The 67,650-nt window shown below is 41.3% G+C and overlaps 10 non-coding genes across 10 annotated transcripts; all 10 read left to right on the plus strand.

Annotated features, from left to right (window-relative positions):
* Positions 1-29,118: 29,118 nt before the first annotated feature.
* trnap-ugg (transfer RNA proline (anticodon UGG)) lies at positions 29,119-29,190 on the plus strand. The gene has a single exon. It is a non-coding gene; the product is annotated as a tRNA-Pro (tRNA).
* A 6,534-nt stretch (positions 29,191-35,724) lies between these two features.
* trnap-agg (transfer RNA proline (anticodon AGG)) lies at positions 35,725-35,796 on the plus strand. Its single transcript has one exon. It is a non-coding gene; the product is annotated as a tRNA-Pro (tRNA).
* A 971-nt stretch (positions 35,797-36,767) lies between these two features.
* Positions 36,768-36,839, plus strand: trnap-cgg (transfer RNA proline (anticodon CGG)). Its single transcript has one exon. It is a non-coding gene; the product is annotated as a tRNA-Pro (tRNA).
* A 2,096-nt stretch (positions 36,840-38,935) lies between these two features.
* On the plus strand, positions 38,936-39,007 carry trnap-cgg (transfer RNA proline (anticodon CGG)). The gene has a single exon. It is a non-coding gene; the product is annotated as a tRNA-Pro (tRNA).
* Positions 39,008-45,702: 6,695 nt separating this feature from the next.
* Positions 45,703-45,774, plus strand: trnap-agg (transfer RNA proline (anticodon AGG)). The gene has a single exon. It is a non-coding gene; the product is annotated as a tRNA-Pro (tRNA).
* Positions 45,775-46,745: 971 nt separating this feature from the next.
* Positions 46,746-46,817, plus strand: trnap-ugg (transfer RNA proline (anticodon UGG)). Its single transcript has one exon. It is a non-coding gene; the product is annotated as a tRNA-Pro (tRNA).
* A 1,833-nt stretch (positions 46,818-48,650) lies between these two features.
* trnap-ugg (transfer RNA proline (anticodon UGG)) lies at positions 48,651-48,722 on the plus strand. Its single transcript has one exon. It is a non-coding gene; the product is annotated as a tRNA-Pro (tRNA).
* An 8,918-nt stretch (positions 48,723-57,640) lies between these two features.
* Positions 57,641-57,712, plus strand: trnap-agg (transfer RNA proline (anticodon AGG)). The gene has a single exon. It is a non-coding gene; the product is annotated as a tRNA-Pro (tRNA).
* Positions 57,713-58,691: 979 nt separating this feature from the next.
* Positions 58,692-58,763, plus strand: trnap-cgg (transfer RNA proline (anticodon CGG)). The gene has a single exon. It is a non-coding gene; the product is annotated as a tRNA-Pro (tRNA).
* Positions 58,764-59,814: 1,051 nt separating this feature from the next.
* trnap-agg (transfer RNA proline (anticodon AGG)) lies at positions 59,815-59,886 on the plus strand. Its single transcript has one exon. It is a non-coding gene; the product is annotated as a tRNA-Pro (tRNA).
* The last annotated feature ends 7,764 nt before the right edge of the window (positions 59,887-67,650 follow it).

Genomic DNA, 67,650 nt, shown 5'->3' on the forward strand with positions numbered 1-67,650 from the left:
GTTATTGTCTCCTGTCGTCGTCATGTCTGGTTTTGTCCGTGGCCTGTTTCGTGTCTTTTCTTTATTAAATCCCGTTTCTGTTAAGCTGTCCTGCATTTGGGTCCATTTTTACCCCCGTTCGCTGACACAGAGAGCGGTAAAACGGGACGTTTTTTTTAACAGTGCCGCACAGATTTATTCAGCAGCTTCACTAGAAGCCTAAGGTAATGTAAAAATTCATGTGTTGTAAAGATTAACTTACTCGGGCAGCGGAGTTGATTAAGGTTTGTGCATTTAGCAATCTATAACCTAAGTGCTAGGATTGTTCAAATGTGTTGTGTTTGGATTATACCATTAACTAGGCTAGTTTTATTTGAGACGTATCTCTAGAGCTATCAAGTAACGTAACTTAGTGAACTGTTAAAATATTTTAATCGTGTTATTTTTATAACTAATTAATCAGATTAACGCGTTGTGTCTATATTAACTGTTAATTACAAAGCAAAAATCATGCGTTGCAGTTAGACTCGCAAGACACCAAAATGTGAAATTTTCATGTGGAATCTAATCTAAATGAAAACCACAATCTTTGTAATTACCAAGGTGATGAGAAAGTTTGCAGTGGTCCAGTGGGGAGGATGCTGGGATGTATAGCAAGATGAAAACTGATGCCATACGCAAATATGATGACACCAAAATGGATGAGGATGGATACCCACAAACTGACTATTCAGTTGCTGTGGAATGACAGACAGGGAAAAAGCCAAAACATGGCTGGCCAGTGTATGCTGCCTCTATCAAGTTTGTGAGCAGTAAGTAAACCTCTAATGGATTTTGTTTTTACAGTGTCAGATCCACTAACAATAATGTTAAGCTGTTGTGATGTGTAACTATACCATTAACAAATAATATTTACAATAGCAACTAAGTGTCCTTAGGTTCAAATAGGTTTGGCTGTAAAGTGCCTTAATCTGATCTCTCATCCTACTTTTAACTATTTTTCAGACAACCGATTTCAAACTAATGCAAAGATTAAGGAATTCCTGCGGTTAGACTCTGATGAAATGGACAGGCCACTGCCTAAGAAAAGGGCCACAGTCCCAACATTAAGATATACAGATTCAGAAGAAACTGATGCTGAGAACACACTGGAAAAGATAAAATAAGATATACCCCGACCTGAACCCGAGTGGTGTTCTGTTATTGGACTTCTGTGCTAGTCACAGTTTGTCCATAACGAACACCATGTTCAAGCATAAGGGTGTCCTTCAGTACACATGGCACCAGGACACCCTAGGTCGGAGGTCGATGATCCACTTTGTGGTTGTTTCATCTGACCTCCGGCCGTATGTCTTGGACACTCGGGTAAAGAGAGGGGTGGAGCTGTCAACTGATCACCACCTGGTGGTGAGTTGGATCCGATGGCGGGGGAGGAATTTGGACAGACTTGGCAGACCCAAACATACTGTGAGGGTCTGCTGGGAACGTTTGACAGAGTCTCCGGTCAGAGAGATCTTCAACTCCCACCTCCGGCAGAGCTTCAACCAGATCCCGAGAGAGGTTGGAGACATTGAGTCCGAGTGGACCATGTTCTCCACCTCCATTGTCAACGCGGTCGCTTGGAGCTGTGGCCATAAGGTCTCCGGTGCCTGTCGTGGCGGCAATCCCCGAACTTGGTGGTGGACCCTGGAAGTAAGGGATGCCGTCAAGCTGAAGAAGGAGTCCTATCAAGCCTGGTTGGCTCGGGGGACTCTGGAGGCAGCTGATAGGTACCGGAGGGCCAAGCGAGCTTCAGCCCAGGTGGTTGTGGAGGCAAAAACTCGGGTCTGCGAAGAGTTCGGTGAGGCCATGGAGAAGGACTATCGGTTGGCCTCGAAGAAATTCTGGCAAACCGTCCGGCACCTCAGGAGGGGGAAGCAGTGCCCTGCGCACACTGTTTACAGTGGGAGTGGGAATCTGCTGACTTCGACTGGGGACATCCTCGGACGGTGGAAGGAGTACTTTGAGGTTCTCCTCAACCCCACTGACATGTCTTCCACTGAGGAAGCAGAGGCCAAGGGCTCAGTTGTGGACTCGTCGATCCCCCAAGCTGAGGTCACTGAGGTAGTTGAGAAGCTTCTCAGTGGCAAGGCACCGGGGGTGGATGAAATCCGCCCTGAGTACCTCAAGTCTCTGGATGTTGTGGGGCTGTCTTGGTTGACACGCCTCTGCAACGTCGCGTGGCGGCTGGGGACAGTGCCTCTGGACTGGCAGACTGGGGTGGTGGTCCCTCTGTTTAAGAAGGGGGACCGGAGGGTGTGATCACACTCCTCAGCCTCCCCGGAAAAGTCTCTGCCAGGGTACTGGAGAGGAGGATTCGGCCGATAGTCGAACCTCGGATTCAGGAGGAACAATGTGGGTTTCGTCCCATTCGTGGAACACTGGACCATCTGTATACCCTCGCCAGGTTGCTGGAGGGTTCATGGGAGTTTGTCCAACCAGTCCACATGTGCTTTGTGGATCTGAAGAAGGCATTCGACTGTGTCCCTCGTGGTGACCTGTGGGGGGTGCTCTAGGAGTATGGGGTCCGGGGTCCTCTGCTAAGTGCTGTCCGGTCCCTATATGACCGGAGCAGGAGTTTGGTTCGCATTGCCGGCAGTAAGTCAGACTTGTTCCCGGTGCATGTTGGATTCCGGCAGGGCTGCCCTTTGTCACCTGTCTTGTTTATTATCTATATGGACAGGATTTCTAGGCGCAGTCGGTGGCCGGAGGGAGTCCGGTTTGGGGACCACAGGATTTCGTCTCTGCTTTTTGCAGATGATGTTGCCCTGTTGGCGTCCTCAAATCAGGACCTTCAGCGTGCTCTGGGACGGTTTGCAGCCAAGTGTGAAGCGGCGGGGATGAGAATCAGCACCTCCAAGTCCGAGGCCATGGTTCTCAACCGGAAACCGGAGCTCCTGCCTCAAGTGGAGGAGTTTAAGTATCTTGGGGACTTGTTCACGAGTGAGGGAAGGATGGAGCGGGAGATCAACAGGCAGATTGGTGTATCTTCTGCAGTGATGCGGTCAATATACCGGTCCGTTGTGGTGAAGAAGGAGCTGAGCCGCAAGCAAAGCTCTCTATTTACCAGTCGATCTACGTTCCTACCCTCACCTATGGTCATGAGCTTTGGGTCATGACCGAAAGGACAAGATCCCGGATACAGGCGGCCAAAACGAGTTTCCTCCGCAGGGTGGCTGGGCACTCCCTTAGAGATAGGGTGAGGAGCTCGGTCACTCGGGAGGAGCTCAGAGTAGAGCCGCTGCTCCTCGAGAGGAGTCAGCTGAGGTGGCTCGGGCATCTGTTTCGGATGCCTCCAGGACGCCTCCCTGGGGAGGTGTTCGGGGCATGTCCAACTGGGAGGAGGTCCCGGGGAAGACCTAGGACACGCTGGAGGGACTATGTCTCTCGGCTGGCCTAGGAACGCCTCGGTATTCCCCCGGAAGAGCTGGAGGAAGTGTCTGGGGAGAGGGAAGTCTGGGCATCCCTGCTTAGACTGCTGCCCCCGTGACCCGGCCCCGGATAAGCGGTAGAAAATGGATGGATGGATGGATGGAATACTTTTGGGCCTTACTTCACAAACAGGGCTTAGATTAAGTCAGGACTAGGCCTTAGTTATATTTGAATATCTAAATTGTTTTTTTATAAATGTGCCTTACAAAAACTTTACTGGTTTGCATCTTGCAACAAAACAATGACACTGATAGATTTGAGATGTCAGTGCAAGATATTTTAGTTAACACTTAAAACATACATTTTCGTCTGGGACTAGACTTAAAGGGACAGTTCATCCAAAAATGAAATTTCTGTCATCATTTACTCACTCTCATGTTGTTACAAACCTGTATAAATGTCTTTGTTCTGCTGAACACAAAGAAAGATATTTTAATAAATGTTTGCAACCAAACCGTTCAGAGGCCCCATTGACTTTTACAGTAGGATGAAAGAATACTATGAAAGTGAATGGGGCTCATGAACGGTTTGTTTACAAATGTTCCTCAAAATATCTTTCTTCGTGTTCATCAGATTTAGGTGAACTACCCCTTTAATATTTCTTATGACTAAAGTGGTCAAACATGTTGTTAAGAAGTGGGCTTCTCAAAACTTTTGTCCCTATAATGTATATTAAACTATTGCAGCTCTTGGCAACACTGCATAATAAATTGTTTTCATACTCTTCCTTAAAATAGGTGGAAATTTCTCCTGGATCGAATGTATTTGTTGACAGACTGGCTTGGGCTGTGGCTCAGAATGCAAACTCTGTCTCCAGTTTTGTGAGAATACTCCTGACAGCTGTGTTTCCAATTGATGTGCTCCTTGTCAACAATCTTCGAGGAACATCTAGGGATTCTGGGCCACAACGCCAGGCTCTTGACAAAATAAAAGTGGATGCCAGCTACAGTAAGTATGAGTATTGTAGTTCAGTGGCGGCCGGTGACTTCCCTTCCGAGGGCCGCGAATATAAAATATGTGTTCGGTGCGTCATGTGAACCTACAGTATGTGCATCATGCGTCTTGTCAAATTACATGCCTGCTGCACACGCATCAAAAGGGTTTATGATAAAAGAGGCACGTTCACAAAAAAATACTCGCAAGACACTAAACTTTAAATACACATGAGATTACGCGAGTATCTGGCAAACCTGAGCGTCTGCAGCAGGCATGTATTTTGACATCACGTGTGATGCACATAAGTTTACATGATGCGCCAAACACATAATTGACATAAAGAGCCACACACGTGATGGGCTACATACATGTTGTGATGAGCTTCGCAGTGTGTGCCCTTGAAAAAGAAGTCACTGGCCGCCACTGTTGTAGTTATGTACAGTAGAGTGAGTATCTTTAGCCAAATTATACTGTATTGCTGCACTATGAGGTATTATTACATGTTTCTGTTGATTTTTCTACATGCTTTCTGACTTTTATTTGTCTCACAGGAGCAACGTTGCAAAACTGGCCTCATGTGGTGCCCTCCAGCATTGGTGCAACCATCAATGCCAAACTTACTGAAATTAGAGGGAAAAAGAAAACTAACAAAGATTCTGAAACCTTAATGCTCTTTGATGACTGATGTCCATGACTGTGTGTTTGAGGTATTCTGTTGTTAAATGTTTGTTCTGTTTTTCCTGAGCAAAAATAGTATCATAATAAGTATTTACTCATAAATAGTATGAGTAAATACTTCTCATCCAACCACAATCAAATTCACTCTATCCGGATGGAGCAATTTATCTTGATAGGTTTTTTGAATGATGACAAGCCAGAATGAAAACAAGCCGAAATGAAATAGGAGTAACGAGGCTATTTTTAAAATTTAAGGAGTAGAAAGTACAGATAATTGCATGAAAATGTAAGGAGTAGAAGTAAAAAGTATGCTAAAAAATAATTACTCTATTAAAGTATACTGTAGATACTCAAAATTTCTACTTAAGTAAAGTAACAAAGTATTTTACTTTTACTTCTGGAACTTCTTTAAGTTCAGATTTACTCATGATGGAAGTCTAAGGGCAGCTGTTGCTCTCGAATGAAACATTTTAATTTATTCCGGTTATAAATGGAGCTGAGAGACATTGGAGGTTTATCCACTTTTAGATACTGTATATGTTGGGGAATGTCTGAGAGACACCATCATTACCTTCATCTCTCTCTCTCTCGCTCTCTCTCTCTCTCTGTCTCAGTTTGTTTCCATTTCTTTTTGTCTCTCTCCCTCTCTCCTTTCAACTCTCTCTCTCACTTTCTTTCCTGGACACATGAAGCTGTGCATTGGGGTTTGTTTCTGTCACATCCTGTAAGGAAAACTTTGAAAGTTGCCGAATTGAAGATTAATCCACAAAAAGACCAACAACAGGAATCTGTACTTCACAGTAATGAGGTGCCTCAGACTTGAATATGAAGAAGAAGAAGAAGAAGAAGAAGATGGGAACTGGGAGCATTTATCTGTTGCCAGCAACATCCTTAGCTCAAAATGTTTATAACAGCTTATTATGCATAAAGGATCATTCATCAACAAAATACTCACAGCAAAGTAGCCAGGTAGTGCCATAAAAGGTCAAATTCATGACATCCAATCAAATTACCCCATCTGCAGTAAACAAAAATCTGTGTCCACTCAAGTGTCATGCGTAAGTGCACGTCTTTACGTATCGCACGTAATTCACACACAGTTTTATGTCGCATCGCTGATATGGCAGAAGACGTTTTAAAACAACTATTGCTCCGCATAAAATCCAGCGATTTTTACACTGTACAAATCGATGAATCGACTGATGTAGCTGGTTTGGCTCAGCTGCTGGCATGTCCGGTATATTTATGATGGTATTTTCCAGAGACGGACAATGCAAACAACTGGATTCGCCATCCATTCTCTGCCACCCCACAGCACACCTGCCCATTTCTGAGCAAGCAAGTCTCATTGAAATCTCTACGAGTGGCGCTTTGAAAATTGAGTTTACACAAAAATCACTACCAGATTTCTGGATAGCCTTGTGTGCATAGTATCCTGCCTTAGCAGATCGCACTTTGAAAACGTTACTGCCCTTCTCGACAACATACAGTACCTGTGCGAAAGTGGGTTTTCAGCACTTACAGTACCAGCATAAAGAACAAATATCGACACAGACTCTGCATAGAGAATGATTTGAGACTAAAGCTGTCGCCGATACAACCAAACATCCCAGAGTTATGCAAGTCATTTCAAGCACATCCATCTCATTAAACGGTGAGTCATTAAAAAATTAAAAAATAATTTGTATACTAAAGTTGTGTTTGATCAAATAAGTTATTTTATGAAGGTACATGTGTTTAAAATACACACAAGACCACAATGTGTGTGTGTGTGTGGGGGGGGGCGGCGTCTCTGAAAAAGGTTTGGGAACCACTGATATACAGTATACAACTGAAACACAGTGAAACAAAAACCCAGAATTAAACCCAGAACAAAAGAATTAATAGAAATATTAAAAATCAATAGATTAATAATTCCCTCTCTTTCCTAATGAATTGGAGATACAATTTTGTCAAATTGAAAATCATTATTAATATAATCATTAATGCATTTAACAAAATTCGTGTCCATTTAATTCAGCTGGTGAGGATTACAAACTTCTCTAAATAACGTGACTCTCATGGTTTAACTGGGTGCTAATATCATCAGCAGTTATGATACTGTATGATATTTGTATTTGTATGATTTGTATCTGTCTAATGTGTGTACTGTATGATTGCAGCATGGGTGATGGCCCAAGACAAATTTCCCTACTGGGGACAATAAAAGTTTACCTTACCTTACCTTACCTTATGATATGATATCTTTTGAAGGTATTACGATCATACTGTATAGGGATAAATGTTAGAGATAAATAGTAACTATAAAGAAGTAAAAAAAAAAAAATAAAAAAAAAAGATTCTGTTCCTGTAAAGCAGTTGTTAAAAGCTCTGTGCAAATCAATTGAATTAAATTAAAAAAAATATTGTTTAAAAAAAAAAAAAGCCAAAGTTTATATAAAATAATTAGTACTTTTATGAATGTTAATGGTGAAGTCATGGGTCTCAATTTGTGTAAAAAACTCCCCAAAAGCTACAAATTAGCTTAAAATAAAGTTAGAAGTTTATAGAATAGTTTTAAACACACACACACACACACACACACACGCCTGAAAGGAGCCAAGGCCAAGCTCGATGTAGAGTCTCGCTGTTCCTCCTGTGTTTTCTGCCAATAAGGCGAAGACAACTTTCCAAAACTTCATATTTGAATTAAACACTCATTCACTCACTCATCTTCTACCGCTTATCCGAACTACCTCGGGTCACGGGGAGCCTGTGCCTATCTCAGGCGTCATCGGGCATCAAGGCAGGATACACCCTGGACGGAGTGCCAACCCATCACAGGGCACACACACACACTCTCATTCACTCACGCAATCACACACTAGGGACAATTTTCCAGAGATGCCAATCAACCTACCATGCATGTCTTTGGACCAGGGGAGGAAACCAGAGTACCCAGAGGAAACCCCCGAGGCACGGGGAGAACATGCAAACTCCACACACACAAGGCGGAGGTGGGAATCGAACCCCCAACCCTGGAGGTGTGAGGCGAACGTGCTAACCACTAAGCCACCGTGCCCCCCTTGAATTAAACAAAACATATTAAATTATACTTTTTTAATATTTAATTATTGTAGTGCTGTTGGTTAGTAGCCTTATTTTTCTGAGATTTAATTACACAGAATTTATTATTTATTAAAATACTAAGAACTCCAGGGGAGACGTGCTTGATTCCTGCCCGGTTATATAGAGAGAGTGGTGCGGACAGATACATTCTGGGTGCTGCGGCATATTAAATATATTATAAATAGTAGGTTTTTCATGAGAAATACGATGTGTGGCGCTTTGCGATTGGGTGATTTCTGCAGGCCGCAAATTCTAACTGTTCAAATTTGATCATTACATTCAAGTAACATTACCTGGGAAGTGGTTTGAGCACAATGAGGGAGAATTCGCAGCCTGCAGAAATCAGGAGAATCAAATAAAACGGATGGTCATGACATCATATTGTTGAATTATCAAGCACACTTTCGTGTTTATGTGTTGAAAGAAAGATGAGGATATCATTAAAAGAGAATCGGCAGTGGGTCATCAAGTAGTTTTAGCTGACGTCTTGAACACAGTAAAAGTAGATAAGGCTCATGGGTACTGTAGTATTAGTTTACTGTCCGATTTGCGCCACCAAATAGACAGAAAAACGTCTTTTCTCAGAAAAGAAACCATAGCACAAAAACAAGGATAAAATCTCCTGGTTAAATGTTGAGTCATGTAGTGCTTAAAGTTTATAATTTAATAACAAATGAGTAAAAACAATGTTTCCGAGTGGCAGAAAGAAAAACGTGGTGCAGACATGAAAGATGCTTCCTACTGAAATACATTAGATCGAAAGGTGTGCTGAGTGACACGAAAAAAAAAAGGAAATTCGTGTCCACAAACACAAATCATTAGATAAATTTTGCTGTGAGACTGGGTTGCAACAAGACATTACTGACTAGCAGAAAAACAGTTTGTTCTTAGGATAACTTTAGCTAACATTGTTAACATGGGATGGCCATCTAGCTAGCATATTTCCACAGGTTTGTCTATTCATCAACATAGCTTTAAATTTCTCTCAGAAACTTCTAGATCATGTAGCTAGTTAACTAGCTCCAGCAGTGAAGCTTATGGTCATTCATCAATATAATTTAAAATTACTCTCAGAAAGTGTGTCAGCCTAGATCTTGTAGCAAGTTAACTAGCTTTGGCAGTGAAGATTATAACCATCCACACATACAGCCCGACACACACAAACAGACACAACCACACCACACACAAAGACACACGTGTACATTTGAGCATTAAAATTGTGTGTGTGTTTGTTCATCTGTAACACTTGTGAATTGGCTTTATTCTGAGAGATCCAAATTGGGTGTTGAAGTGTTACATTAGAAACCGGTTCCTGCATCACAGCATCCACCAGGGCAGCTTTCTGCGAGCTGCCAGCAGGTTGCCATATTCTCATTTTTACCTCCCTAAATTATACTCTTTTGCTGCTGTTGATATGGTTGTTGACTCTATAATGAGTGGAACAATACTTGGTGAAAGAAATTGTGATACTGAAAATTTAATTATTAAATTACTTTTAACCTAGTCTATATTATATATATATTTAAATGTAGCATAAGTGTATAACATACATACTAATAATTAGATATTTTTATACCAGTATGTTGGGTTGATGTCAGGATTTCATTTGATAGGGGTTCTTATTTGGGGGATGGATTTGATTGAACATAGGTTTATTTTGAGGTTTGGTTTTGATTAGACATTGGTCTTGTTAAATAACACTAATTTAAGCTAAACAACATGACAGTAAACAATAATGCTGCACAAGGCATTATTCAAACGGGATCTAGAATTCTATTGCATCACAGACCAAGCTTTTGATGCCAAGCAAATCGCGCCAATCATATCTAAGCCTAATAGTGAATTGAAACTACAAATCGACCTGAGGGTAAGGTGACTTGAGCCAGGCCACCACCCACCCTGTTGTATTTTATAGCTACTGATTGAAAAAATAAAAACACTGAAATATGACAAAGTACTATACAGTACTTTAAAAAAAAACTATGGCATACAAATGGAAGAGTGAAAAATTTTGTGTTCTGCTCTGGGGGCATTCTAGTTTAGCTAAATGCTAAGTTAAACACTAAACTAAATACTCCTTAGTGATTCAGAGTAATAAAAAGACACTAATTCAAGCTAAACAACATGACAAAGTAAACAAAGATGCTGCACAAGGCTTCATATGCCAATTATATATGTTCTTTTTTTTAGACAAACAAATAAACACAAGCTGCTGCTCCTTCACATTACTTTAACTGACTTCAGTAACAAAACATACACACGTGACTCTGAATATCATTGTATTAGATGACCACTAGATGTCCTCATAACCTCATATATGTATAACATATACAATATGTCACATCTCTTTCTTAATCCAGCACCTGGAATTTCCTACAAAGAAGCCATGCTGTTGTAATAGCTGCAGTATGTGGTTTTCATTGTTCTGCTGAAATACAGAAGGCCTTACCTGAAATAGACGTCATCTGGAGGGGCGCATATATTGTTCTAAAACCTTTATATACCTTTCAGCATTTGTACTGCCTTCCAAAATATGCGAGCTGCCAATACTGTATGCACTTATGCACCCCATTCCATCAGAGATGCTGGCTTTTGAACTGAACAGAGAACTCTCTGGAAGGTCTCCCTCCTCTTTACCCTGGAGGACATGGCGTCTGTGATTTCCAACAAGAATGTTAGATTCGGACACTTTTCCACTTTGAAACAGTCCATTTTAAATGAGCCTTGGCCAACAAGACACAACAGTGCTTCTGGACCATCTTCATATATGGCTTCCTTTTTACATGATAGAGCTTTAGATGGCATCTGCATGTGGCATGGCGGATTGTGTTCACTGACAGTGGTTTCTGAAAGTGTTCCTGGGTCCATGTAGTGATGTCATTGACAATCATGCCGATGAGTGATTCTGTGTCATCTAAGGGCCCAAAGACCACGGACATCCAATAAATTTCTTCGGCCTTGTCCCTTAAGCACAGAGATTTCTCCAGTTTCTCTGAAACGTTTGATGATGTTCTGCACTGTAGATGATGAGATTTGCAAAGCCTTTGTTTTAAAAGTATTCCACAATCTTTTTATGCACTCTTTCACAGATTGGAGAGTCTCTGCCCATCTTTAGTTCTGAGAGACTCTGCCTCTGTAAGACATCCCTTTTATAGCTAATAATGTTACAGACTTGATATCAATTAACTTAATTAATTCACACAGGTGAATCTTTAAAAAAATTGTTTTTAAAACTTTTCTGGAATTTGGGTTACACTTACATTTACAGCATTTGGCAGATGCCCTTATCCAGAGCAATGTACAAAAGTGCTTTTAAATCACTGTTCAAAGTTTTTATGTATTTATTATTATTATTATTTTAAATACACACAACAAACAGGGAAAAAAGTGCTAGTTGAATTGTTTCATAAATAAGTAGGTCTTCAACCAAAGTTTGAAAATAGCCAGTGACTCAGCTGTCCGGTCCCCTGGGGGAAGTTCATTCCACACAAAGGTTGTAGAAAGTTCATTATAATATGTGGATATTTTAGCTAATGTCAGTCTGATTTCTACATATCCTTCTAGATAGATTTTTTTTATTAGATCTAACCAAAGATCTCATTTCTTATGTGAATTATGTGTCCTACTTTTCACATTTTTGCATAAACAGTAACGTAGCTGTGTATTTGCACTCTTTATAAATGAGCATTTTCTACCATTATCAAGTACACTAATTAGAGTGTCATGCTGGTACATTGTTTGGGCCTCTTAGTTCAAGAAAAGCTGCATTGTTTTCATATTATGTTAACATATTACTGTCTTAATATATTGGCCATGTAATGCATGTAGTCAGAATTTATGAAAAGGTATTACTGATTATTAATGAAATGCTAACAGTCACTACTGAGCATAACATTTTAAATTCTGTTAGTTGTAGCTAAAAGTCCTCATTAAAATAAAAGAAATTGTTGGGCGTAAAAAAAGAGTGTATATTATTGACTAAATGACTGTGTATAATATTGTACAGTAAACTCAAGAGATAAAGATCAGAATCACCAACACACAGCTGTATCTCCATGAAGAGTTATCAGTCTATGGTTCATCCTCCTGTGTTTAAAGATGGAGACTCATCACTTTTACACAGGTAAAGTCTCCTCACTGTTAATGTCACTGCTAAAGTCACACTTAAAGGGTAATATACTGTAAGTAAAATAAAGAGTTTATATAAATGACGAAAGGACTGCGTATAATGTAAACTCCAGAGAAAGAGATCAGAATCACCAACACACAGCTGTATCTCCATGAAGAGTGATGGGTCTAATGATGTTAAACAGGATGCGAAAATAAATACTAAAACCTTCAGCCTGAAGCCAATGCAGAATGTTCGGTCATTGCAGGCTATACCACTGTTGTCAGAGACGCGGGGGTAAAAACGGACCCAAATGCAGGACAGCTTAACAGAAACAGGGATTTATTAACTTAAACACAAAACAGGAACACGGACTCGAGACAGGACCAAACAAGACAAGGACAACAGCGGATTCCGCGCTGCACAAGGCAACGCAGATCAAATAAATAGACAAGACAATTAGAAACATGAGGAACAGGTGTGCAGAAATGGGCAGGAAGAGACAAGGGCGGGGCAGACACGTGAACAAGAAACAAACAAAAGGCACATGGCCAAAGTCCGGGCAGAGTCCCGACAACTGTTTAGCATCATTTAGCCAGTGACTGGATACCAAGCCATACAAATTTTATAGAGTTACACCAGAATTTAATCAGGAAATCTACAGAGCCGCTGTGTGCTCACTGTAGGATGTGAACAGGAATATTTAGTGGACATTAAACATTCAGTGGACATATTCAGTGGACATTCAGTGGACATATTTTAGATTTTGTCCAGAGTTGTCCCTTTAAAGGCTGCACTACACAGAAATTAGCACAAGTTTAATAGTTATGTTAGGAAAATATCTGTAGACTGACAGAAATGTATTTTTATTATTTAATAAATCCTATTTTGATTAAATCCAAGTTGTTGCCTCACAGCTCCAGGGTCCCCAGTGTCTGTTTGTGTGGATTTTACATGTTCTCCCCTTGTCCGTGTAGGTTGGATTATGCCACTAGGTGGATTAGTGAACATAAATTGCCCCTACAGTATGTGTGATGGACTGGTGTGACATCCAGGCTGTAGTATTATACTGGCCATAGTTAGGGATTTTATACCTGTTATCCTTTCTTAAAAAAGATTTCTTAAAAATATATCTGTAGTTTATCTATTTGTATCGCTTTAGAACACATTATTTCTTTAGAATGATGTATTCAGTCACATAACTAACAGACAAATAGAAATAAACATAGAATAACTAGAGTCAAAATAGGACCAGTTTCACCTCCATTTTTTTCCAAGTTTATAATTTTTTTTTTATCTCTAAGGAAATTGGTATTAAGCACAGAGTAAAATTAAAAATTAAAATTAGTTCAGTGTTTTAGACATGGAAATGTCAACTACAATGTTTGTTCACAGTGACAGAGAGGCAGAGGACAGAACAGAAACGAAGATCATAGATACAGGGTAAGATCAAAACCCAGTGAGACAATGCCCATTGTTAAAAGTGCTGTACAAATGAAAATAAATTGAATTAAATTGAATGGACTGTTACAATGACGCTGTTCTGGTATTATAAACCTCTCTACTTTAATTCACTACAGAGATTTAGATTATAGAAAACACACAGTAGATGAATTCAAACACAGTGAGAACATCATAAAGAACTATCTATTCAATTCAAATTTATTTGTGTAGCGCTTTTTACAATTGACATTGTCTCAAAGCAGCTTTACAAAGCATAAACATAGAACAAAAGGTTATTATAAAAAATAATATAAAAATTAATATAATACAAAATTCAAGATTAATAGTTAAGATTAATAGATAAAATTAGATATCTGTGTTAACCAGTCAGAAAATAGTGATCTTAAAGTCTAATAACTGAAGTCCATGTCTCACCACTTCTTCCTGCTTCACCATATCACAGGCACGACCCAGAATCTGCTGCTGGAAATGAATTCCAGAAAAAGTTCAAATTAAATCTGATGAAGACGTTTCAGTGTTTGAATAGAGTGATGATAAACCTGGAACACAAACACTCCTGAATGAGATCTACACAGAGCTCTACATCACAGAGGGAGACAGTGGAGAAGTCAATAATGAACATGAGGTGAGACAGATCGAGGCAGCATCCAGGAGAACAACAACAGAGGAAACACCAATCAAATGCAATCACATCTTTAAGTCTTTAACTGAACAAGACAAACCCATCAGAATTATGCTGACAAAGGGAGTCGCTGGCATTGGAAAAACAGTCTCTGTGCAGAAGTTCATTCTGGACTGGGCTGAAGGGAAAGTAAATCAGGACGTCCACCTCATATTTCCACTTCCTTTCAGAGAGCTGAACTTGATGAAGGACCAGACACTGAGTCTGATGGAGCTCCTTCATGTCTTTTTTAAGAAAACAAAAGAAACAAAAATGTCCAGTTTGGAAAAGGTTCTGTTCATTTTTGACGGATTGGACGAGTGTCGTTTTCCTCTAGATTTCCAGAGCACAGTGAAAGTGTGTGATGTAACTGAATCAGCATCAGTGCCTGTGCTGCTGATAAACCTGATCAAAGGGAATCTGCTTCCCTCTGCTCTCATCTGGATCACCTCCCGACCTGCAGCAGCTGATCAAATCCCTTCTGAGTGTGTGGATCGAGTCTCAGAGGTACGAGGGTTCAATGACCCACAGAAGGAGGAGTACTTCAGGAAAAGAATCAGTGATCAGAGCCTGGCCAATAATATCATCACACACCTGAAGTCATTAAGAAGCCTCTACATCATGTGTCACATCCCAGTCTTCTGCTGGATTTCAGCCACTGTTCTAGAGAGAATGTTTGGTGAAGCAGAGAGTGGAGAGATCCCCAAGACTCTGACTCAAATGTACACACACTTCCTCATCTCATTTCAGCAGCTGAAGAAAGGGAACCTGATCTTCTATGATGAAGACCTGAGAGAGTGTGGTATTGATGTGAGAGAAGCAGCAGTGTACTCAGGTGTGTGTACTCAGATCTTCAGAGAGGTGTTTGGGCTTCACCAGAGTAAAGTGTACTGCTTTGTTCATCTGAGCATTCAGGAGCATCTCGCAGCTCTGTATGTGCACCTGACCTTCACGAAGGAGAAGAGAAATGTTCTTGGTTTGTATCTGTATTCATGGCAGATGAATGAAAATTACAATCAGAAACTGAGACAGGAAGTAGCTCACAGAGAATAATGGAAACAGTTCAGTACATTAAGGAGAAGATCAGTGAAGATCTTTCTACAGAGAAATCCATCAATCTGTTCCACTGACTGAATGAACTGGGTGATAATTCTCTAGTGGAGGAAATCCAACACTACCTGAAATCTGGAAAAAAAAGTGAACTTTCTTCTTCACAGTGGTCTGCTCTGGTGTTTGTGTAACTGACATCAGCACAGGAGCTGGATGAGTTTGACCTGAGTAAATATTTCAGTACAGATAAGATAACAGAAGATGTTGTTCTGAAGATGATGCCTGTGATTACAGCATCCAGTAAAGCAATGTAAGTAAATCTGAATATAACTGTTCTACTGTTACAGTACACTTTCTAAAAATGGAATAAAAACTAAAATCTTTAATTTGATATTTCACTTGGACATTATTTAACAGACAATGAGATTACAAACTGATGCCTGGAATGCTCTAAAAGTTGAGACAGAAAGCAAAATTAGACTGAAAAGTTCATATTGGTTATAAAAGAAGCATCCAGCAAAGGCTTAAGCTTTGCAAACACTGGATGGATTGTGGCTCACCACTTTCTTCCATACTTTGTGCGAGAATTGTCACTCGGTTCAAATACAATGTTTCTTAGCACAAAACTGCAAAGAATTTAAATCTTTCACTTTCGGCAAATTATAGTGTCTTAAAATGATTCTGAAATTTTGGTAAGTGAAGGCCAAGGGCTGAAACCACTGCACTGCAGCAAGCGCTATTATTTTCACCATTATGTTTTACTCGGAAATGTTTTACTCTGAATTTTTCGTATTCAGTATGAAACAATCCCATATTATATGGGACGGGTAGCAACTCAACTCTATTAGATATTAACTATATCTAACCCTGTTGTATTTTATAGCTACTGATTAAAAAAATAAAAACACTGAAATGTGACAAAGTACTTAAAAAAAAAAAAAATAATAATTCATTGAAAACTATGGCATACTAAGTGTAAGAGTGTAAGAGATGAAAGCTGTCAAATTGTGTGCTGTGCTTAGTGAAAAACAAGGGGGCATTTTAGTTTTAGCTAAATGCTAAGCTAAATTGCTTGTCTAAATGCTAAACTAAATACTCATTCATTCATTCATTCATCTTCTACCGCTTATCCGAACTACCTCGGGTCACGGGGAGCCTCAGGCGTCATCTCAGGCGTCATCGGGCATCAAGGCAGGATACACCCTGGATGGAGTGCCAACCCATCGCAGGGCACACACACACACTCAGTCAGTCACTCACGCAATCACACACTAGGGACAATTTTCCAGAGATGCCAATCAACCTACCATGCATGTCTTTGGACTGGGGGAGGAAACCGGAGTACCCGGAGGAAACCCCCGAGGCACGGGGAGAACATGCAAACTCCACACACACAAGGTGGAGGCGGGAATCGAACCCCGACCCTGGAGGTGTGAGGCGAACGTGCTAACCACAAAGCCACCGTGCCCCCTAAACTAAATACTCCTTAGTGATAAAAAACACTAATTTAAGCTAAACAACCTGACAGTAAACAATAACAATGATGCCGCAAAAGGCATTATTTAAACGGGAGCTAGAATTCTATCGCATCACAGCCCAAGCTTTTGAAGCCAAGCAAATGGCACCGAACATATCTAAGCCTAATAGTGAATTGAAAATACAAATCTACCAGAGGGTAAGGTGACTTGGGCCAGGCCACCACCCACCCTGTTCTACTTTATAGCTACTGATTGAAAAAATAAAAACACTGGAGTATGAAAAAGAAAAAAAAAATCATTGAAAACTATGGCATACTAAGTGGAAGAGTGTAAGAGATGAAAGCTGTCAAATTGTGTGCTGTGCTTAGTGAAAAACAAGGGGGCATTTTAGTTTTAGCTAAATGCTAAGCTAAATTGCTTGTCTAAATGCTAAACTAAATACTCCTTAGTGATAAAAAACACTAATTTAAGCTAAACAACCTGACAGTAAACAATAACAATGATGCTGCAAAAGGCATTATTTAAACGGGAGCTAGAATTCTATCGCATCACAGCCCAAGCTTTTGAAGCCAAGCAAATGGCACCGAACATATCTAAGCCTAATAGTGAATTGAAAATACAAATCTACCAGAGGGTAAGGTGACTCGGGCCAGGCCACCACCCACCCTGTTCTACTTTATAGCTACTGATTGAAAAAATAAAAACACTGGAGTATGAAAAAAAAAAATAAATTCATGTAGCATATTAAACGGGAGCTAGAATTCTATCGCATCACAGCCCAAGCTTTTGAAGCCAAGCAAATGGCACCGAACATATCTAAGCCTAATAGTGAATTGAAAATACAAATCTACCAGAGGGTAAGGTGACTTGGGCCAGGCCACCACCCACCCTGTTCTACTTTATAGCTACTGATTGAAAAAATAAAAACACTGGAGTATGAAAAAGAAAAAAAAAATCATTGAAAACTATGGCATACTAAGTGGAAGAGTGTAAGAGATGAAAGCTGTCAAATTGTGTGCTGTGCTTAGTGAAAAACAAGGGGGCATTTTAGTTTTAGCTAAATGCTAAGCTAAATTGCTTGTCTAAATGCTAAACTAAATACTCCTTAGTAATAAAAAAACACTAATTTAAGCTAAACAACCTGACAGTAAACAATAACAATGATGCTGCACAAGGCATTATTTAAACGGGCCTTCAAGCTTTGAAGCCAGACAAATGGCGCCGATCATATCTAAACCTAATAGTGAATTGAAACTACAAATCTACCTGAGGGTAAGGTGACTTGAGCCAGGCCACCACCCACCCTGTTGTATTTTATAGCTACTGATCAAAAAAAATAAAAACACCGAAATGTGACAAAGTACTATACGGTACTTAAAAAAAAAAAAAATTCATTGAAAACTATGGCATACTAAGTGTAAGAGTGTAAGAGATGAAAGCTGTCAAATTGTGTGCTGTGCTTAGTGAAAAACAAGGGGGCATTTTAGTTTTAGCTAAATGCTAAGCTAAATTGCTTGTCTAAATGCTAAAGTAAATACTCCTTAGTGATAAAAAAACACTAATTTAAGCTAAACAACCTGACAGTAAACAATAACAACGATGCTACACAATGCATTATTTAAACGGGAGCTAGAATTCTATCTCATCACAGCCCAAGCTTTTGAAGCCAAGCAAATGGCACCGAACATATCTAAGCCTAATAGTGAATTGAAAATACAAATCTACCAGAGGGTAAGGTGACTCGGGCCAGGCCACCACCCACCCTGTTCTACTTTATAGCTACTGATTGAAAAAATAAAAACACTGGAGTATGAAAAAAAAAAAAAATTCATTGAAAACTATGGCATACTAAGTGTAAGAGTGTAAGAGATGAAAGCTGTCAAATTGTGTGCTGTGCTTAGTGAAAAACAAGGGGGCATTTTAGTTTTAGCTAAATGCTAAGCTAAATTGCTTGTCTAAATGCTAAAGTAAATACTCCTTAGTGATAAAAAAACACTAATTTAAGCTAAACAACCTGACAGTAAACAATAACAACGATGCTGCAAAAGGCATTATTTAAACGGGAGCTAGAATTCTATCGCATCACAGCCCAAGCTTTTGAAGCCAAGCAAATGGCACCGAACATATCTAAGCCTAATAGTGAATTGAAAATACAAATCTACCAGAGGGTAAGGTGACTCGGGCCAGGCCACCACCCACCCTGTTCTACTTTATAGCTACTGATTGAAAAAATAAAAACACTGGAGTATGAAAAAAAAAAAAAAATTCATTGAAAACTATGGCATACTAAGTGTAAGAGTGTAAGAGATGAAAGCTGTCAAATTGTGTGCTGTGCTTAGTGAAAAACAAGGGGGCATTTTAGTTTTAGCTAAATGCTAAGCTAAATTGCTTGTCTAAATGCTAAACTAAATACTCCTTAGTGATAAAAAAACACTAATTTAAGCTAAACAACCTGACAGTAAACAATAACAATGATGCTGCAAAAGGCATTATTTAAACGGGAGCTAGAATTCTATCGCATCACAGCCCAAGCTTTTGAAGCCAAGCAAATGGCACCGAACATATCTAAGCCTAATAGTGAATTGAAAATACAAATCTACCAGAGGGTAAGGTGACTCGGGCCAGGCCACCACCCACCCTGTTCTACTTTATAGCTACTGATTGAAAAAATAAAAACACTGGAGTATGAAAAAAAAAAATAAATTCATTGAAAACTATGGCATACTAAGTGTAAGAGTGTAAGAGATGAAAGCTGTCAAATTGTGTGCTGTGCTTAGTGAAAAACAAGGGGGCATTTTTGTTTTAGCTAAATGCTAAACTAAATACTCCTTAGTGATAAAAAACACTAATTTATGCTAAACAACCTGACAGTAAACAATAACAATGATGCTGCAAAAGGCATTATTTAAACGGGAGCTAGAATTCTATCGCATCACAGCCCAAGCTTTTGAAGCCAAGCAAATGGCACCGAACATATCTAAGCCTAATAGTGAATTGAAAATACAAATCTACCAGAGGGTAAGGTGACTTGGGCCAGGCCACCACCCACCCTGTTCTACTTTATAGCTACTGATTGAAAAAATAAAAACACTGGAGTATGAAAAAAAAATAAAAAATTCATTGAAAACTATGGCATACTAAGTGTAAGAGTGTAAGAGATGAAAGCTGTCAAATTGTGTGCTGTGCTTAGTGAAAAACAAGGGGGCATTTTAGTTTTAGCTAAATGCTAAGCTAAATTGCTTGTCTAAATGCTAAAGTAAATACTCCTTAGTGATAAAAAAACACTAATTTAAGCTAAACAACCTGACAGTAAACAATAACAATGATGCTGCACAAGGCATTATTTAAACGGGCCTTCAAGCTTTGAAGCCAGACAAATGGCGCCGATCATATCTAAACCTAATAGTGAATTGAAACTACAAATCTACCTGAGGGTAAGGTGACTTGAGCCAGGCCACCACCCACCCTGTTGTATTTTATAGCTACTGATTAAAAAAATAAAAACACTGAAATGTGACAAAGTACTTAAAAAAAAAAAAAAAAAAATTCATTGAAAACTATGGCATACTAAGTGTAAGAGTGTAAGAGATGAAAGCTGTCAAATTGTGTGCTGTGCTTAGTGAAAAACAAGGGGGCATTTTAGTTTTAGCTAAATGCTAAGCTAAATTGCTTGTCTAAATGCTAAACTAATTACTCCTTAGTGATAAAAAACACTAATTTAAGCTAAACAACCTGACAGTAAACAATAACAATGATGCTGCACAAGGCATTATTTAAACGGGCCTTCAAGCTTTGAAGCCAGACAAATGGCGCCGATCATATCTAAACCTAATAGTGAATTGAAACTACAAATCTACCAGAGGGTAAGGTGACTTGGGCCAGGCCACCACCCACCCTGTTCTACTTTATAGCTACTGATTGAAAAAATAAAAACACTGGAGTATGAAAAAGAAAAAAAAATCTCTGAAAACTATGGCATACTAAGTGTAAGAGTGTAAGAGATGAAAGCTGTCAAATTGTGTGCTGTGCTTAGTGAAAAACAAGTGGGCATTTTAGTTTTAGCTAATCTACGAGAGGGTAAGGTGACTTGGGCCAGGCCACCACCCACCCTGTTCTACTTTATAGCTACTGATTGAAAAACGTACTCGGTTACGAACGTAACCTCGGTTCCCTGAGATACGGAACGAGTACTGCGTATGGGGAAAAGCTCCTTTTTTCCTCAATACTGAAGCCTTTTTTCAATAACGCAGTGCAACTGCACTGCCATTGGTTTAATCTGTAAACTTTTTAAAACCAATGACGGCGCTGCGTAGCTGCGCGAGCCTGTGGCGATGCAGCGCGCCAAAGCCCGCTAAAAAGGGGCGGGGTGTATAGCTATATAAGCAGGCAAATCACCAGAGGAAATCAGGTCATACGACTGAAGCGACGACACTGAAGCCGCAGCCTCGTGTCACGGCATATAATGCAGTACTCGTTCCGTATCTCAGGGAACCGAGGTTACGTTCGTAACCGAGTACGTTCCCTTTCGATACTCCACTCATACTGCGTATGGGGAACGAATTCAACCGCGCCGTGCCACGGTAGAGAACGATAAGACTTATCTTGAACACCCTGGGGCCCAGAGGATAAGTGAGAGAGCCGTCGAACCCTTGACGCAACACTGCTAAGAGGGAGCAAGCTCCCCGGAGGTGGTATGATGACGGAGTCTGAAGAGGCCGTCGCATCAAACCCGAAAGAACCCGAGCGTGCAAGGTCGGGATGTCCAGGTTATAGAATCTGACAAAAGTGGACGGTGAGGACCAACTGGCTGCCTCACAGATGTCCTTGATAGAGAAACCACTAGACCAGGCCCATGAAGAGGCCATCCCTCTAGTGGAGTGGGCTCTTACTCCCATGGGGCACTCAAGACCCATAGAAGAGTAACATAGAGCGATAGCATCGACTATCCAACGCGAGAGGCGTTGCTTTGAGACCGAAGACCTCTTGGTGCCACCAAAGCAGACAAAAAGCTGGTCAGATTGCCTGAACGGCTGTGACCGCTCAGTGTATATCCTCAAAGCCCTCACTGGGCAGAGTAAATTCAGCTCTTGCTCACCTGACAACAGAGGCAGAGCCGAGAGAGAAACTACCTGCGCTCTAAATGGCGTTGAGAGCACTTTAGGTACGTAGCCGTGCCTGGGTTTTAAAATGACCTTTGAGTCATTGGGCCCAAACTCAAGGCATGCAGGGCTCACCGAGAGGGCCTGCAAATCGCCAACACGCTTGACCGATGCTAGAACAAGTAGCAGAGCGGTTTTGAGCGTTAGGGGCCGAAGGCCAGCTGACCGCAGCGGTTCAAAGGGAGGTCCTTTGAGCGCTTCAAGGACCGTGTGAAGGTCCCAAGTGGGAGCGGTGAGAGGACGTGGGGGCTTCAACCGCCTAGCATCTCTCAGGAAACGCACAATGAGGCCGTTTTGACCCACTGATTGGCCAGCAATAGGAGCATGAAATGCTGCAATGGCTGCTACGTATACCTTGAGCGTGGAAGGGGTGAGACCTTTGTCCAGACGCTCTTGGAGAAATGACAGTATCGGAGATACGTCACACTCAACAGGGTCTTCGTTCCGTGCGGAGAACCAGTCAACAAAGACTGACCATTTCTGGGCGTAGAGGCGTCTCGTAGACGGGGCCCTCGCCTGAGCAATGGTATGTAGCACGTCCTCGGGGAGTCTCAGAGGCTCCCATCGAGGGACCATACGTGCAGAGCCCAGAGTTCTGGCTGCGGGTGCCAGATTGTCCTGTTCGCCTGAGAGAGGAGGTCCCGCCTCAGGGGGATCGGCCATGGGGATTTCATGGAAAGCCTGAATAGCTCAGAGGACCAAACTTGGCTCCTCCAGAGTGGGGCCACCAGGAGGACTCTGTGCCTGTCTTCCCTGACTCGTCTGATGACCTGAGGGACCAGAGCGATCGGGGGAAAAGCATAAAGAAGGAGGCTGGTCCAGGCGTGGGCCAGCGCATCTGTGTCCTTTGAAAAATAAGTTGGGCAATGAGAGTTGCTTTCTGAGGCAAAGAGGTCGACCTCTGCCTTCCCGAAAATCTCCCAGATTTTGAGAACCGTCTGGGGATGGAGCACCCACTCGTCCGATGGGACGTTGCTCCGGGAAAGCATGTCTGCTCCCAGATTCGACTTGCCAGGTATGTGTGTCGCCTTGAGCGATTGCAACCTGGGTAATGCCCATTCCAAGAGGCGCTTTGCCAGCATGTAGAGGCGGCTGGACGAAAGGCCACCTTGGTGATTTATGTAGGACACCACTGTCATGCTGTCCGACTGGACTAGGACATGGCGCCCTTCCAGGATCGCCTGAAAAGATTGAAGGGCTCGTTCTACCGCCAGCATCTCGAGGCAGTTGATATGGAGATAGCTGTCCTCGTGCGACCACGAGCCGAAGGCTGGTCTGCCCTCGCACAGAGCGCCCCAACCCAGGTTGGACGCATCTGTTGAGACCACCGTCCTTCTGAAAACCGCCTGTAGGGGTACTCCACGGCTAAACCAAACAGGGTTCATCCAAGGCTCCAGGGCTGCTAGACAGGCCTGGTTGACTCTGACGCGAAAGCGGCCGTGCCGCCAAGCGTGAGGTGGGACCCGGAGTTTCAGCCAGTATTGCAGGGGCCGCATTCGTAGGAGGCCAAGCTGTAAAACTGGGGAGGCGGAAGCCATCAGCCCTAGCATCCTCTGAAAGAACTTCAGAGGGAAACAGGCTTTGTTCCTGACAGAGGCCGCGAGCTGCTGAAGTACCAGAGCGCGCTCTGGTGATATGACCGCCCTCATGCGGACTGAGTCGAAAACCACTCCCAGGAACATAATACGTTGGCTGGGGAGCAGTGAGCTCTTGGCAAAATTGACCCTGAGTCCTAGGCACTCTAAGTGGCTCAGGAGCACGGATCTGTGGTGGTCTAGCTCGGTTCGCGACTGGGCTAGAATGAGCCAGTCGACGAGATAGTTCAGAATGCGGATTCCCATCTGTCTAAGAGGGGAAAGTGCATCGTTCATGCACTTCGTGAAGGTGCGTGGAGCTAGAGACAACCCAAAGGGAAGGACTGCATATTGGTAAGCCACACCCTCGAACGCGAATCTCAAGAATCGTCTGTGATGTGGGGCTCTCTGGATGTGAAAGTAAGCGTCTTTCAGATCCAGCGAGAAGAACCAGTCCTCGGGGCAAATCTGCGTGAGGATCTGCTTCAGTGTCAACATCCTGAACTTCCGTTTCATGAGGGAGAGGTTCAGGAGTCTGAGGTCTAAGATGGGTCTGAGACCGGCATCTTTCTTGGGGACAAGGTAATAACGGCTGTAGAACCCCGACCCGCTTTCTGAGGGAGGAACCATCTCTATGGCTCCTTTCCTCAACAGCATCAGCACTTCGGTGCGGAGGACCTGGGCGTCGTCCGGCTCTACCAAAGTGGGAATCACCCCACTTATAGTATATATAGGGATAGTGTCGGATGGCAGGCCACTGATTAGGGGCCTGAACACTGACGAGTGTGGAAGAGGAAAACTGCTCTCTTTTAGAAAATGTGAAATCTTTATTGTGTTTGCCATAACAACAGCGCTTTGCGTGGACGCAACGACGGTGGGCCCAGGTTGCATAGCCGGCAGGCGAGAGAGCTTCTGGGGTGGTCCGGCCGTGGCGGGACTTTGCTCTTTCCTCTTCCTTCCCCAACGATCAGGAGGATTTAGAGGGCGTCGGGTCCAGCACAATCCTCTGCCGGGGGCCCTGACGTCCAGGCGGTTTAGCGCGCTTAGTGGGGCGAGCTGGGTGCTGCTCCTTAGGGGGCGCCACCTGGGGGGCAGAAGGGACAGGTTTGCTCTGGCGCTGAGTCGGCGCAGTCCTGGGGCGACTCGGGGCAGAGGTGGAGCGCTTGGGCAGGAAGTGCCGCATAGGAGGTCGCAAAAAGCAGGTTCACTAGGGCTCAACTCATCCAGGGAACGGAGAAGCTTTGCCTGGAACACCTGTAGAATGGCCATGGTGCGTAGTGCTGAAGCGGCTTGGCCCGCAGAAGTGTAGGCTCTGCCAGCCATGGCAGATGTCATCCTGCAGGGCTTTGAAGGAAGGGCTCTCTTGCTTTTCCACCCCACAGCCGCGGGGGGGCAGAGATGAGCAGCCACAGCCTCGTCCAGGGGAGGCAATTGCTCATAGCCCTTCTCCTGAGAGCCATCTACTGCGCCGAGAGCTGCAGAGGAAGTGCATAGGCGGGCCGAGTAGGGGGCGCGCCACGACTTTGTGAGCTCATCGTGCACCTCAGGGAAGAACGGGGCAGAACGCTGGCGGGGGGCCTGGCGGCTTCCGGGCAGGAACCACTCGTCCAGCCTGCTGCGCGTCGGCTCCTCAGGGGGGGCCCACTCCAGATGGAGATCTTCGACAGCTATGGAGAGGATGCGGAGAAGCTCGGCATCCATCCCAGCTTTGGCGTCGATGGGCTCTCGCGACGGCAAGTGGGCGGGGTTAGAATCACCGGCCCAGTCTTCCGTTTCAGAAGCCGCGAGTGACATGGAGTCGTCAAGCGGCTTGTCCTCCGATCCGCCAAATGAGACGAGGTCACTCATTTCAGCTGAGGGACGCTGCTCTGGGCGTGAGAAGAGGACGGGGGACGGCTCTCTTGTTGGAGAGGGTGAGGCACGCGGGCGCCGAGCCGGCGTGAGCTCACCCAAACCCGGGCGCTGAGCCCCTCTTCCCCGCTGTCGCTTCCTGGCCGGCTGGCGGGAGGAAAAGGACGGGGGGGGCGTGAGGGGCGGAGTCACTTTCATTAAAGAAAGCGATCCGCAAGCGCAGAGAGGCGAGACTCATGCTCTCACAGAAGCAGCATGAGGAGTCAGTGAGTGCAGTTTCAGCGTGGGATTTACCCAGGCAGGAAACGCACTCCTCATGGCCGTCATTGTCATGCAGAGGGACTCTGCACGTGCCACAGTTGTGACGCGGCATGGCCGCCGCCGTTAAAACGGCGTTTGTTTGGAAATGCTCTTTTAGAGCGGTGAAAACCACTGGAAAGCTCTTTTTGTGATCGCCGGATGGCGGCAGGAGATCGCTGAGAAGCGGCTGCAAGCAGGAAGCTGGCGCCCGAGAATGGCGCGAGACGCGGCCGTCTAAAGAGCACCGGCGCTGCAAGCGGTCGGCGGTCTCAGCTGGTCCGCTGCGGTGCCTATTCAACGGCGAAAATCCAGCGAAGGCGTTCAGAGGAAATTCAGCGAAGTGAAGTCGTGGCTGAAGGAGTAAGATCTGATTTCCTCTGGCGATTTGCCTGCTTAAATAGCTATACACCCCGCCCCTTTTTAGCGGGCTTTAGCAGCTACGCAGCGCCGTCATTGGTTTTAAAAAGTTTACAGATTAAACCAATGGCAGTGCAGTTGCACTGCGTTATTGAAAAAAGGCTTCAGAATTGAGGAAAAAAGGAGCTTTTCCCCATACGCAGTATGAGTGGAGTATCGAAAGGGAAATAAAAACACTGGAGTATGAAAAAGAAAAAAAAAATCATTGAAAACTATGGCATACTAACTAATTACTCCTTAGTGATAAAAAACACTAATTTAAGCTAAACAACCTGACAGTAAACAATAACAATGATGCTGCACAAGGCATTATTTAAACGGGCCTTCAAGCTTTGAAGCCAGACAAATGGCACCGTTCATATCTAAACCTAATAGTGAATTGAAACTACAAATCTACCTGAGGGTAAGGTGACTTGAGGCAGGCCACCACCCACCCTGTTGTATTTTATAGCTACTGATTAAAAAAATAAAAACACTGAAATGTGACAAAGTACTACTTTAAAAAAAAAAAAAAAAAAATTCATTGAAAACTATGGCATACTTAGTGTAAGAGTGTAAGAGATGAAAGAGATGTTTACACAAATTGTGTAAACAATAACAATGATGCTGCAAAAGGCATTATTTAAACGGGAGCTAGAATTCTATATCATCACAGCCCAAGCTTTTGAAGCCAAGCAAATGGCACTGATCATATCTAAGCCTAATAGTGAATTGAAAATACAAATCTACCAGAGGGTAAGGTGACTTGGGCCAGGCCACCACCCACCCTGTTCTACTTTATAGCTACTGATTGAAAAAATAAAAACACTGGAGTATGAAAAAGAAAAATAAAATCTCTGAAAACTTTGGCATACTAAGTGGAAGAGTGTAAGAGATGAAAGCTGTCAAATTGTGTGCTGTGCTTAGTGAAAAACAAGGGGGCATTTTAGTTTTAGCTAAATGCTAAGCTAAATTGCTTGTCTAAATGCTAAACTAAATAGTCCTTAGTGATAAAAAACACTAATTCAAGCTAAACAACGTGACAGTAAACAATAACAATGATGCTGTAAAATGCATTATTTAAACGGGCCTTCAATTTTGAAGCCAGACAAATGGCGCCGATCATATCTAAACCTAATAGTGAATTGAACGTACAATTCTACCAGAGGGTAAGGTGACTTGGGCCAGGCCACCACCCACCCTGTTCTACTTTATAGCTACTGATTGAAAAAATAAAAACACTGGAGTATGAAAAAGAAAAAAAAAATCATTGAAAACTATGGCATACTAAGTGTAAGAGATGAAAGCTGTCAAATTGTGTGCTGTGCTTAATGAAAAACAAGGGGTCATTTTAGTTTTAGCTTAATGCTAAGCTAAATTGCTTGTCTAAATGCTAAACTAAATACTCCTTAGTGATAAAAAACACTAATTCAAGCTAAACAACGTGACAGTAAACAATAACAATGATGCTGCAAAAGGCATTATTCAAACGGGAGCTAGAATTCTATCGCATCACAGCCCAAGCTTTTGAAGCCAAGCAAATGGCACTGACCATATCTAAGCCAAATAGTGAATTGAACCTACAAATCTACCTGAGGGTAATGTGACTTCAGCCAGGCCACCCACCCTGTTGTATTTTATTGCTACTGATTAAATGAATAGAAACACTGAAATGTGACAAAGTACTATACGGTACCTAAAAAAAATAAAAAATCATTGAAAACTTCAGGTTTGTAGGTTCTCTCATTAGCACCACAAATAACCCGTGGTCAGAATCAAGACAGGTATACTGAAGCAAGGCTCTACTTACCTAATTAAATAATTAAATGCAGTAGAAGCAAGCAGCGTCAGCAAGGACGTTTCCTGGTGATGTTTCCTTTCCTACAGATTAAAGGTAACAAAATTATTGCAATAGTAGTGCACTGAACAGTTTACCGTTAACCCACAGAACAGGACTGACATATGGTTTCAGGATCCAGTTAACTTCCATACAGTATGTGTACAGTATAGTACAGTATTAATGACTTCTGTAGCTCAAAGGCACATGCACACCAAGATAACACACATTTATACCTATGTGCAATCCAGAGAGAACACGAAAAACTGCAGGTTTGTAGGTTCTCTCATTGGCACCACAAATAACCCGTGGTAAGAATCAAGACAGGTATACTGAAGCAAGGCTCTACTTACCTGATTAAATAATTAAATGCAGTAGCAGATAAGTTTGTGTACTACCTCGTGCAAACTTTAAGAAAAAATAGGCAATTTAGAACGTATCTGACTGACTGCTATGAGGTTACAGACGTAATTGGTGAATTCCACTCCACACAACTTCATGTGACAGCTAAACAGCAAAGTTAGACCTTCAGCAAGTCAAACAGAAGAGACATGCTTTTACTTGGAAAAAAGGCTGCAGTGAAATATCTTATTGCATGCCGCTATGACGTCCGCATCCTAAGAACTAGCCGCACAAAAATATGGCAAAAATGATTCACTATAAAACTAGACAATGCAGCATGCAGGTATGCAATGGTTCAAAAGTGATAAAAACAGGAGCACACTGATGCCGGTCTGTTTGTCACAGAATGCACATTGCAGGGGAATAAAAATCATTAGGAACCCTGATCCAGCAGAAAAACACAGAGTATCTTGCAAATAGATGAGTATGATGTATACTCAGAGGTCTTGAAATTTCATTCTGGCTTCAATTTTGTTCTTTGTGCACGTCAGCAAGGACGTTTCCTGGTGATGTTTCCTTTCCTACAGATTAAAGGTAACAAAATTATTGCAATAGTAGTGCACTGAACAGTTTAACGTTAACCCACAGAACAGGACTGACATATGGTTTCAGGATCCAGTTAGCTTCCATACAGTATGTGCACAACATAAACCCGAGCACTGTTCCGGCTCGTTGGTCTAGGGGTATGATTCTCGCTTTGGGTGCGAGAGGTCCCGGGTTCAAATCCCGGATGAGCCCTTCCCCTTACTCTTGAAAGACCGTTCGATTAGGTAACGGGCTCTTGTTTCTCACGTCAGCCAAGTTTCTTGCTGTATAATGCTCGAGGTCAAGAGCTTCTTACTCGGTTCTCGATTGGCCACTTGTATCTCGAGGGGTCCGAAGAGGTTCAGAATTCTAATGAATTTTAGTGCCCTAACCTGATAGGCTCCAAAATTGTTAGTGAAGGATATTCTTATCTCATACAGTAGTGGCCTTTAAGAACGAGCGTCTTTTGCCGCAGCATTCTGCAATTATTGCCGCAGTTTGCCGCGGTTTACCGCACTTCTGTTCGGGGGGACTATTTTAGCAATCACCTTAATGTGTTTCGCTTCACAGAATATCCACCAGGTGGCGCATAAGAACCCTGTTTCTCTTAAGCACTCAAAGGTTTTTTAAGATTGTATAATATGTTTATATTATTAATTTACATTTAAAAAAATAGATTTTTTTATTTTACTTCACATTACATCAGAATTGTGAGAAAACATCCACAATAAAATATAATTATAAAGACGTATGAAACATTCTTCTTATTATTATATGTTGCCTACATTTACTCAAATAATAGCAATGTAAAATATAAAGGAAATCACAGTTCACGTTAGGCGGAACATAACATAAGTGACATTAAGAGATTTTATTAAGTTACTTTAATCATTTATTTTAGAGATATTTATAGAAATATCTCTAAAATCATTTATTTGCATTGCTTTCTGTACTGCATTCGTTTTGTACATTTACAGGTGCACAAATACTGGCTCATTTTAATTTCATTAAGACACTGCTGTGTTCTGTATTGATCGATGTTCTGTAAATTTGTACTTAACAAGCCTCAAAATGGTTTCAAAACAATCTCCTGGCTTTGAAATATACCAGCCTGTAATTGTGCATTAACTTTTGTGCCTCTAGAGTGAAAATAATTCAAAATTTCTTTTTTTTACTAGAAAATTAGGAATTTTTGCATATTAATGAGGTTTATTATACCAAATATTACAAATTTTTTCGCAAAATATATGTTAATATGTTGTAAACAAGTTAGACAAAAAAGGTGAAAAAAAGGCTATCATATATACTTAATTTTTTATTAGCAGTCAAAACAGACAAGGTCAAGTTGACTCAGCGTTCCTAATTTGTATAAGAATTCAGACGAGGTCTGCAGGAGGGTTAAGTTATGCAATATCGACCCATTCAGAGCCGATCGGCCCTATACGCAAGTTGCGTAGGGCCCCGCAAATTACGCAAGGCCCCGCCTCCCCTGCCTCATTTTACAGCGTGTGTTAATGTTTACTGTGTAGCATAGGAGAGGCTAAAAAGGAGCTCAGCACCCCTAAAATTTTTATTAATATTTTAGTCCAGCGGGTCGCCGCCGCTGTGGAGTAGCACAGGACGTGAGTGACTCGCCCATAGTCATAAGCGGAGAGAAGTAGCGCCGGTTACAATGTTCTTCCGCAAGATGCATGCAGTTCTGTTTATTAACTGCTAGAGCGTGAAACAAAATAGCAGCGCGACAAATAAACTGCGTACCTGTGTAGTGTGTACGTGTGTTTCTGTTGTTAAAGTTTATTGTTAATTTGATACTCATTTTAACAATCGGGAGTCATGTAAACATGACGTCACGTGCGTCTTTTGGAAACATGGAAGCCCTGGCGTTTGGACCAGAGTGAAAATAAACAACATATCATTGTATACCACCAGTATATCACCAGTGAATAATAGTAGTTATCTAAACCTTACAGGTGCTATGCTGAAATTTGTTAGTAGAGGAGATGCTGTCAAGTGTGAATGTGTGACAAATGGTTTACATGGCTCACGGGTCAGGTAGGAGGGCCCCTTAGCAGAATTTTGCTTAGGGCCCCAGGGAGGTCAGGATCGGCTCTGGACCCATTTTTTATAAGTTATAAACATTCATCTGAAATACCCTTTAAGTTATGCAGTAAATAGCATTTAAACAAAGTAACTGCAAGAAAAAGCTTGTGCTTTGTATTAACCATTTTTTGATTACGTAAAACTTTCCACTTATTGCTGTAAATTTAAGTTGGTTATATCAACATATGTCAAATTAAGTTATGCAATATCGACCCATTTTTTATAAGTTATAGGGTATTTCAGATGAATGTTTATAAGTTATGCAGTAAATAGCATTTAACACTAGATTTACTGACTTTTTCTATTTTCTGGTGCGGGTCCCAAGGTGTGATTCCCCCTGTTGAGATTTTCACAGTTCTTCAGCTCGATTCTCCTCCTGCTTTTGTTGTGCAAACACACCCATCACCCATGAGGCCTGGCACATTTGCATTTGTTCACTCAGAGTAGCTCAGATCCAAAGCAGGCCAAACCTCTGTGTGTGACATGGAAACCTTCAGGAATGTCTGCCGTCTATACAAAATAGTCTGTTTTATTTATAAAAAATTGTGTGAAAAAAGAATGAAAAGTTGCTAATACAATAACAACTTGTGCAGACCTGGGGTCTATTTGACTCATCTGGAAAGTTTAATGTGTCATAACTTGGGTTTCCTTCCACATATTTGCCTGAAATTTACCAGGATTGTTCCAAATTATGAACTTTGCAAGTAAAATTCATTTTGTTTATTTTCGTTGGCAATGAACATACAGACACAAAAATGCACACATAAAATGAACACACACGCACACACACAGTCAAACACTGTTCAAAGCATTGGGCATTGCATTTCAGTTGGCCTCAAGACAGAACAAAAGCTATACATTTGTAAACATTTCACACACACACACACATGCACACGTGCAAGCACGCACACACACAGACACACACACACACACACACACACACACACACACACACACACACACACACACACACACAAATTGGGCATTGCATTTCATTAGGCCTCCAGAAAAAAAAGCTACACATTTGTAAATATTTCACACTTTTGATATGTCTTTGCCTAGCAGAAGGCAAAATATGAAATGATGCTACTGAAATGATGCTACACACACACACACACACACACACACACACACAGACAAATTTGCTGCGATCTCTGACATCTGGACACGCTTCAACAAATTTTAAATGTGAAAGTTCTATTTAAAATAAAACAGACTTGTGTATCCATATATTGTGAATGTGTTTCTTTTGTATAAATACGGCAGACATTTCTGAAGGTTTCCATGTCACACACAAATACTCTGTGGGTCCAGCTTGCGCAGTGAAGCACAAGCGATTTGCTACTGCACTGGGCATTCCAATGTCCTCCTCTTCCCACACAGTGCTGTCTTTTGCCGTCTGGCTCAGACAGGGCTTCCCAGTACCACGGTGCATCTTCCGTGGAGGCATGTTGGGTTCTTGTTCCATCTCAAAATTCACTTTTGGTGTTATAATTCAGTGATGGCCAATGAAAATGAAATGACATCATTTTATTCTGTATGTGTACGAACATGTCAAAAGCCATGGACCATAACTTCACTCAGCTTATGACATTTGTGTACAAACATACATTGGAGACTGAAGTGTTAGCAAGTTTTAATTTTATTCATGTCATTGTATTAGCAACTTTTCATTCTTTTTTCACACATTTTTTTATAAATAAAACAGACTATTTTGTATAGACGGCAGACATTCCTGAAGGTTTCCATGTCACACACAGAGGTTTGGCCTGCCTTGGATCTGAGCTACTCTGAGTGAACAAATGCAAATGTGCCAGGCCTCATGGGTGATGGGTGTGTTTGCACAACAAAAGCAGGAGGAGAATCGAGCTGAAGAACTGTGAAAATCTCAACAGGGGGGAATCACACCTTGGGACCTGCACCAGAAAAAAAAAAAGTCAGTAAATCTAGTCTTAAACAGTAACTGCAATCACCCCACAACATGGTGAAAACAGGAAAAAACGGTTTTCTTTTGAATCCCTGTATTGGGGGTTGTGTCAGTGATCTATCAAGGCTAAATGTTATGAAGCAGCTAAAATAAAGACTGTGGAGAGACATTAAACAATGCATATTTTATTTTTTATAAATAATGCATAATTATTTTTTTTAATAATTCACAATTTTTTTTTACGTGTACACATGGACATGAGGGTGATGCCGTTTTTTTAAAACTAAATGAATATATTACGAGTGTAGGGCAGGGGCGGTTCTAGGATTTCATCTTTAGGGGGTTTTAGCCCTCAGAGAGAATTTAAAAGAAGAGTTTTATATTATATATTATATGACAACTCTGGTAATAAGAATAGTGAAATTTCACTGCTTTTGGTTGCCGTCTTTGCGTCTTTCCGCCGATTAACGTTATAGCTAAACGCCTCCAGCTCCGACTGCGCGTGCACGCTGCGCGTACCTGTGCTTCTCCGTTCAAATAAAGCAGACAGCTGAAGACGCACTTTTGAAAGATTACAACGCACGCGCGTAAAAGCAAAGTAAAAAAAATCGCTCTTGGATCAAACTGATAAATAATTTTCTTTCCCATCGACGACATGTCCTGCATTTTAACGTATTTTTTATTGTTTATTTATGAAAGTAAAAATTATCCTTATAGTTTTAGGGTGGCTGAGATCACACACAGTGGGTCTGAAGCCACCCTAAAAAAGGTCTAGAACCGCCCCTGGTGTAGGGGCATCTGTATTCGGCCTGAACGTAATGAAACAGGCGTATTGTTTACATGTATTTGACTGCATGCAGCACTGCGCAGACAAATCAATCTATGACATCAAAGTTCCGCGAGAGCCATTCAAAAGCTTATCACTCTCGCGTTACATTGATCTCATGTGTCAATCCATCTGCGCCGCGCAATTTGCTAATCTCTCTATTGTGATATGTCTCAATGGCAAATAATCAGACAAAAATGCTAAATTAGTGCATAACTACATAAGAACAACCTCTATATTGCGATATGCTCAATGAAAATAAATCAAACTAAAAGTCATGTGTTAAACAGTGTTTATTGTTTAGAGAACATGAACTGGAGCTTATTTTTAATAAAAAAAAATACCTCAGCATCACATATTGTATTTAGATAGCATTGTATTTTATAAAATATATAAATAATGACTTAAACACGATATAGAAAACTAAAACAGATATTTATTAACTGATAACACTTTACAGATCTTACAACACACACTGAAAAAAATTATTCATTCAATTTACTAAATTTATTTAAGGTAAGTGGTCAATCAATTTATTTTAGCTACATTTAAACAAAAAAAATTATAAAAAAACATTTTTTTAACAATTTTTTTGTTTAAATGTAGCTTAATTAAATAAATTAGCTTATTATTCATATATAATAAGAATAACAATATGATACATTTATATTGCGCTCAAAATGCTTTAGATATGGAATGAGGGATTTCATTCAGGATGAGCTGTTTGCCATATCCTCTACTACACCATAATATATAAAAAACAAAACACTAATTACACCAAATAACACTCTTTATTCAGATTTAAAAGCGATTTGGAAATACAAAACAAACTATTTGCTGCAATACTGATAAATTATCGCTAATAACCCCATCAACAATGATGTTTACCATCAACAAACCAACAGAAGCATTTTTTCCGTAACACACCGAACGTCACCTGAGGAAATCTAAAGTTGCATCGAGCGGTACCACAAAGCCAGCTGTGACAGCGGAGATAGTCGCAGATGTGACTGTTTATGTAACCGGCAAAAGAAAATAACACATATTGTCGACTCGTCAGCCTACATGAAACACGACTGCCCTCTACAGGTTTTGTATTTCCTGCGCTGAACAATTTGACCCCCCTTCGTAAGAGTCGCGCAAAGTACCGTGAGTCTTCGCGGCATTCCTATCTCTGAGGCGCGATTTTTAAAAGGCCACGTCTGTAGATTAATTGGCTGCTTAATCTGATATCTTTGTTAACTACAACTAATGTAACAGCAAAAATATATGCCAAAAATGCTTCACCAAATAAGTAGAAACTGCAGCAGGCAGGTCAGCAAAGGTTCAACAGAGATAGAAACAGGAGTACACTGATTCCAGTCTGTTTATCACAGAGGCAGTGTTTCTGCAAATGCATGTTGTGGGGAAACAAAATATTTGCAACCCTCATCCATTAGAAAAACACAGAGTATCTTGCAGATAGATAAAGAGTCCAAAGGAAACTCAGAGTTTCTGCCACTTAATACGGGCTTGATTTGTGTTCTATGCACAAGTTCGTAAGAACTTGGTCATGTCTCCTTTCCAACAGATTGGAGTCATTGAAATTATTGCAAAAATAAGTGATCTGAAAGGTTTAGCGTAAACCCAGAGAACAGGACAGAAATGTTTGCAGGATTTGTGAAATTCACAACATGCACACCAGAGTCCAAAGTAAACTCAGAGTTTCTGCCACTTAATGTGGGCTTGATTTGTGTTCTATGCGCAAGTCCTTAAGAACTTGGTCATGTCTCCTTTCCAAGAGATTGGAGTTAATGAAATTGCTACAAAAGTAGTGATCTGAAAGGTTTAGCATGAAAACAGATGCTAAACCATGCACACCAAACATGCACACCAAGTCAAGGTGATGCACTTTGGCTCGTTGGTCTAGGGGTATGATTCTCGCTGAGGGTGCGAGAGGTCCCGGGTTCAAATCCCGGATGAGCCCTGGCTTTGCGTGGAATAGACTACCCCCTGGGTGGAACTGATTCAGAGGAACCTTGCAGTGAGCTGGGTTTTGCTCCTCATGACAACGAACATTAATGACTTATGTAGCTCAAAGGCACATGCACACCAAGATAACACACATTTATACCTATGTGCAATCCAGAGAGAACACGAAAAACTGCAGGTTTGTAGGTTCTCTCATTGGCACCACAAATAACCCGTGGTAAGAATCAAGACAGGTATACTGAAGCAAGGCTCTACTTACCTAATTAAATGCAGTAGCAGATAAGTTTGTGTACTACCTCGTGCAAACTTTAAGAAAAAATAGGCGATTTAGAACGTATCTGACTGACTGCTATGAGGTTACAGACGTAATTGGTGAATTCCACTCCACACAACTTCATGTGACAGCTAAACAGCAACGTTAGACCTTCAGCAAGTCAAACAGAAGAGACATGCTTTTACTTGGAAAAAAGGCTGCAGTGAAATATCTTATTGCATGCCGCTATGACGTCCGCATCCTAAGAACTAGCCGCACAAAAATATAGAAAAAATGATTCACTATAAAACTAGACAATGCAGCATGCAGGTATGCAATGGTTCAAAAGTGATAAAAACAGGAGCACACTGATGCCGGTCTGTTTGTCACAGAATGCACATTGCAGGGGAATAAAAATCATTAGGAACCCTGATCCAGCAGAAAAACACAGAGTATCTTGCAAATAGATGAGTATGATGTATACTCAGAGGTCTTGAAATTTCAGTCTGGCTTCAATTTTGTTCTTTGTGCACGTCAGCAAGGATGTTTCCTGGTGATGTTTCCTTTCCTACAGATTAAAGGTAACAAAATTATTGCAATAGTAGTGCACTGAACAGTTTAACGTTAACCCACAGAACAGGACTGACATATGGTTTCAGGAACCAGTTAGCTTCCATACAGTATGTGCACAACATAAAACTAAGCACTGTTCCGGCTCGTTGGTCTAGGGGTATGATTCTCGCTTCGGGTGCGAGAGGTCCCGGGTTCAAATCCCGGACGAGCCCTTCCCCTTACTCTTGAAAGACCGTTCGATTAGGTAACGGGCTCTTGCTTCTCACGTCAGCCAAGTTTCTTGCTGTATAATGCTCGAGGTCAAGAGCTTCTTACTCGGTTCTCGATTGGCCACTTGTATCTCGAGGGGTCCGAAGAGGTTCAGAATTCTATTGAATTTTAGTGCCCTAACCTTTGGTCGTTGGATTGTAGTCTATTGCAGGACACCACGCTAACACTCATTCACACCTAGGGACAATCCAGTCAAATCAGCTAGTGACATGTTTTAGGGACATGTAGAAGATGTGCAAAACTACACACAGGAAATAACGTGCATGAAATCAAAGCAGGGACACCAAAGCTATGTGAAGGATATTCTTATCTCATAGATTAATTGGCTGCTTAATCTGATATCTTTGTTAACTACAACTAATGTAACAGCAAAAATATATGCCAAAAATGCTTCACCAAATAAGTAGAAACTGCAGCAGGCAGGTCAGCAAAGGTTCAACAGAGATAGAAACAGGAGTACACTGATTCCAGTCTGTTTATCACAGAGGCAGTGTTTCTGCAAATGCATGTTGTGGGGAAACAAAATATTTGCAACCCTCATCCATTAGAAAAACACAGAGTATCTTGCAGATAGATAAAGAGTCCAAAGTAAACTCAGGGTTTCTGCCACTTAATACGGGCTTGATTTGTGTTCTATGCACAAGTTCGTAAGAACTTGGTCATGTCTCCTTTCCAACAGATTGGAGTTATTGAAATTATTGCAAAAATAAGTGATCTGAAAGGTTTAGCGTAAACCCAGAGAACAGGACAGAAATGTTTGCAGGATTTGTGAAATTCACAACATGCACACCAGAGTCCAAAGTAAACTCAGAGTTTCTGCCACTTAATGTGGGCTTGATTTGTGTTCTATGCGCAAGTCCTTAAGAACTTGGTCATGTCTCCTTTCCAAGAGATTGGAGTTAATGAAATTGCTACAAAAGTAGTGATCTGAAAGGTTTAGCATGAAAACAGATGCTAAACCATGCACACCAAACATGCACACCAAGTCAAGGTGGTGCACTTTGGCTCGTGGGTATGATTCTCGCTTAGGGTGCGAGAGGTCCCGTGTTCAAATTCTGGACGAGCCCTGACTTTACGTGGAATAGACTACCCCCTGGGTGGAACTGATTCAGAGGAACCTTGCAGTGAGCTGGGTTTTGCTCCTCATGACAACGAACATTAATGACTTATGTAGCTCAAAGGCACATGCACACCAAGATAACACACATTTATACCTATGTGCAATCCAGAGAGAACACGAAAAACTGCAGGTTTGTAGGTTCTCTCATTGGCACCACAAATAACCCGTGGTAAGAATCAAGACAGGTATACTGAAGCAAGGCTCTACTTACCTAATTAAATGCAGTAGCAGATAAGTTTGTGTACTACCTCGTGCAAACTTTAAGAAAAAATAGGCGATTTAGAACGTATCTGACTGACTGCTATGAGGTTACAGACGTAATTGGTGAATTCCACTCCACACAACTTCATGTGACAGCTAAACAGCAAAGTTAGACCTTCAGCAAGTCAAACAGAAGAGACATGCTTTTACTTGGAAAAAAGGCTGCAGTGAAATATCTTATTGCATGCCGCTATGACGTCCGCATCCTAAGAACTAGCCGCACAAAAATATGGCAAAAATGATTCACTATAAAACTAGACAATGCAGCATGCAGGTATGCAATGGTTCAAAAGTGATAAAAACAGGAGCACACTGATGCCGGTCTGTTTGTCACAGAATGCACATTGCAGGGGAATAAAAATCATTAGGAACCCTGATCCAGCAGAAAAACACAGAGTATCTTGCAAATAGATGAGTATGATGTATACTCAGAGTTCTTGAAATTTCATTCTGGCTTCAATTTTGTTCTTTGTGCACGTCAGCAAGGACGTTTCCTGGTGATGTTTCCTTTCCTACAGATTAAAGGTAACAAAATTATTGCAATAGTAGTGCACTGAACAGTTTAACGTTAACCCACAGAACAGGACTGACATATGGTTTCAGGATCCAGTTAGCTTCCATACAGTATGTGCACAACATAAACCTGAGCACTGTTCCGGCTCGTTGGTCTAGGGGTATGATTCTCGCTTCGGGTGCGAGAGGTCCCGGGTTCAAATCCCGGATGAGCCCTTCCCCTTACTCTTGAAAGACCGTTCGATTAGGTAACGGGCTCTTGCTTCTCACGTCAGCCAAGTTTCTTGCTGTATAATGCTCGAGGTCAAGAGCTTCTTACTCGGTTCTCGATTGGCCACTTGTATCTCGAGGGGTCCGAAGAGGTTCAGAATTCTAATGAATTTTAGTGCCCTAACCTTTGGTCGTTGGATTGTAGTCTATTGCAGGTCACCACGCTAACACTCATTCACACCTAGGGACAATCCAGTCAAATCAGCTAGTGACATGTTTTAGGGACATGTAGAAGATGTGCAAAACTACACACAGGAAATAACGTGCATGAAATCAAAGCAGGGACACCAAAGCTATGTGAAGGATATTCTTATCTCATACAGTAGTGGCCTTTAAGAACGAGCGTCTTTTGCCGCAGCATTCTGCAATTATTGCCGCAGTTTGCCGCGGTTTACCGCACTTCTGTTCGGGGGGACTATTTTAGCAATCACCTTAATGTGTTTCGCTTCACAGAATATCCACCAGGTGGCGCATAAGAACCCTGTTTCTCTTAAGCACTCAAAGGTTTTTTAAGATTGTATAATATGTTTATATTATTAATTTACATTTAAAAAAATAGATTTTTTTATTTTACTTCACATTACATCAGAATTGTGAGAAAACATCCACAATAAAATATAATTATAAAGACGTATGAAACATTCTTCTTATTATTATATGTTGCCTACATTTACTCAAATAATAGCAATGTAAAATATAAAGGAAATCACAGTTCACGTTAGGCGGAACATAACATAAGTGACATTAAGAGATTTTATTAAGTTACTTTAATCATTTATTTTAGAGATATTTATAGAAATATCTCTAAAATCATTTATTTGCATTGCTTTCTGTACTGCATTCGTTTTGTACATTTACAGGTGCACAAATACTGGCTCATTTTAATTTCATTAAGACACTGCTGTGTTCTGTATTGATCGATGTTCTGTAAATTTGTACTTAACAAGCCTCAAAATGGTTTCAAAACAATCTCCTGGCTTTGAAATATACCAGCCTGTAATTGTGCATTAACTTTTGTGCCTCTAGAGTGAAAATAATTCAAAATTTCTTTTTTTTACTAGAAAATTAGGAATTTTTGCATATTAATGAGGTTTATTATACCAAATATTACAAATTTTTTCGCAAAATATATGTTAATATGTTGTAAACAAGTTAGACAAAAAAGGTGAAAAAAAGGCTATCATATATACTTAATTTTTTATTAGCAGTCAAAACAGACAAGGTCAAGTTGACTCAGCGTTCCTAATTTGTATAAGAATTCAGACGAGGTCTGCAGGAGGGTTAAGTTATGCAATATCGACCCATTCAGAGCCGATCGGCCCTATACGCAAGTTGCGTAGGGCCCCGCAAATTACGCAAGGCCCCGCCTCCCCTGCCTCATTTTACAGCGTGTGTTAATGTTTACTGTGTAGCATAGGAGAGGCTAAAAAGGAGCTCAGCACCCCTAAAATTTTTATTAATATTTTAGTCCAGCGGGTCGCCGCCGCTGTGGAGTAGCACAGGACGTGAGTGACTCGCCCATAGTCATAAGCGGAGAGAAGTAGCGCCGGTTACAATGTTCTTCCGCAAGATGCATGCAGTTCTGTTTATTAACTGCTAGAGCGTGAAACAAAATAGCAGCGCGACAAATAAACTGCGTACCTGTGTAGTGTGTACGTGTGTCTCTGTTGTTAAAGTTTATTGTTAATTTGATACTCATTTTAACAATCGGGAGTCATGTAAACATGACGTCACGTGCGTCTTTTGGAAACATGGAAGCCCTGGCGTTTGGACCAGAGTGAAAATAAACAACATATCATTGTATACCACCAGTATATCACCAGTGAATAATAGTAGTTATCTAAACCTTACAGGTGCTATGCTGAAATTTGTTAGTAGAGGAGATGCTGTCAAGTGTGAATGTGTGACAAATGGTTTACATGGCTCACGGGTCAGGTAGGAGGGCCCCTTAGCAGAATTTTGCTTAGGGCCCCAGGGAGGTCAGGATCGGCTCTGGACCCATTTTTTATAAGTTATAAACATTCATCTGAAATACCCTTTAAGTTATGCAGTAAATAGCATTTAAACAAAGTAACTGCAAGAAAAAGCTTGTGCTTTGTATTAACCATTTTTTGATTACGTAAAACTTTCCACTTATTGCTGTAAATTTAAGTTGGTTATATCAACATATGTCAAATTAAGTTATGCAATATCGACCCATTTTTTATAAGTTATAGGGTATTTCAGATGAATGTTTATAAGTTATGCAGTAAATAGCATTTAACACTAGATTTACTGACTTTTTTTATTTTCTGGTGCGGGTCCCAAGGTGTGATTCCCCCCTGTTGAGATTTTCACAGTTCTTCAGCTCGATTCTCCTCCTGCTTTTGTTGTGCAAACACACCCATCACCCATGAGGCCTGGCACATTTGCATTTGTTCACTCAGAGTAGCTCAGATCCAAAGCAGGCCAAACCTCTGTGTGTGACATGGAAACCTTCAGGAATGTCTGCCGTCTATACAAAATAGTCTGTTTTATTTATAAAAAATTGTGTGAAAAAAGAATGAAAAGTTGCTAATACAATAACAACTTGTGCAGACCTGGGGTCTATTTGACTCATCTGGAAAGTTTAATGTGTCATAACTTGGGTTTCCTTCCACATATTTGCCTGAAATTTACCAGGATTGTTCCAAATTATGAACTTTGCAAGTAAAATTCATTTTGTTTATTTTCGTTGGCAATGAACATACAGACACAAAAATGCACACATAAAATGAACACACACGCACACACACAGTCAAACACTGTTCAAAGCATTGGGCATTGCATTTCAGTTGGCCTCAAGACAGAACAAAAGCTATACATTTGTAAACATTTCACACACACACACACATGCACACGTGCAAGCACGCACACACACAGACACACACACAGACACACACACACACACACACACACACACACACACACACACACACACACACACACACAAATTGGGCATTGCATTTCATTAGGCCTCCAGAAAAAAAAGCTACACATTTGTAAATATTTCACACTTTTGATATGTCTTTGCCTAGCAGAAGGCAAAATATGAAATGATGCTACTGAAATGATGCTACACACACACACACACACACACACACACACACAGACAAATTTGCTGCGATCTCTGACATCTGGACACGCTTCAACAAATTTTAAATGTGAAAGTTCTATTTAAAATAAAACAGACTTGTGTATCCATATATTGTGAATGTGTTTCTTTTGTATAAATACGGCAGACATTTCTGAAGGTTTCCATGTCACACACAAATACTCTGTGGGTCCAGCTTGCGCAGTGAAGCACAAGCGATTTGCTACTGCACTGGGCATTCCAATGTCCTCCTCTTCCCACACAGTGCTGTCTTTTGCCGTCTGGCTCAGACAGGGCTTCCCAGTACCACGGTGCATCTTCCGTGGAGGCATGTTGGGTTCTTGTTCCATCTCAAAATTCACTTTTGGTGTTATAATTCAGTGATGGCCAATGAAAATGAAATGACATCATTTTATTCTGTATGTGTACGAACATGTCAAAAGCCATGGACCATAACTTCACTCAGCTTATGACATTTGTGTACAAACATACATTGGAGACTGAAGTGTTAGCAAGTTTTAATTTTATTCATGTCATTGTATTAGCAACTTTTCATTCTTTTTTCACACATTTTTTTATAAATAAAACAGACTATTTTGTATAGACGGCAGACATTCCTGAAGGTTTCCATGTCACACACAGAGGTTTGGCCTGCCTTGGATCTGAGCTACTCTGAGTGAACAAATGCAAATGTGCCAGGCCTCATGGGTGATGGGTGTGTTTGCACAACAAAAGCAGGAGGAGAATCGAGCTGAAGAACTGTGAAAATCTCAACAGGGGGGAATCACACCTTGGGACCTGCACCAGAAAAAAAAAAAGTCAGTAAATCTAGTCTTAAACAGTAACTGCAATCACCCCACAACATGGTGAAAACAGGAAAAAACGGTTTTCTTTTGAATCCCTGTATTGGGGGTTGTGTCAGTGATCTATCAAGGCTAAATGTTATGAAGCAGCTAAAATAAAGACTGTGGAGAGACATTAAACAATGCATATTTTATTTTTTATAAATAATGCATAATTATTTTTTTTAATAATTCACAATTTTTTTTTACGTGTACACATGGACATGAGGGTGATGCCGTTTTTTTAAAACTAAATGAATATATTACGAGTGTAGGGCAGGGGCGGTTCTAGGATTTCATCTTTAGGGGGTTTTAGCCCTCAGAGAGAATTTAAAAGAAGAGTTTTATATTATATATTATATGACAACTCTGGTAATAAGAATAGTGAAATTTCACTGCTTTTGGTTGCCGTCTTTGCGTCTTTCCGCCGATTAACGTTATAGCTAAACGCCTCCAGCTCCGACTGCGCGTGCACGCTGCGCGTACCTGTGCTTCTCCGTTCAAATAAAGCAGACAGCTGAAGACGCACTTTTGAAAGATTACAACGCACGCGCGTAAAAGCAAAGTAAAAAAAATCGCTCTTGGATCAAACTGATAAATAATTTTCTTTCCCATCGACGACATGTCCTGCATTTTAACGTATTTTTTATTGTTTATTTATGAAAGTAAAAATTATCCTTATAGTTTTAGGGTGGCTGAGATCACACACAGTGGGGCTGAAGCCACCCTAAAAAAGGTCTAGAACCGCCCCTGGTGTAGGGGCATCTGTATTCGGCCTGAACGTAATGAAACAGGCGTATTGTTTACATGTATTTGACTGCATGCAGCACTGCGCAGACAAATCAATCTATGACATCAAAGTTCCGCGAGAGCCATTCAAAAGCTTATCACTCTCGCGTTACATTGATCTCATGTGTCAATCCATCTGCGCCGCGCAATTTGCTAATCTCTCTATTGTGATATGTCTCAATGGCAAATAATCAGACAAAAATGCTAAATTAGTGCATAACTACATAAGAACAACCTCTATATTGCGATATGCTCAATGAAAATAAATCAGACTAAAAGTCATGTGTTAAACAGTGTTTATTGTTTAGAGAACATGAACTGGAGCTTATTTTTAATAAAAAAAAATACCTCAGCATCACATATTGTATTTAGATAGCATTGTATTTTATAAAATATATAAATAATGACTTAAACACGATATAGAAAACTAAAACAGATATTTATTAACTGATAACACTTTACAGATCTTACAACACACACTGAAAAAAATTATTCATTCAATTTACTAAATTTATTTAAGGTAAGTGGTCAATCAATTTATTTTAGCTACATTTAAACAAAAAAAATTATAAAAAAACATTTTTTTAACAAATTTTTTGTTTAAATGTAGCTTAATTAAATAAATTAGCTTATTATTCATATATAATAAGAATAACAATATGATACATTTATATTGCGCTCAAAATGCTTTAGATATGGAATGAGGGATTTCATTCAGGATGAGCTGTTTGCCATATCCTCTACTACACCATAATATATAAAAAACAAAACACTAATTACACCAAATAACACTCTTTATTCAGATTTAAAAGCGATTTGGAAATACAAAACAAACTATTTGCTGCAATACTGATAAATTATCGCTAATAACCCCATCAACAATGATGTTTACCATCAACAAACCAACAGAAGCATTTTTTCCGTAACACACCGAACGTCACCTGAGGAAATCTAAAGTTGCATCGAGCGGTACCACAAAGCCAGCTGTGACAGCGGAGATAGTCGCAGATGTGACTGTTTATGTAACCGGCAAAAGAAAATAACACATATTGTCGACTCGTCAGCCTACATGAAACACGACTGCCCTCTACAGGTTTTGTATTTCCTGCGCTGAACAATTTGACCCCCCTTCGTAAGAGTCGCGCAAAGTACCGTGAGTCTTCGCGGCATTCCTATCTCTGAGGCGCGATTTTTAAAAGGCCACGTCTGTAGATTAATTGGCTGCTTAATCTGATATCTTTGTTAACTACAACTAATGTAACAGCAAAAATATATGCCAAAAATGCTTCACCAAATAAGTAGAAACTGCAGCAGGCAGGTCAGCAAAGGTTCAACAGAGCTAGAAACAGGAGTACACTGATTCCAGTCTGTTTATCACAGAGGCAGTGTTTCTGCAAATGCATGTTGTGGGGAAACAAAATATTTGCAACCCTCATCCATTAGAAAAACACAGAGTATCTTGCAGATAGATAAAGAGTCCAAAGGAAACTCAGAGTTTCTGCCACTTAATACGGGCTTGATTTGTGTTCTATGCACAAGTTCGTAAGAACTTGGTCATGTCTCCTTTCCAACAGATTGGAGTCATTGAAATTATTGCAAAAATAAGTGATCTGAAAGGTTTAGCGTAAACCCAGAGAACAGGACAGAAATGTTTGCAGGATTTGTGAAATTCACAACATGCACACCAGAGTCCAAAGTAGACTCAGAGTTTCTGCCACTTAATGTGGGCTTGATTTGTGTTCTATGCGCAAGTCCTTAAGAACTTGGTCATGTCTCCTTTCCAAGAGATTGGAGTTAATGAAATTGCTACAAAAGTAGTGATCTGAAAGGTTTAGCATGAAAACAGATGCTAAACCATGCACACCAAACATGCACACCAAGTCAAGGTGATGCACTTTGGCTCGTTGGTCTAGGGGTATGATTCTCGCTGAGGGTGCGAGAGGTCCCGGGTTCAAATCCCGGATGAGCCCTGGCTTTGCGTGGAATAGACTACCCCCTGGGTGGAACTGATTCAGAGGAACCTTGCAGTGAGCTGGGTTTTGCTCCTCATGACAACGAACATTAATGACTTATGTAGCTCAAAGGCACATGCACACCAAGATAACACACATTTATACCTATGTGCAATCCAGAGAGAACACGAAAAACTGCAGGTTTGTAGGTTCTCTCATTGGCACCACAAATAACCCGTGGTAAGAATCAAGACAGGTATACTGAAGCAAGGCTCTACTTACCTAATTAAATGCAGTAGCAGATAAGTTTGTGTACTACCTCGTGCAAACTTTAAGAAAAAATAGGCGATTTAGAACGTATCTGACTGACTGCTATGAGGTTACAGACGTAATTGGTGAATTCCACTCCACACAACTTCATGTGACAGCTAAACAGCAAAGTTAGACCTTCAGCAAGTCAAACAGAAGAGACATGCTTTTACTTGGAAAAAAGGCTGCAGTGAAATATCTTATTGCATGCCGCTATGACGTCCGCATCCTAAAAACTAGCCGCACAAAAATATGGCAAAAATGATTCACTATAAAACTAGACAATGCAGCATGCAGGTATGCAATGGTTCAAAAGTGATAAAAACAGGAGCACACTGATGCCGGTCTGTTTGTCACAGAATGCACATTGCAGGGGAATAAAAATCATTAGGAACCCTGATCCAGCAGAAAAACACAGAGTATCTTGCAAATAGATGAGTATGATGTATACTCAGAGTTCTTGAAATTTCATTCTGGCTTCAATTTTGTTCTTTGTGCACGTCAGCAAGGACGTTTCCTGGTGATGTTTCCTTTCCTACAGATTAAAGGTAACAAAATTATTGCAATAGTAGTGCACTGAACAGTTTAACGTTAACCCACAGAACAGGACTGACATATGGTTTCAGGATCCAGTTAGCTTCCATACAGTATGTGCACAACATAAACCTGAGCACTGTTCCGGCTCGTTGGTCTAGGGGTATGATTCTCGCTTTGGGTGCGAGAGGTCCCGGGTTCAAATCCCGGACGAGCCCTTCCCCTTACTCTTGAAAGACCGTTCGATTAGGTAACGGGCTCTTGCTTCTCACGTCAGCCAAGTTTCTTGCTGTATAATGCTCGAGGTCAAGAGCTTCTTACTCGGTTCTCGATTGGCCACTTGTATCTCGAGGGGTCCGAAGAGGTTCAGAATTCTAATGAATTTTAGTGCCCTAACCTTTGGTCGTTGGATTGTAGTCTATTGCAGGACACCACGCTAACACTCATTCACACCTAGGGACAATCCAGTCAAATCAGCTAGTGACATGTTTTAGGGACATGTAGAAGATGTGCAAAACTACACACAGGAAATAACGTGCATGAAATCAAAGCAGGGACACCAAAGCTATGTGAAGGATATTCTTATCTCATAGATTAATTGGCTGCTTAATCTGATATCTTTGTTAACTACAACTAATGTAACAGCAAAAATATATGCCAAAAATGCTTCGCCAAATAAGTAGAAACTGCAGCAGGCAGGTCAGCAAAGGTTCAACAGAGCTAGAAACAGGAGTACACTGATTCCAGTCTGTTTATCACAGAGGCAGTGTTTCTGCAAATGCATGTTGTGGGGAAACAAAATATTTGCAACCCTCATCCATTAGAAAAACACAGAGTATCTTGCAGATAGATAAAGTGTCCAAAGTAAACTCAGAGTTTCTGCCACTTAATACGGGCTTGATTTGTGTTCTATGCACAAGTTCGTAAGAACTTGGTCATGTCTCCTTTCCAACAGATTGGAGTCATTGAAATTATTGCAAAAATAAGTGATCTGAAAGGTTTAGCGTAAACCCAGAGAACAGGAGAGAAATGTTTGCAGGATTTGTGAAATTCACAACATGCACACCAGCCCTGGCTTTACGTGGAATAGACTACCCTCTGGGTGGAACTGATTCAGAGGAACCTTGCAGTGAGCTGGGTTTTGCTCCTCATGACAACGAACATTAATGACTTATGTAGCTCAAAGGCACATGCACACCAAGATAACACACATTTATACCTATGTGCAATCCAGAGAGAACACGAAAAACTGCAGGTTTGTAGGTTCTCTCATTGGCACCACAAATAACCCGTGGTAAGAATCAAGACAGGTATACTGAAGCAAGGCTCTACTTACCTAATTAAATAATTAAATGCAGTAGCAGATAAGTTTGTGTACTACCTCGTGCAAACTTTAAGAAAAAATAGGCGATTTAGAACGTATCTGACTGACTGCTATGAGGTTACAGACGTAATTGGTGAATTCCACTCCACACAACTTCATGTGACAGCTAAACAGCAAAGTTAGACCTTCAGCAAGTCAAACAGAAGAGACATGCTTTTACTTGGAAAAAAGGCTGCAGTGAAATATCTTATTGAATGCCGCTATGACGTCCGCATCCTAAGAACTAGCCGCACAAAAATATAGCAAAAATGATTCACTATAAAACTAGACAATGCAGCATGCAGGTATGCAATGGTTCAAAAGTGATAAAAACAGTAGCACACTGATGCCGGTCTGTTTGTCACAGAATGCACATTGCAGGGGAATAAAAATCATTAGGAACCCTGATCCAGCAGAAAAACACAGAGTATCTTGCAAATAGATGAGTATGATGTATACTCAGAGGTCTTGAAATTTCATTCTGGCTTCAATTTTGTTCTTTGTGCACGTCAGCAGGGACGTTTCCTGGTGATGTTTCCTTTCCTACAGATTAAAGGTAACAAAATTATTGCAATAGTAGTGCACTGAACAGTTTAACGTTAACCCACAGAACAGGACTGACATATGGTTTCAGGATCCAGTTAACTTCCATACAGTATGTGCACAACATAAACCTGAGCACTGTTCCGGCTCGTTGGTCTAGGGGTATGATTCTCGCTTTGGGTGCGAGAGGTCCCGGGTTCAAATCCCGGACGAGCCCTTCCCCTTACTCTTGAAAGACCGTTCGATTCAGTAACGGGCTCTTGCTTCTCACGTCAGCCAAGTTTCTTGCTGTATAATGCTCGAGGTCAAGAGCTTCTTACTCGGTTCTCGATTGGCCTTTCCAACAGATTGGAGTCATTGAAATTATTGCAAAAATAAGTGATCTGAAAGGTTTAGCGTAAACCCAGAGAACAGGAGAGAAATGTTTGCAGGATTTGTGAAATTCACAACATGCACACCAGCCCTGGCTTTACGTGGAATAGACTACCCCCTGGGTGGAACTGATTCAGAGGAACCTTGCAGTGTGCTGGGTTTTGCTCCTCATGACAACGAACATTAATGACTTATGTAGCTCAAAGGCACATGCACACCAAGATAACACACATTTATACTTATGTGCAATCCAGAGAGAACACGAAAAACTGCAGGTTTGTAGGTTCTCTCATTGGCAGCACAAATAACCCGTGGTAAGAATCAAGACAGGTATACTGAAGCAAGGCTCTACTTACCTAACTTCATGTGACAGCTAAACAGCAAAGTTAGACCTTCAGCAAGTCAAACAGAAGAGACATGCTTTTACTTGGAAAAAAGGCTGCAGTGAAATATCTTATTGCATGCCGCTATGACGTCCGCATCCTAAGAACTAGCCGCACAAAAATATAGCAAAAATGAGTCACTATAAAACTAGACAATGCAGCATGCAGGTATGCTGTTACGATCCCTGGTGGGTGTTCAGGGGTATGGTGGGACGCAACAACATGAAGTGATTTGGATGTATTTTCCGTTGGTGTGTATGTTTCAGGCAACAACCAGGACAACAATAGCGGGCAAAACCTTTGTGTATTAACATACAAGTGCAAGTGGCAGATGACAGACCAGCGAATATTCACAATATGTACAAACACTAGTAACAAAAAAACCAAAGGGGGAAAGGGACACGAGCTGTGCCAAAACAAAGAAATTAGCAAAACAAAACCACTCTACCTAGAAATTAACCCTCTAACCTGTACTACAAAGGAAAAGTACTGAGACTAAGATTCAGCGTCGAACGACGCCCTAACTACCCTACACTACCTATCCAAACCGAACGTACAGAGGGTGGCACACGCTCCTAACCTAAGGTGTCTAAACAAGAATGAGCACCTACGTGTTGCACCATGTATGTCACGTGACGTGCTTACCTGCCCACTTTCCCCAAGACACACAATGTCACACACAAAGTGAATGAACAGTAACATACATGCGCAGAAACAAGTGACTAACGAACGGGGTTACAGGAACAGTATGACATACACCGGGAAAACAACGCAACTAACAAAACGGCACACGTTATTGAAATACGGTCAGGTTCAACCGGAACACCAAATGAACTTCCCATGACCGACTGGTGGCGGTTTAAATAGACAGGCACATACGTTGATAGGTGAACCGAGCAGTGACGTCACATAGGGTAATCCAAAGTGACAGGAAAGGTGTCCAATGACGGAAATCTGAGAAGTCAGATAGTGGGACAAAGAGAGAGCGGGAAGGAACAGCAAAAAAAAAGCAGAACCGACAAACACAGCACGTAACACCCCTCCCCTTAAGAACAAACAACTAACTTACAACTAACCCTAACTCAACTGATTAACACTATAACACAGACTTAACTGGTTAGCATTACTACATCCTGGAGAGTGCATCGGCTACTATATTCTCTTTCCCCGACTTGTGCTTAATTTCTAAGTTGTAGTTTTGAATGATTAGTGACCAGCGCATTAACCTCTGATTCTGATTATACATGCGTGACAGAAAGACCAATGGGTTATGATCCGTGAACACAGTGACAGGTAGAGGTGATGAACCAACGTAAACTTCAAAATTTTGTAACGCAAGCAATAATGCTAAGGCTTCCTTTTCTATGGTGGAGTAGTTAGTTTGATGTTTGTTGAACTTTCGGGAGAAATAGCACACAGGATGCTCAATGCCGTGCACATCCTCCTGGAGGAGAACGGCACCTATACCAACAGCACTTGCATCAACCTCTAACTGGAAAGGTAAAGCAAAATTGGGGGCAGCAAGAACAGGTGCATTACATAATAAACACTTAACCGTTTCAAATGCACTTTGACATTCCTTTGACCAGACAAAGGATTGTGACGGGCTTAACAAATTAGTCAGCGGATAAGCTACAGTGGAAAAGTTTTTACAGAAGCTACGGTAATAACCCGCCATACCCAGGAATCTACGCAGTTCACGCCGTGTGGTCGCCGTGGGCTATGGCTATGACCTTCGCTTCCACCGGCCGTACCTGACCATGCCCCACCTCCTTACCGAGGTACGTCACAGTCGCCTGTCCAAACTCACACATGGCCAAGTTTAGCGTTAATGAGGCTTTGGCTAGATGCTCAAACACAATTTTTAAAAGAGACATGTGTTCCGACCACTCTGATGAGTAAATCACCAAATCATCCAAGTATGCATTGCAATTCGGAACATCTGCCAACACTAAATTAACAAGCCTCTGAAAAGTTGCAGGTGCGTTCCGAAGACCGAAAGCCATTATTCGGTATTGTAGAAAGTTATCAGGGGTTACGAAAGCGGCGATATCAGATGCACGAGGGGTAAGGGGAACCTGCCAGTATCCCTTTAATAAATCTAGTTTACTCACAAAGTTAGCAGACCCTAAATTGTCGATACAGTCCTCCATGCGAGGCAATGGATAACAATCCGGCACTGTAACAGCATTGACCTTCCGGTAATCAGTGCAAAACCTAAATGTTCCATCAGGCTTAGGTACTAGTAGGCATGGGGAACTCCAAGCACTACACCTCGGCTTAGCAAGACCATTTCTCAGCAAGTACTCCACTTCGTTCTTCATGACGGACCTCTTTGTTACATTAATTCGGTACGGGTGTTGTTTAATGGGAGTTGCGTTTCCAACATTGATGTCATGCTGTAAAACTGTCGTTTGGGTTGGAATGTCCCCAAAGAGAGATGGAAAAGACCGAATTAAGTCTACAAGGTCCTGTCTCTGTACTTCGGGTAGATGCAAGAGATGTGACGGCAAATTTTTCAATATTACCGAATTATACAAACGTGCGCATTGCTGAGGGGCGCTGCGCAGCACAATACCGTCTTCATCAGTCCCATCCACCAGCGCGGAGGATTCTGTAGAAGAGACCACAGCTACTGGAGACACAACAAGCTCTGCCGCCTTTTCTGTAGTCGAGTCTGGGGTATTTCTTTCGTGATATTCCTTTAACATGTTCACATGACACAAACGAGACTGGCGTTTTCGGTCAGGAGTACGTATGATATAATTGGTTTCACTAATTTTCTCCACTACCTCATAAGGGCCAGCAAATCGTGCCGTCAAAGCCGAACCAGGGATAGGTAATAAAACCAGAACTGTGTCACCAGGTTTAAATGAACGAAGCCTAGCTCTCTCATCAAAGAGTCTTTTCATCCCTTTTTGCGCATCAGCGAGAGATGTCTTAGCAAGAGCACAGGCTGTATGCAGTCGTTCTCTGAATTTGCAAACATAGTCCAAGATGTTAGTTTTATGACTTGTCTCACTGGCCATTAACTTTTCCTTTAGGATCTTTAACGGCCCCCTAACCATATGGCCAAACACGAGCTCCGCTGGGCTGAAACCGAGACTTTCCTGTACCGACTCACGAACGGCAAACAAAAGTAACGAAACTCCCTCGTCCCAATCTTTCTCTGAATCGAAACAATACTTTCTCAGCATAGACTTGAGAGTTTGGTGGAATCGTTCCAGCACGCCCTGGCTTTCGGGATGGTACGCGCTAGAAACGTTGTGAGAAATGGAAAGCGATTTCAACACCTGGGAAAACAACCTGGACATAAAGTTAGTACCTCGATCGGTTTGTATGATTTTTGGTAGGCCAAATGTAGAAAAGAATTTTATTAACGCTCTAACTACGACAGGCGCAGTTATTTTGCGCAGTGGAACTGCCTCAGGGAAACGGGTGGAAACGCACATCATGGTCAGTAAAAATTGATTCCCCGACTTCGTTTTGGGCAACGGGCCCACACAGTCAACAATAACATGTTCGAAGGGCTCCCCGATAGCCGGAATGGGCGAGAGGGGAGCAGGTGGAATCACCTGATTTGGTTGTCCCACATACTGGCACGTATGACAGCAACGACAAAAATACGCCACATCCTTTTTCAATCCTGGCCAAAAGAAATGTCGGAGTATCCTGTTATAGGTTTTAGTAATACCTAAATGTCCAGACCACTCGTGTTCATGGGCTAAACTCAACACATACTGTCGATAAGGAGTAGGAACCACGATCTGATATACAACATCCCACTCTCTATCTAAGCCTGTCGTCGGCCACCATTTACGTATCAACAGGTAATTCTCAACAACATACTCCGTATTTCGTTCTTTAATGGAAGGCTTTCCTAAAGAGTTGGCAGCAGCAAAACACTTAGCGAGCGTTTCATCCTCTGTCTGTAAAGCAATTATTCGTTCTCGGGACACCGGCAATTTTAAAACCTCAGCTGGAATATATGAGCCAAGTGACCTTACTCTCTCCCGCTTCTTGCCATCATCAACTGTCAAATGCACCTCCGGTACGAAAATTGGGGCAAGGAATGAATTAGCCAGGTTCACCTCCTCGCCCCCTTTCCGCATCTGAGCGTGCGTTACCACGCAAGCCGGAAACACCTCTGGGTATATGTCAGACAGTTCATCGTTTCCACAAAGCACCTCGGGGTTATCCAAAACCTCTAGCACCGGCATTACTTTACCCCCTGCCAGGTCATTACCTAAGATAAAGGTGACGCCTTTAACGGGAAGTGAATGCCGTACACCGACCCTCACAAATCCATTAACGAGTTCACTTTCAATATGTACCCGGTGTAATGGTACATTAATTGTTTCCATTTCTAATCCCTGTACTAGCACACTGGAACCGCAAAACGTCTCACCAGATAACGGCAGCATGTCCGCAACAACAAACGACTGTGCAGCACCCGTATCCCTAAGCATCTGGATTGGTTTTTGATCCTCAAGTTTGCCAGTTAAGGAAATTAACCCTTTCAGCAAGAACGGTTTATAACTAGGATCAGGAGCTTCACACACAGCTTCCGACTTACATGAATCCACTACAGTGTTCACAAAACCCACACCTTTTGGCTGCTGTTTGCGTTTCAGCGCAATACAGTCGGCGAGTACATGTCCCTGTTTATGACAATAAAAGCATTCTCTTACGTCTTTAGGACGCGGAAAATTAATTTTTGGAGTTAGGGACTGTGAATGGGCAGACGAGGTCTTTTCGAATCGTGCCGATGAAAAGACATGTTTGTGAGTTAGCACAAACTCATCCGCCAACACTGCGGCTTGAGAGAGGGAGGTTTCCTTCTGTTCATTTAGATAAACCACCACTCGCTCGGGCAGGCAATTTTTGAATTCCTCCAATAACATTAATTCCCGCAGTGAATGGAAATCACTAACTTTGCTAGCGACACACCACTTGTCAAAAAGAGTTCCCTTCTCTCTAGCGAACTCCACAAAAGTCACATTTGACATTTTCCGATAATTCCTAAATTTTTGTCTATATGCTTCAGGCACTAGCTCATACGCGCGCAAAATAGCAGCTTTCACGGTGTCATACTGTAAACTGTCTTCTAAGGACAGTGTAGAGCAGACTTCCTGAGCTTTTCCCATTAAACGACACTGTGCCAACAACGACCAAACATCTTTTGGCCAATGGAGAGAAAGCGCAATGCGCTCAAACGCATTGAAATAAGAGTCCACCTCTGTCTCCCTGAACTGAGGCACCAAAGCAATATGTTTGCTTACGTCAAAGGTAGCCGAGGACGATGCGAACACCGGGAAAACACATGGATCTGGTGCGGGAGTCTGCTGCACAGCTGAGCTGGCGGCAATCTTCACCGCCTCCAGCTCAAGCTGCCGCAACCTTATCTGCTTATCAGCCTCTATCTCCAGTCGGCGTATTTCTAATCGCATATTAAACTCAGCCTCACGCACTTGGGTTTTTTCTTGGGCTTCTAGTTGTAACCGGGCCAGGCGGACCTTCAGTCGCGCATCCCCTCTAGACCCAGATGAGACGGGAGAGAACGGGTCAAAGAGTGGTAGTCTGGCTTTGGCGTCGGACTCCTCCTCGGCCTCAGCTGCAGGCTGCTCCTCTTCGAGGGTCTGCTCATCCCCAGAAATAGGATGTGCACCAGCCCCAAGAGAACACGTCTCCCCATCGGCCTCCTTAGCAACAACCTCCCCGGTTAGGAGTAAAACGTTTAACTCATCCAAACCCTGCAATACGGCATGCTTGATGTCATCCTTCTGAGCTTGCCGGACAACAGAGATCTTATAATGGGCAGCAATTGCAAACAGATCATCCTTTCTGCACTAGCTGGTCTAGGGTGGGACCGTTAATAAAGGCCTGCAGGTCAAACAAAGCCATGTCGCCCTTGTTAATCTCCCCCCCCCCCCCCCCACACACACACACACACAATAAGGATATTAAATACGGGAAAAACGATCCCGGACGAGCCCCCAAATGTGTTACGATCCCTGGTGGGTGTTCAGGGGTATGGTGGGACGCAACAACATGAAGTGATTTGGATGTATTTTCCGTTGGTGTGTATGTTTCAGGCAACAACCAGGACAACAATAGCGGGCAAACCTTTGTGTATTAACATACAAGTGCAAGTGACAGATGACAGACCAGCGAATATTCACAATATGTACAAACACTAGTAACAAAAAAACCAAAGGGGGAAAGGGACACGAGCTGTGCCAAAACAAAGAAATTAGCAAAACAAAACCACTCTACCTAGAAATTAACCCTCTAACCTGTACTACAAAGGAAAAGTACTGAGACTAAGATTCAGCGTCGAACGACGCCCTAACTACCCTACACTACCTATCCAAACCGAACGTACAGAGGGTGGCACACGCTCCTAACCTAAGGTGTCTAAACAAGAATGAGCACCTACGTGTTGCACCATGTATGTCACGTGACGTGCTTACCTGCCCACTTTCCCCAAGACACACAATGTCACACACAAAGCGAATGAACAGTAACATACATGCGCAGAAACAAGTGACTAACGAACGGGGTTACAGGAACTGTATGACATACACCGGGAAAACAACGCAACTAACAAAACGGCACACGTTATTGAAATACGGTCAGGTTCAACCGGAACACCAAATGAACTTCCCATGACCGACTGGTGGCGGTTTAAATAGACAGGCACATACGTTGATAGGTGAACCGAGCAGTGACGTCACATAGGGTAATCCGAAGTGACAGGAAAGGTGTCCAATGACGGAAATCTGAGAAGTCAGATAGAGGGACAAAGAGAGAGCGGGAAGGAACAGCAAAAAAAAAGCAGAACCGACAAACACAGCACGTAACATATGCAATGGTTCAAAAGTGATAAAAACAGGAGCACACTGATGCCGGTCTGTTTGTCACAGAATGCACATTGCAGGGGAATATAAATCATTAGGAACCCTGATCCAGCAGAAAAACACAGAGTATCTTGCAAATAGATGAGTATGATGTATACTCAGAGTTCTTGAAATTTCATTCTGGCTTCAATTTTGTTCTTTGTGCACGTCAGCAAGGACGTTTCCTGGTGATGTTTCCTTTCCTACAGATTAAAGGTAACAAAATTATTGCAATAGTAGTGCACTGAACAGTTTAACGTTAACCCACAGAACAGGACTGACATATGGTTTCAGGATGTAGTTAGCTTCCATACAGTATGTGCACAACATAAACCTGAGCACTGTTCCGGCTCGTTGGTCTAGGGGTAGGATTATCGCTTTGGGTGCGAGAGGTCCTTGCTTCAAATCCCGGAAGAGCCCTTCCACTTACTCTTGAAAGACCGTTCGATTAGGTAACGGGCTCTTGCTTCTCACATCAGCCAAGTTTCTTGCTGTATAATGCTCGAGGTCAAGAGCTTCTTACTCGGTTCTCGATTGGCCACTTGTATCTCGAGGGGTCCGAAGAGGTTCAGAATTCTAATGAATTTTAGAGCCCTAACCTTTGGTCGTTGGATTGTAGTCTATTGCAGGACACCACGCTAACACTCATTCACACCTAGGGACAATCCAGTCAAATCAGCTAGTGACATGTCTTAGGGACATGTAGAAGATGTGCAAAACTACACACAGGAAATAACGTGCATGAAATCAAAGCAGGGACACCAAAGCTATGTGAAGGATATTCTTATCTCATAGATTAATTGGCTGCTTAATCTGATATCTTTGTTAACTACAACTAATGTAACAGCAAAAATATATGCCAAAAATGATTCACCAAATAAGTAGAAACTGCAGCAGGCAGGTCAGCAAAGGTTCAACAGAGATAGAAACAGGAGTACACTGATTCCAGTCTGTTTATCACAGAGGCAGTGTTTCTGCAAATGCATGTTGTGGGGAAACAAAATATTTGCAACCCTCATCCATTAGAAAAACACAGAGTATCTTGCAGATAGATAAAGAGTCCAAAGTAAACTCAGAGTTTCTGCCACTTAATACGGGCTTGATTTGTGTTCTATGCACAAGTTCGTAAGAACTTGGTCATGTCTCCTTTCCAACAGATTGGAGTTATTGAAATTATTGCAAAAATAAGTGATCTGAAAGGTTTAGCGTAAACCCAGAGAACAGGACAGAAATGTTTGCAGGATTTGTGAAATTCACAACATGCACACCAGAGTCCAAAGTAAACTCAGAGTTTCTGCCACTTAATGTGGGCTTGATTTGTGTTCTATGCGCAAGTCCTTAAGAACTTGGTCATGTCTCCTTTCCAAGAGATTGGAGTTAATGAAATTGCTACAAAAGTAGTGATCTGAAAGGTTTAGCATGAAAACAGATGCTAAACCATGCACACCAAACATGCACACCAAGTCAAGGTGGTGCACTTTGGCTCGTTAGTCTAGGGGTATGATTCTCGCTTAGGGTGTGAGAGGGTCTGGGTTCAAATCCCGGACGAGCCCTGGCTTTACATGGAATAGACTACCTCCTGGGTGGAACTGATTCAGTGGAACCTTGCAGTGAGCTGGGTTTTGCTCCTCATGACAACGAACATTAATGACTTATATAGCTCAAAGGCACATGCACACCAAGATAACACACATTTATACCTATGTGCAATCCAGAGAGAACACGAAAAACTGCAGGTTTGTAGGTTCTCTCATTGGCACCACAAATAACCCGTGGTAAGAATCAAGACAGGTATACTGAAGCAAGGCTCTACTTACCTAATTAAATAATTAAATGCAGTAGCAGATAAGTTTGTGTACTACCTCGTGCAAACTTTAAGAAAAAATAGGCGATTTAGAACGTATCTGACTGACTGCTATGAGGTTACAGACGTAATTGGTGAATTCCACTCCACACAACTTCATGTGACAGCTAAACAGCAAAGTTAGACCTTCAGCAAGTCAAACAGAAGAGACATGCTTTTACTTGGAAAAAAGGCTGCAGTGAAATATCTTATTGCATGCCGCTATGACGTCCGCATCCTAAGAACTAGCCGCACAAAAATATAGCAAAAATGATTCACTATAAAACTAGACAATGCAGCATGCAGGTATGCAATGGTTCAAAAGTGATAAAAACAGGAGCACACTGATGCCGGTCTGTTTGTCACAGAATGCACATTGCAGGGGAATAAAAATCATTAGGAACCCTGATCCAGCAGAAAAACACAGAGTATCTTGCAAATAGATGAGTATGATGTATACTCAGAGTTCTTGAAATTTCATTCTGGCTTCAATTTTGTTCTTTGTGCACGTCAGCAAGGACGTTTCCTGGTGATGTTTCCTTTCCTACAGATTAAAGGTAACAAAATTATTGCAATAGTAGTGCACTGAACAGTTTAACGTTAACCCACAGAACAGGACTGACATATGGTTTCAGGATCCAGTTAGCTTCCATACAGTATGTGCACAACATAAACCTGAGCACTGTTCCGGCTCGTTGGTCTAGGGGTATGATTCTCGCTTCGGGGGCGAGAGGTCCCGGGTTCAAATCCCGGACGAGCCCTTCCCCTTACTTTTGAAAGACCGTTCGATTAGTTAACGGGCTCTTGCTTCTCACGTCAGCCAAGTTTCTTGCTGTATAATGCTCGAGGTCAAGAGCTTCTTACTCGGTTCTCGATTGGCCACTTGTATCTCGAGGGGTCCGAAGAGGTTCAGAATTCTAATGAATTTTAGTGCCCTAACCTTTGGTCGTTGGATTGTAGTCTATTGCAGGACACCACGCTAACACTCATTCACACCTAGGGACAATCCAGTCAAATCAGCTAGTGACGTGTTTTAGGGACATGTTGTAGAAGATGTGCAAAACTACACACAGGAAATAACGTGCATGAAATCAAAGCAGGGACACCAAAGCTATGTGAAGGATATTCTTATCTCATAGATTAATTGGCTGCTTAATCTGATATCTTTGTTAACTACAACTAATGTAACAGCAAAAATATATGCCAAAAATGATTCACCAAATAAGTAGAAACTGCAGCAGGCAGGTCAGCAAAGGTTCAACAGAGATAGAAACAGGAGTACACTGATTCCAGTCTGTTTATCACAGAGGCAGTGTTTCTGCAAATGCATGTTGTGGGGAAACAAAATATTTGCAACCCTCATCCATTAGAAAAACACAGAGTATCTTGCAGATAGATAAAGAGTCCAAAGTAAACTCAGAGTTTCTGCCACTTAATACGGGCTTGATTTGTGTTCTATGCACAAGTTCGTAAGAACTTGGTCATGTCTCCTTTCCAACAGATTGGAGTTATTGAAATTATTGCAAAAATAAGTGATCCGTAAACCCAGAGAACAGGACAGAAATGTTTGCAGGATTTGTGAAATTCACAACATGCACACCAGAGTCCAAAGTAAACTCAGAGTTTCTGCCACTTAATGTGGGCTTGATTTGTGTTCTATGCACAAGTCCTTAAGAACTTGGTCATGTCTCCTTTCCAAGAGATTGGAGTTAATGAAATTGCTACAAAAGTAGTGATCTGAAAGGTTTAGCATGAAAACAGATGCTAAACCATGCACACCAAACATGCACACCAAGTCAAATGGTGCATTTTGGCTCGTTGGTCTAAGGGTATGATTCTCGCTTAGGGTGCGAGAGGTCCTGGGTTCAAATCCCGGACGAGCCCTGGCTTTATGTCGAATAGACTACCCCCTGGGTGGCACTGATTCACTTTGCAGTGAGCTGGGTTTTGCTCCTCATGACAACGAACATTAATGACTTATGTAGCTCAAAGGCACATGCACACCAAGATAACACACATTTATACCTATGTGCAATCCAGAGAGAACACGAAAAACTGCAGGTTTGTAGGTTCTCTCATTGGCACCACAAATAACCCGTGGTAAGAATCAAGACAGGTATACTGAAGCAAGGCTCTATTTCCCTAATTAAATAATTAAATGCAGTAGCAGATATGTTTGTGTACTACCTCGTGCAAACTTTAAGAAAAAATAGGCGATTTAGAACGTATCTGACTGACTGCTATGAGGTTACAGACGTAATTGGTGAATTCCACTCCACACAACTTCATGTGACAGTTAACAGCAAAGTTAGACCTTCAGCAAGTCAAACAGAATAGACATGCTTTTACTTGGAAAAAAGGCTGCAGTGAAATCTCTTATTGCATGCCGCTATGACGTCCGCATCCTAAGAACTAGCCGCACAAAAATATAGCAAAAATGATTCACTATAAAACTAGACAATGCAGCATGCAGGTATGCAATGGTTCAAAAGTGATAAAAACAGGAGCACACTGATGCCGGTCTGTTTGTCACAGAATGCACATTGCAGGGGAATAAAAATCATTAGGAACCCTGATCCAGCAGAAAAACACAGAGTATCTTGCAAATAGATGAGTATGATGTATACTCAGAGTTCTTGAAATTTCATTCTGGCTTCAATTTTGTTCTTTGTGCACGTCAGCAAGGATGTTTCCTGGTGATGTTTCCTTTCCTACAGATTAAAGGTAACAAAATTATTGCAATAGTAGTGCACTGAACAGTTTAACGTTAACCCACAGAACAGGACTGACATATGGTTTCAGGATCCAGTTAACCTCCATACAGTATGTGCACAACATAAACCTGAGCACTGTTCCGGATCGTTGGTCTAGGGGTATGATTCTCACTTTGGGTGCACGAGATCCCGGGTTCAAATCCCGGATGAGCCCTTCCCCTTACTCTTGAAAGACCGTTCGATTAGGTAACGGGCTCTTGCTTCTCACATCAGCCAAGTTTCTTGCTGTATAATGCTCGATGTCAAGAGCTTCTTACTCGGTTCTCGATTGGCCACTTGTATCTCGAGGGGTCCAAAGAGGTTCAGAATTCTATTGAATTTTAGTGCCCTAACCTTTGGTCGTTGGATTGTAGTCTATTGCAGGACACCACGCTAACCCTCATTCACACCTAGGGACAATCCAGTCAAATCAGCTAGTGACATGTTTTAGGGACATGTAGAAGATGTGCAAAACTACACACAGGAAATAACGTGCATGAAATCAAAGCAGGGACACCAAAGCTATGTGAAGGATATTCTTATCTCATAGATTAATTGGCTGCTTAATCTGATAACTTTGTTAACTACAACTAATGTAACAGCAAAAATATATGCCAAAATGATTCACCAAATAAGTAGAAACTGCAGCAGGCAGGTCAGCAAAGGTTCAACTTAATTACACTTAATTACACCGTATTACACTTAATACGGATTTGTGTTCTATGCACAAGTTCGTAAGAACTTGGTCATGTCTCCTTTCCAACAGATTAGAGTTATTGAAATTATTGCAAAAATAATTGATCTGAAAGGTTTAGCGTAAACCGAGAGAACAGGACAGAAATGTTGGAGGATTTGTCAAATTTGTGAAACATGCACACCAGAGTCCAAAGTATACTCAGAGTTTCTGCCACTTACGTACGGTACTTAAAAAAAAAAGAAAGAAAAGAAAATCATTGAAAACTATGGCATACTAATTGGAAGAGTGGAAGAGATGAAAGCTGTCAAATTGTGTGCCCTGCTTAATGAAAAACAAGGGGGCATTTTAGTTTTAGCTAAATGCTAAGCTAAATTGCTTGGCTAAATGCTAAACTAAATACTCCTTAGTGATAAAAAACACTAATTCAAGCTAAACAACTTGACAGTAAACAATAACAATGATGCTGCACAAGGCATTATTTAAACGGGAGCTAGAATTCTACAGTATCTCATCACAGACCAAGCTTTTGAAGCCAGACAAATGGCGCCAATCATATCTAAGCCTAATACTGAATTGAAACTACAAATCTACCTGAGGGTAAGGTGACTTGAGCCAGGCCACCACCCACCCTGTTGTATTTTATAGCTACTGTTTGAAAAAATAAAAACACTGGAGTATGTAAAAGAAAAAAATTAATTGAAAACTATGGCATACTAAGTGGAAGAGTGGAAGAGTCGAAAACTGTCAAATTGTGTGCTCTGCTTAGTGAAAAACAAGGGAGAATTCCAGTTTTAGCTAAATGCTAAGCTAAATGCTAAACTAAATACTCCTTGGAGATAAAAAAAACACTAATTCAAGCTAAACAACCTGACTGTAAACAATAACAATGATGCTGCACAAGGCATTATTTAAATGGGCCTTCAAGCTTTGATACCAGACAAACGGCGCCAATAATATCTAAGCCTAATACTGAATTGAAACTACAAATCTACCAGAGGGTAAGGTGACTTGGGTCAGTCCACCACCCACCCTGTTCTACTTTATAGCTACTGATTGAAAAAATAAAAACACTGTAGTATGAAAAAGAAAAAAAAATCATTGAAAACTATGGCATACTAAGTGGAATAGTGGAAGAGATGAAAGCTGTCAAATTATGTGCTGTGCTTAGTGAAAAACAAGGGGGCATTTTCATTCATTCATTCATTCATCTTCTACTGCTTATCCGAACTACCTCGGGTCACTGGGAGCCTGTGACTATCTCAGGCGTCATCGGGTATCAAGGCAGGATACACCCTGGACGGAGTGCCAACCCATCGCAGGGCACACACACACTCTCATTCACTCACACATTCACACACTACGGACAATTTTCCAGAGATGCCAATCAACCTACCATGCATGTCTTTGGTCCGGAGGAGGAAACCGGAGTACCCGGAGGAAACCCCCGAGGCACGGGGAGAACATGCAAACTCCACACACACAAGGCGGAGGCGTGAATCGAACCCCGACCCTGAAGGTGTGAGGCGAACGTGCTAACCACTAAGGGGCGCATTTTATTCATTCATTCATTCATCTTCTACCGCTTATCCGAACTACCTCGGGTCACGGGGAGCCTGTGCATATCTCAGGCATCATCGGGCATCAAGGCAGGATACACCCTGGACGGAGTGCCAACCCATCGCAGGGCACACACACACACACACTCTCATTCACTCACGCATTCACACACTACGGACAATTTTCCAGAGATGCCAATCAACCTACCATGCATGTCTTTGGTCCGGCGGAGGAAACCGGAGTACCCGGAGAAAACCCCCGAGGCACGGGGAGAACATGCAAACTCCACACACACAAGGCGGAGGCGGGAATCGAACCCCGACTCTGAAGGTGTGAGGCGAACGTGCTAACCACTAAGGGGGGCATTTTAGTTTTAGCTAAATGCTAAGCTAAAATGCTTGGCTAAATGCTAAACTAAATACTCCTTATTGATAAAAAACACTAATTCAAGCTAAACTACCTGACAGTAAACAATAACAATGATGCTGCAAAAGGCATTATTTTAGTTAGGAAAGCAATGACTACAAAGCAAACCTCGCTTCTAATCTTAACATCTTTGACCTTGACAGAGTTGATGAATTGTTAGAGATAAGATTTATTAGAAGTAAATTTTTTATTCACTCACTGGCTCATGTTTGGAGATGACATGTGATTGTACAATGATCCACAGCAAACAGGTGTAGATAATATATAAATGAATTTATTATAATCATTTGAAGAGAGTCCAGTATATACTGTATAACTTGCATTTCTTATGAGACAAATAATAACAGAAGAAAACAAAGATAGAAGATTGGGAAACAAATGTGAGAAATTTTCTTTTCTTTTTTGTCCATGCTGTTTTTACAATCAGCTGTGCAAGCCATCCCAAACCAGAATGGCTCTCACCTACAAAATCAAAATACAGTTCTTCTTTTTTTTTTTAGTATTGCAGTTGTCAACAGCATATCTTTTTCTGACTGAAGAGATTTTTTAAAGACACTGTATACTGTTTTCATGGCATGCACACTGCATCTGCAAAAAAAAAAATAAATAAATAAAAAAAAGGCGACTGATCTGATGTTGTAGTGAAGAACAGGGATATATGTTGTATAATGGTATAATGACTGAATATTAACAATGTATGATGATTTGCCATGTAGGCATCTCTTGTTATGATCCTGTTTTTAGACGTATGTGAATGAGATTACTGAGCATGAAATACAATGTTGTCATATAGAAATGGCAGACAATCACCCAGAAATATCATGATATATTGTTGTAGAAGATATTCACGCACTAGGCACATAACAATACTATTGCTATTAGAATCGGGTTTTACCCAACTCTCTATTCTACAGAGACATTTAACACCGTATTCTTTAATCTCTTACTAGGTTTCCAATCAGGGGCCACTTCTGTCTCTTCAGCCCTGCACATTAACACTAAAGAACAGGGAATAGAGTAAGCTGTTAGTTGACTGGACCCAGTACAATAATAAGTACTGATTGCTATTACTGTATATCCGTTTAGGGAGCGATCCCATTTCTAAAGCATCGTTTTAATTCAGACCTGTCCACATTCAATCAACACTATGTGACGAAAAAAGGCAAAGCTAATTGTGCATTTGCACTTCAACTTTAAATCCATCAGGATACATTAATGGAATTTTTCCCCTTATTGCACAATGGCCCTCTATCCTCAAAGCTGTGTTTGAGGCAGCAGCATTGTAGAGATTGTTCTAGGACAAGAGCAATTACCACTTTACAGTAAGTAATATATGTCAGTTCAACAGAACTCAGTGCAGTAATAGTGATGGGGTCTCATTACTGTTTCTCTCCTATTGATTTTTTTTATACAACTTGCTTTAGTATATCCAATTTATTTATGAAAATAAAAGGATACTCTGATTTGAATATGGTTAAAATAACATAAAAAACAAAACAGGCTACATAGTAAAAAAAAAAGTACAAAGTACATAAGTGTGGAAATAATTCATAAGTAACATGAATTCATTCACATTCATTCATTCATTCACTTTCTACCGCTTATCCGAACTACCTCGGGTCACGGGGAGCCTGTGCCTATCTCAGGCGTCATCGGGCATCAAGGCAGGATACACCCTGGATGGAGTGCAGTTTCAGGATAATAATAGATAATAGATCAATGGCTGATTAAAGCAAAAATGCTTTTCAACATCATAAAAAAAATAAGATACTTTTTGTTATTTTTAAATATCAAGAAAAAAAATTAATATATATCAAAAACGTAGCAGAGTATGGTGTAAACCTGGCAACCACACACTATTTTTATGCTCACATTTATATTTAATCTTTATATCTATTTATATTTACATGTAATATTTTCACTGAAACTTTTATTTGACATCAGTTGCCATTTAATGTATCAGTATGGCCTCAAATGGTCAAATAAAATCAGAAAGAAAATAGAATTAAACTTAGACATTTGGCATCCTGTAGCCCCAAGTGAGGCATTAGTTATTAAAAAAATATTTACATTAGTAATTGAAGCAGAGTTTTTGGATCTGTGGCTGAAGTTGCAGGACTGTAAAGTTATTTTAAGGTCTACATTAAATAATTGATTTTTTTTTATTGAATCCAAACGTGGATTTAGTGTAAGTTAGCCGGCCAACATGTCTAAAAATACTAAATGGAGCTTTGTGGATTAGTTCTGCTACAGCATGAGATATTACATTATAATTACAGTATGAAGGCTGCTACTGACCTGACATAAGAAACATAGGAGCTCCACTGTAGGTATTTTGGGATGGTGTCAAAGAAGCCATAGAAAAGCAAGACTGCAATTGCTGTCACTGGCCCTAAGAATGTAGCCACCTACAAAAAAAAAAAACAGTGAACTTAAAAAGTACTTTTGAAGAATCAGAATGGCTTTTGTGTATTTGATGTAATTACACACCTGCAGCGAGATGGAAACAGCTCCAATGAGTAGGCCCAGAGACTGAGCCACCAGGGCAGTGGAGATGCATAAGGCCATGAAAAGCACATATTGGCTAACTTCTGGAGGCTGCACTGCCATCCAGTACACTAAACTACAGTACATTATGGGAAATAGGACCTGCGTGTGGTAGAGGGTGGAGGGTGGAGAGAGAGAGAGAGAGAGAGAGAGAGAGAGAGATGGTGAGAGGAAGATGGTGAGAGGAAGCTTTCACTAGTGGCTATTTTGACGATGAGTAAATGTCCCCAGGGAATCCTTTATTTTTTTTTTTTTATTATTTTTTTTTTTTTACTAAACCTTCCTGTTTTGAAATAATGCATATGTTCAAATCAATGATAATATTCAATCAGTAATAAAACGAAATAAAATATTCAGATGAATCTACCATAATCTACCTCAACAGACAATGATTTATCAGGAAAGGATTACTGTGTCATAGCAATGCAACACCCCTAGCTGGAACTACTACAAATATATTGTGAGGTGCCTTTAAGTTCATGTGCAGAATAGACAGGATAGGCCTTCTTTACTTTTAGACTTTTTACATGGACATAATGAATAGAATCATGGATCTTACTTCCACCATGGGCAGGTGAGCATTGGCCCAGATTGGACTAAAGGATAAATAAACAGCTCATAGAAGTGACTATGCAGCCAGAGGAAATTTCACTGTAAGGAATTTCAATGTAAGGATGAAGCACATGGTAGGAGGTCTTTAAACTGTTTAATGCACATTATTAATCTTTGGGGTGCAGCCTTGTTGTGCCAGGCATGGTCACCATAGCCAGCAATGCCAAACACATGCAATAAACTCCTTATAGATAGAAGGATATGGCTATGGCCATATTTGGATAGCAGTTCCAGCAGGCTATCAACTAGGAAGCAGACCAGCTGGGACACATCCACCCTCCTTGAACATTAAAAAAGCACTCAGTCACACAATAAACAGGGAAAGAGCCAGTAATGTTCCTAGAGAGAGAGGCAAGAGCTCTAACTAGCTTGAGTTAACACCAATTTAAAATGCTTGAACTTCTTTGACACACAAGCTCAACCAAGACCAAAATAATGTCATTTTACAGTCAAATTTACAAATGCTTTCACACTGTATGTCAGAACAGATAACATCATGTTCTAAACATAACTTATATAGGCTAAAGTCAAAGTGAACAGCTGTTCATATTGTGAATTGAAACACAAATATATTCGCTTTATTTTATTCCAATTCTAATGAGAAACAGCTTATTGCAGTTATGTAAATATATAAATCACAGCTGATTCCCATCTAGGAACCACACTCAGGTGTTGAGGTTTTTTCAATTGCATGATCATATGTTCTAAAAGAGGACTCTTTGGGCTGATCTTGTGTGGAAAAGGAACAATATAGAGCAACACAAAGAGAGAAAAGAAAGAAAGAAAGAAAGAAAGAAAGAAAGAAAGAAAGAAAGGAAGAAAGAAAGGAAGAAAGAAGCCTGCACGAGGGAGAGGAAGACAAGTACCAGGACAAGGGAGAGGAGTTAGAATGCGTGATGACACTCAAAGAAGGACCAGAGCTAGGGTAACTGATCAAATAAGAGCTACTATCATTGACCATGTCGTAAACCACGAGCTATCATTCCCATAATGCCTTGCCAGAGAAGATATCAGGTGTGATGTGGATGAGAACATGTGGCCAAATGCAGAAGACCG

The sequence above is a fragment of the Tachysurus vachellii genome, chromosome 16, assembly GCF_030014155.1.
Source record: "Tachysurus vachellii isolate PV-2020 chromosome 16, HZAU_Pvac_v1, whole genome shotgun sequence".
NCBI lineage: Eukaryota > Metazoa > Chordata > Actinopteri > Siluriformes > Bagridae > Tachysurus > Tachysurus vachellii.